Raw genomic sequence first — 72089 nt, forward strand, 5'->3', positions numbered from 1 at the left:
ACATGCCCTATTTGTGTTTGGGCTAGTTGAAAAGATAATTTTAAAAAATTGGCAGGAACTGTTTTGTGTTATCGTATTTTATCCCCATGACGTGTGGGGCAAAGATGACAATAATTTTTTTAAAAGTATATATATATATTTCTAAGCTGTCACTTGCATAGTGAAGATCTGTAAACTGCAGTAAATGTCGACTTTGCAGTGTTGCTAAATGTGAATTTCAAGTTTCCTTCATGCAGTGCTGATACTGACCCTACAGAAAAAGTTAGCATGGTGAAGCCAACTAGGATTGAGAAGGCCCTCGGTTTAAATCCCACACAGCTATGAAGCTCAGTGGACGACTGTGAGCCCAGCTGCTCTTTCTCTCAGGATTGCTGTGCAGATAAAATGGGGTGAGGAAAAACTTGTATGCTGGATATAAATAGTGTTTGGAAAATAGCTTTAAAATATATATGTATTTCCCTGAAATTTATGAATGGGCTCACTTGGTTAATCAGAAAAGGAACGTTCTGCAGGGACTTTTAGCTCCTTCCACCACATTAGCACTACTTCTCTGCTTCTGGCATCTTGTGGAAGTTAAATCTTTTGCCCTGGGGCATGACATTGGGTCTGACGGCTTTCAAGTCGGTTCCAACCTTACCAGTAAATTCTATTAGTTCTTACTGGGATTTCACAGGTTTTTTTTTATTACTATTACAAAAGTAAAATCAACACCATGATACAAAAACATTCTGTAGCAAAGTAAAATATAAATAAATCTCTTTCTTTTCTCATGAAGATGCGCAGCAGGCCTACATCCCACATTGACAGGCTCCTGAGCATTACCTGGTGATGGTGATAAGAAACAAGGCACAGTTAAACCTTGACTGGGACCCAAAGGACTATTTCAGGGGTGCTGAAGGGCATAAACATGCCAAAGGACGACTTGACTTCCCACTTCTCGGAACAGGAGATTCTCCCCTCTTCCTTATATTACACAACCCCTTCATTTTCAAATGTGGTTTTGTCATATGGTACAGGGGACTGTTCTTTGACAGACTCAAGTACAACGCTGCCTTAGGCATAAATTGAGGTTTGTTTTTTTATCCACAGAATTTGCAGCCAGGGCTAATGAGCTACTTGTGCATTGACAAGGGCATGATAGAATCCACCCATGGCCAGCAGCTGGCTGTGAGTTCCCTGTTCCACTACTTTGCCATTCTGGATGACTGCTATGATGTCAGAATTCTGGATCGTGGACAACCGATGAGCAATGACGATGCAGGTCCGACCCTTTCTAGCTTCATCCAAGGCCTTCTGGACAATCTGCAGGCATGGGCAAAGAAAAGAAAAGAAAAGAAAATATTTAGAATGATAGCCTAGATCAGGCATCCCCAAACTTCGGCCATCCAGATGTTTTGGACTACAGTTCCCATCTTCTTCGACCACTGGTCCTGTTAGCTAGGGATCATGGGAGTTGTAGGCCAAAACATCTGGAGGGCTGCAGTTTGGGGATGCCTGACCTAGATTCATCGCTACCCTGCTGCAGTGCAGGAAGCAAGGCTGTAAGTTTACTAACCTTTTCACTTTCTGTGTCAAGAGCTGATGTGGCTTCATCCAGAAGAAGAACGGCTGGTTTTCGGACAAGGGCACGGGCAATGGCTATCCTTTGTTTCTGTCCTCCTGAAAGCTGTGCTCCTTTGTCACCTACTCGAGTATTATATTTCTGTAGGTTGTTGGTTTTTTTTTTTTAAAAAAAGAAAAGATCACAGACATTGTGAGTTTTGTGAAGAGGAAGTTAGACCTTTCCGCATCCTACTGAAACTAATAGGCTGTGCATCTGTATCCTGTGCAGATGTTTCAACAGAAGCAAGACCCACTTGCTTGCAACAGGACTTACTCAAGGATAAGAGTGCATGAGAATGCAGCCTTAAATATGCATTTAAAAATTAATCCCTGACCATGCTTACTTTATAAGTCAACATGGATAGGGCAACATGTAGCCCTTGGCCTAATTTCATCTATGTGGCAGGGAGAGAGAAAGACCAGAGTGCAGGGAGACATGACAGAGAAAGAAAAGGATACACCACCCAATTTTGGCTGCATCCCTGCCCACCATTAGCACATGGCTCCCTCAGAGGGACCCTAGACAGGAAGGATGCCCCATCCCTCCTGCAAAGGATTCAGCTGTAGGTTTCTATGCAACTGGGATTCGTGCAAAATAGGATAGTTATTCATCTGGAGAAAGAGAATGCTGGAAAATGTAAGGACATCTTCATTTACCTCGGGGAGATTTTCTATGAAGTTGTGGATATTAGCTGCTTTAGCTGCTTCTTCAACTTCTTCCTGACTGACAACTCGGCTGTTGTCCCCATACTGGATGTTCTCTGTGATACTGCAATCAAAGAGAATAGGCTCCTGTTGCACAAGACCAAGTCTGGATCTTAGCCACTGAATATGTAGAGATTTGGTGTCCACGCCATCTGCAAGCTGTAGGTAGGAATGGAAGTACAGAATGTTTGAAATGAGCTTCTGCAGAGTTGAAAGACACCACAACAGGCAGCTGAATCTGCGTAAAATTTAATGGACACACCAAGTCTATGGTCTATATTTATTGTTGGGGAAAATATATAGACATGTGCATATATAAATATGTATTTTTAGGAGAAAGTAAATACAAAAATAAGTACTATTTAAAAGCAATTTTTGTGGGTTTAAAAGAAATGGCAAACGACAGGATCGAATGGACTTATGATTTTGAACACATACAAAACTGACACAGAATGGAAATAGCTGGTTCTGTCCATCCCTACTCACCACTTGTCCTGATCCTGGGTCATAGAATCTCTCCAGAAGCTGGATGGAGGTGCTTTTGCCACAACCACTGCTTCCCACTAATGCCAGAGTTTGTCCCTTGTTAACCTTTAAACAGAGTCCTTGCAAAACTTGAACTTCCACTCTAGTTGGATATTCAAAATGGATGTCTCTGAATTCAATGTTGCCATCAAATTTCACCTACATTGCAGGGTGGGGGTGGAAAATGAACACAGATCTATGTTATGGGTTATGTATAAAGAAAGCCATATCTCAAATAAAAGAGATTCTTTCTGAAGCCACTTTTAAGCAACCAGAAACTGAGCTGATGCCAGGAGATAAAACAGCATTATATTTCTTTTCTTTTATTCCAGTAGACACATAGCCCTATTAATAAAATAACCACAACAATTCTATTTCTAAAATCACTATCTGTATAGTCTTACCAATTTTTCACCTTCTTCACTATAGCTATCAATCACTGGCTTCCGATCCAAAAGCTGAAAAATTCTTTGTGCAGAAACCCTTGATTTGCCAAAATCTGGTGCAAGAGAACTGGACTGAGCAACGTTCATAGCAGCAAAAATCACAGAAGCGAAGACTCTGTAAAACACAAAACAAAGAAGCATAGAAAAGCAAATGTTTTGCATTGAAAAGCAGAAGCCATGGATTCAACTGCAAACTACTGTTTATCTTGCAGAACTTTTATACAGTGAGCTCCTGTTAACAGGCCTGTGATATTACTATGTACAGTGCATCTCTAACACACTTATCCTGTCACTAAAATATTGTATCTGTACATATTGTGTACATACTATATATACATAAGAGCAAGCCTAAAAGAGCACCCATTGTCTGCAATTCAATTCATGATAAAAATTTTTTAGGACTATCCAAGCCTACTTAAGTTAAGAAAATATACTTGAGACTGCAAACGTATACACACTTTGGACTGCTTTTGAGTAGACACACATAGAATTGCAATGTGAATCTATACAAGTATAAAAGACTATTGTACCAATGCTCAAGTTAAATCAGAGGTGTTTTATTCAACGAGTATACAATTTATGTACCTGATTGATTTGCACTTTTAGTTATTCACACATAACATTCAACATTTGGGAAACTTTAAAGTGGGACTCCCACCCTTTGTCCAAACTGCAAGTGAGGGCAGGACGGAACTTTTGTTGCTTGCTCCTCCTCTGTCACAGTCTCTTGCAGATCAGAAGGGGTCAGGAAACTTTTTGATATACATATTTATGTACAGTGGAACCTCGGTTTATGAACACCTCGGTTTACGAATTTTTGGTTTACGAACGCTGTGGACCCATCTGGAACGGATTAATTCACTTCCCATTACTTTCAATGGGAAAGTTCGCTTCAGTTTATGAACGCTTCAGTTTATGAACAGACTTCCGGAACCAATTACACCCATGCTTCGGGTTAAGTACGCTTCAGGTTGAGTACTCCACGGACCCGTCTGGAACGGATTAATCCACTTTCCATTACTTTCAATGGGAAAGTTCGCTTCAGTTTATGAACGCTTCAGTTTATGAACAGACTTCCGGAACCAATTGTGTTCAGAAACCGAGGTACCACTGTATATAGATTTTCACAGTAGTATTTAAATTCAGTTGGAGTTTGGAGTTCATTGCCTAGCTCTTCCAAAATACAGAAAACACACTCACATAAAAAGTTGCTCGAAGTCCATTAAACAACGGGCAATAAGCCATGCTCCGAATCTGAAGACAGCAGCATTTATAAAAAAGTTGAAACACTGGGCTATTCCATATGTAACTCCATGAATGGGAGCCTTCTTCAAAGAGTCCCTGTTAAACGAGAAAGCCAATTGAAGAGTCTCAATCCGCCATGAAATAAAAGGAACAGTAGAGCTTCTACTCCCAAAATATTTTTAAAAAGCAAGTCAGAGTCATTGACTAAGATGCTAGGAAGCTTTTAAAACCAAAAGAAAGAAAGAAAAGAAACCACACTGAAGAAATGAATACTTAACAAATGGGGGTAGTGGAATCATACTACCTATTTTCTCAACACCCAGCCCATCTTGGGACATGATTCATCTATATATATTGGGCATAACAAGCAAATAGCACAAATCCAATAGTTTGTCATTGTTATCTGGCAAGATAGGCCAAGCAAGGGCTGTAAATGAAGTAGAAATTCTTCCCTTTCCATTACAATAAAAAAAGAGGATCATGGGAGACATATCACATCACTATGGGAACCTGATTCCCCCCCCATAGTCAGTAAAATTACCCCTTCTAAGCAGATTCTCAGAGCTGCTGGGAACACAAATAAGACTGTTTGAATGGTAGTTTCTGCATGCACCAAAGTTTTGGCATGCCCCTATTATTAGCTGAAAAGACCATCTAGCTGTTGTATGCTAAAACTCAACATATTCAAAGTTCTCCAGGAGCCATTGGACTTTACTCATCACTCAACTGCACATTTTGGTACCAGCTGTTTAAAGCCATTGCAAGCCCTTAAAGGGGTGATATCTATCTATCTATCTATCTATCTATCTATCTATCTATCTATCTATCTATCTATCTATCTATCATCTATCTATCTATCTATCATCATCTCTCTTTCTCTCTCTCACTCTCTTTCTCATCTATCTATCTAAATTGTGTATGGGGCAATGGTACAAGGTTGATTCACTCATACTTCCAGAAATTTAACATAATTATGCACGAGAATATTTTTAATTTGTGAAATAATGTAATTAAGAAATAAAACTCAAGAACTCAAAGAAGAAGATGACAGAATTGCATACTACAAATTTACCTGTATGGACCATCTACGCTTGAAATATATCTCTCAAAAAATTTGTCTTCTCTTGTCAATGAAACCACAGTTCTTATATTTTCCACAGCTTCTGTTGAAATCTGATTTGGGAAACAAGGCAAGTACAAGGCTTTAGGAAACCCTGATTTCACTAAAGCTTAGGTGTTCTTCATTAGATGTTTAAACTCATAGCCATACACAATATTGAACTAGGTGCAATTAAGGGTCCAGGCATTGAAACAATGTCAGAAGTCATGCACTTGCACCCTGATGCAGCAGCCTCCAACACAAGGAGCCTGCAACATTCCTGGTGGGGCCTTCAACTTCATAGAAACCTCACTTCATGGTACAGCTGTGTTTTCAGCAATTTCATCAGTTAGTATTTTGAAACGGGGAGGATTGCAGCGTGGCACGGTGACTGGATTGTTGGACTATGATCAGAAGATAAACATCCTTGTGAAAGCTCAGGGGGTGATTCTCAGCCTCAGAGTTACTGCCTGGGGGAAAGATTTCTTGGAGTGGGTAAGAGACCGTATGTGCCACCCTCTGCTCCTTAGATAAAGTGTGGGATAAAAATGTAACAACGGCAAAAAAAATTCAGTGCTCGTCCTTTTAGTTTTTTAAAAATGTATTTTTTAAAAATTTATTGGTTTATCAAAGTGTGAGCAGTGTCTCCCCCCCAGTAACATTTTTATAGATCAGTTTCATTTGTCGAGACATTAGTGTTACACTAGGAAGAAAAGGGGGAAAGAGGTGGAGGGGGGAAGGTGAGGGGGGGTGGGCTCAGGTGGCGATGTTTCTATTTTACTTAATATATGTGTGGGGTTTTGTGTCAGTGTCGCTTGTGCAGGTTCTCTGCTATTTGCTTGTGTTCCTTTGGTGGTGAGAGAGGTTGGGTTGGCCTAGGGTATGGTTGTTTGTTTGTAATTGGCTGTGGTGAGCTTTGTTTTCATGTGTGAGTGGGGTAGGTGGGTGTTTTGGATCAGGTTAGCCATATTGATTCGTATGCTGTTGGTGGATTCTTGTCATTGTCTTGTTGGGCTGTGATATGTGATAAAGGGGAGCCATACCAGGGTGAAGGCATCTACTATTTGTCCCCGTGTCAGTTTCAGTTTATTGGTTAATTTTTCTAGTAGGGATGTTTCCCATACTATTTGGTACCATTGGTCCATGCTTACTCCCGACAGTTATGATGTTTCTTGCTGTTGAACGTAGGTGGGTTATGAGTTCTTTGTGATGTAAATGGGTGTTATTTTCTTGGAAGATGTTTAGTTGGGGCCAATTCTGGGGTGATTTCTAATACTTGCTTAGTTATTTTACATATTTCTTGTATGGCTGTTGTCCAGAATAGTTGGATTTTGGGGCATTCCCACCACATGTGGAAGTCTGTGCCTGTGGCGGTGCACCCTCTCTAGCATTTAGGTGAAGTTCCTGGGCCTATTGGCACTAGTTTTCTTGGTGTTAGGTACCACCTGTAGGTGAGTTTCAGGGTGAGTTCTTTCCTTTTCGTTGATATGGATTTTAAAGGGGGGTTTAGACCATATTCTGATCCACTGGGTGGGGTTAATCTCATAGCCTATGTCATCCTCCCATTGTTTTTTAAATTGCGTCTAGGGGGTTCATGGGATTTTGGAGTATTTTGTATATTGCGGATACCACCCCTTTGCCATGGTCCTTTTACAGTGCTGAAAACTTGATGATATAGAAATATTTTGAATAAACCAATCAACAAACCAACAAAGGGCTTCTGAGATAGGCATCAGTGGACATGAATAAAAATTAAGAGCCGTGTTGGAAATTTCCCCTTCTATCACTGCCACAGATCTAATCAGAACCACGTGTTTTAACTACGGTATATAGAACTCACTCTTCCAGCTTCCTCGAGGGCTTTTTGATCCTTCGACGCATGGCCGGTCACTGATTTCAGTCGTATAATATGGGCAACCATAACGAAAGGAATGCAGGCCAGGATGAGCAATGTTAATTGCCAGCCATGCACAAAAGCAATAATAATAGCTGTCAAGAGTGTAAAGATCGTTGAGGTTAATAAGGCCAGCCGACTTCCAGTAGCCTAGAAATAACAAAAACAAAAGACAACACGTTTGAAGTTAATCTCATTAAAGAATTAATTGCAAACACACATGCAAGTTAATCATGTTCATTAGTGGGTCTAACTCTGAATATGGCTAGCCATTATCTTCCTAAAATAGCAAGTGAGGCACAATTATACTTGGTAGTTTAACTAAGAAGGCACAATGGAAATATTTAATCTCTCTTTAGCTTCAACCGATATAGCAGCCCTGCTCTTGCCAAGTCATGTTCCTAAAAGTTTTGAAAAGCCATTCAGTGGTCCTCACAAAATTCCTCTTTGTTAGTTAGAATGATTCATCAGGATTTTCGCAAAGGCAGCTTGGAATGAAAGTAAGAGTCTCCATGCCAACATGATGTCAGCATGAGATGCTACAAATCTAGTAGGCTAGCTGGCATAATTACACCTGCAACCATATGTCATAGTGCTAAAATAAATCATCCAGAGACATCTCTGTCAAACAACATTTAAGCGGCTGCAGGATATGCTCTCTAGACTGACCTCTCTCACTCTTAACCAATCAAATGCCCTGAGGCGTGCATTGCATTATATTCAACAAGCTACATTTATAGAAGTCAAGCTTATAGCAAGCTGAATCATCGATAGCAGCCACAAATTAAAGACAATGAGTTGTGTCCTACTCAATTTCATTCAGAGCAGACTCTCTGAAATGTATGAACCCAAGTTAGTCATATCCATTAATTTCTGGTGGTTTACTCTGAGTATGACCAGTACTTGATACAACCCAACTGTAAGTGTGGTAACATTAAATGCCATGCAGTTTCAAAAGTGGATTTATTATGCTCTTTCCACAAAAGCTTCTTTTTGAAATCACTGCAATTTAAATATCAATTCTATTTTTTTTAAAAAAACACAACACCCCTAAATAAATGGAAAACATACTCCTTTGACTTGAGAAGCATCTGTTGCAAGTCGGGTTAGCAAAACTCCGATGCCGTTGTTATGGTCATCAAACCATCCAATTTCCTGAAAACAAAAGAGATGGCTCAAATAATTTTTGCCTTTGCAAATGGATATTGTCATGGCTCAAAGCAGCCTATGAAGCATTTGAAGTATGTGATAGGTTTTTTATTTTTAAAGAAGCCCTTAAGAAGTTGGGGGGGATTGTAGCTCTGTGACAGAGCACAAGTTTTGCCTCTGTCTGAATCCTTGGCATTTCCTCTCCCCCCCCCAATCAATTTTTATTAAATTTTTCACTTACAACCAATTATATCATACCAATTATTCCAAATTCTACAAATGCATACCCACTAATCCCAATATTATGCCAAATTATAAAATTTCTTGACTTCCATGCTTCAAATTCTGAGGAATTTTGAGGGTTCTGATCATCGATAATTACTGCCTTTCTAGTCAATGAAATCCAAATCCTTTCCAATTGTTGTAGTCCAAAAATAATCCAGATCTTTTCCAAGAATCCTTGGCATTTCCAAGCAAGAGCTGTGGCCAATCAGTGGACAACACTGAGCTAGATGGTCTGACTCAGCATGTCAACTTCCTAGGTTCCCGCATTCTTTTGTATAATGATTTGAGGCTTCCCTACTTGGCCTTCAGCATGGAGACTAGAGACTGCCCCTGAAGACAATGGACCACATACCAGACCCACTCACGAAATTGCCCCCCTTTTACTGTATCTGTTGGCGTTACCTGTTGAAGCAATGCTTTGAATGAAAGTGATCGCAACCGCATAGTCAGAGCTTCCCCAGACCTCCCAAACATGAATCCCTGAAAAATGTAAACGTAAAGTATTTTAGTTTTATTTACCTGTACATTGCCATAACATTTTTAAGACTGACGAGCTATAGACTAAAGTGCTGTAATAGCTGAAGCTATTTACTAATACAGAGCTCAATATAAATCCTACAGTATGTTTTGGTATTTTTTCCCATTTGTTAAGCTAAGTTGAGGAAAGGTTGCCAACATTTTTCTGTTAGTTGAACAAGAACCAGGCTGTCCTCATTACAACACACACTGTATTTCCATTCCAGGGCTTCTAGAATAGAAATAAAGTCAGTTTTCAGAACTAGTCATCCTTTTGCCTTTTGAAGCTTGCTCCTCTAAATTAAGAGACTGATAAAGTGTCTTATAAACATAACACCCATAAATTTTGAGTATTGATTATGAAGGTTACTGGTCTACCTTTCTAGTCCCAAGTTCCAGGGGGCAGAGGGGGACTAGATGTTGGTCTGAGAAATGAAGTAACAAGAAGGGGTCATGAGCAGGAGTGGCAAAACATGCGCAAAAATTAGTAGTCAGATAGGAGAAGAAACTAGCTTCCTGAAACTGCAACAATCAACTTCTTCCTTGGTGCTACTGGCTACCAGCCACATAGGTTGCTAAACCATTGGTCCTACCCTTTTACCCAACACCTCATCCCATTTTATTTATATTTGGTGTACCCGTATATTCCGGCGTATAAGACGACAGGGCGTATAAAACGACCCCCAACTTTTCCAGTTAAAATATAGAGTTTGGGATATACTCGCCGTATAAGAAATACGACCTGGCGTATAAGACGACCCCCGACTTTTGAGAAAATTTTCCTGGGTTAAAAAGTAGTCTTATACGCAGGAATATACAGTACTTATCATACTGAATGCACGGCAGTGGTTGTATTTCTGAGCGACAGCAGCTCCTCCCTCCATTTATAAAGCTACAAACCAGTCCAGCTGTTGCCTTTGCAATGCCAGTTTTATGTCGCTGGGGCACAGAAGCTCATAGAAATAGGTGGTAGGATCCTACTCTCATCATCTTGCACCCCAGCAAGATGATATCTTAAATAAATGAAAGATATGTTAAATAAATGAAAACCATGGTGCCTCAACACCATTTTTATTTTTTTTGCTGGAGGGGACAGCGACTCCTTGTTTTGCTTGAATTTTCTGAGTAAATTGGTACATTATCATGGTCTCACAAATTTCAGCAATCCGCTCGCTGCACCATTCTGATATTATTATTATTATTATTATTATTATTATTATTATTATTATTATTATTAAGTAGGCCTTAGGATAGTCCTTACCTGGACAATATATGCTATTAAGCTGATCACTCCCAACAAAAGAAACATAAGAGAAAACAACACCGTTTTTTGGCTTTTCTTGTCAGGGTCTGTTTCTTGGAAAGCCTGGGTTACAAAGCACAGAGTTAGTCACCCGTTCCAGAAAATCATTTATTTGTTTTCTATACTGCCCGTCACCCAAAGATCACAGGGTGATTTATAATATAATAAAAAACAATAATACATAACATAGTAACAAACAAAAACAATACACCCAGCCCTGCTAGTTTAAAAGGCCATAAATGGTTTAATTAGCCAAAGGCCTGGGAGAAGAGAGCCATCACTGAAGAGGCCCTGTCCTCCACTTCAAAAGGCAGAGACCCTGAGAGAAGAGACTCTCCGAGTGTTAGGAGACTGGAAAGATTAATATGGATGGAGTTGCCCTATTAAAGCTGCCTAGGGCTTTAAAATGTTATACGCATTTGGAATTCTGATTGGAAACAAACTGGAAGCCAGGCAGGATCTTTTATAACTGGCCAAATATGACCGAGTCAGAAAGCCAACTTATGTAATTTATAGTTGGCCCATAAAAAGGCAAGCAGTGGGGAAGACTCAAAGCTACCATCCTGACTTGACACCAGAGTTGCTGTAGCTTATGTGAATCAAACTGGGCTGCACTGGCAGAGCCTATCCAGTATTCTTGCAGCCCCAACCTCTCTACTGCTCCCAGACGAGTAAGCTGTAGCGATGCCAGTGGCAGGAGGGCAGCTCCATAGCCCCACACAGGCTGCCCCCACAGTTGCCCAATATTTAATGCATATTGGCATTAAATCTTTCAGGCTTTTAAATTATCTAGAATGTGTTTTTTAAAAAGTATGCACTGGTTGAGAGCAAAAGGTGCTGGCAAGTATCCTTATTATAAAGGCACTTGGACCAGATGTCATTATGGAAAACCAACCAATGACACACTGAACATCCTAAAGAGAATGGAAAGTGGAAGCAAAAGTTTTTTGCAGAGTCCGAAGTATAAGCTTCTAAACTTACACCAATTATTTTACCAAACAGAACAGCAAATGCAGGAGTGACGCCACCTCCAATGGCAGCAGCAATGATTCCAAACACTATAGAGCAGAATTCAGGCTTATTCAGGGCTAGAATTCTAGAATAAGGCACCTCAGGGAGCTTCTCTTCCTGTAAGAGACAAAATTCCAGTTGTCAACAGCGGGTGAGAACACGGAAGGGGGTAATGTAATTGCCTGGGCAATGAACCATGCTAGCAGAAGATTGCTGGGAAATTAGTATGAACTCAGATTGTACTAAATAAGGAAACTTACTGAGCTATGCACACCCATTGAGTGTCACCAAAGTTTTAATTGCTCAAAAATGTGGAGAAAACAAAGGAAAAAAATGGAACAAAAGGCCGACTCATGCCGAAATCTATCCAAAAGGGCACTGAAAAGTCAAACTGGATCAGTCATGATGAATGGCAACATTAATGCATGAATCTTTCTGATAAATGGTTTTTAAAAGAGCCTTTCTTTTAATTTAATCCTGATTTCTCATCATTTTCATGTTTTGATGTAAGCCGCTCAAGAGTGAATTCTTCAGAAAAATGGGATCAATGTTTAAAATTTTAAAAGTGATAATAGAGAACATGAGTCTAGCACAGCTACAGCCATCCTTGAAGTTTGTGGGTAGGAAGCAATATCACGAGTGTATCAAACCTCTTCCAAACTGCTTTGTCTATCAGTCAAGCCCAATTACCAAAACCACCAGAGAGATGTACAAAACTGCAATTTCAACCAACATATCTTTTTCTAAAGATATGGACATAACTGAATATGTCAGGTTATATGAAGACAGAATCAAGCAGTTTGTAGGAAATATTACATGAAGTCATGAGGCAATTTTTTCAGACAAGCAACTTTTCACAAGATCAATAGATACTGACAGAAGCATGACCATAATTCAGCATATTATTATTACTATTACAATGGATATATCAACTGCCTTTTAAACCATTGTCTCAGGGAGATTTACTCAAAAGATTATTTAAAACAGTTAAAAACACAAACCTTAACAACTGGGCACTCATGGTAAAGACCCATGTATCCACCTGGGAAAATCTATTCTAATGGGAGAGGAGGAGCAGGCAGAGCCGGAGCAGCAGCTGGCTGACACATTATCACTAAAAGCATTCCAGACCCACCATCTCCCAGAACCCAGCGAGCCTTAAAAGTAGGAGAGCAAAGAGCTTGAAGACAGATGGCACTAAGCGGCATGATGCTGATGACGAATGAGGAAGTGGGAGAGAAGGGTGTGTGTGGAGATTTACTTGGGACAACGCCATTATCCGAGAGGCTGCGTTCCAAAGCCTCTCTCTGTAAATACTGAATAAAAAGCAGATGGTAAGAAACCTTTCCTTGTCTTTGTACATTCCTGGCAACTGGCCGTAGGAGTTGCTTGCAGCTGCCTGACAGATAGAGACTTTGTATTTAAACCTCAGCCAACATACATGCACCAATAAAAAGCATATGGATTATGGAGTTCACGAAAGCTGAAACTGAACAGTGGTCACGTCTACCATGATGTATAGGAAACACAATGCATCTACCACTGGTATCCCCAAACTGTGGCCCTCCAGATGTTTTGGCCTACAACTCCCATGATCCCTAGCTAACAGGACCAGTGGTCGGGGAAGATGGGAATTGTAGTCCAAAACATCTGGAGGGCCGAAGTTTGGGGATGCCTGATCTACCATCTTAACAAAAATGGAATGTTCTGTTCTAAATTTTATGCTATTCTCTCAAGGCATGTTAAGAACTAATCTTAGCACCAACCATTTTCTTCTTCTTTGCTTTCTTCTTCCTCCTCCTCTTCCTCTTCTTCCTGTCAGAGTATCTTTTCGTAGAAGCCCTACTGAGGCTGCGTTTACTGATGCTTCCTCCCTGAGCTATTTCTGTGCCATCAACAGGATTTTCCAAGACACTGGCCTCCACCTCATTTAGATAATCATCCTCAGAGTCGTCGTCATCTTCCTCAGTCTCAAAATCTGTTTCTTCTACTGTTTCATCGCTTTGATCATCTCCACCATAGCACTAAGGTAAAAAGGAATTAGTCATTCCGAAGAAAGTTCAATACCCATGGAAAATATCAAGAGAAACGTATTTCATTACTATGTACAATGATTAAATCTCTGTACACAGAAAAGCATGTGGTGCATTCTGAAGTGGCGCAATTCCAGATTTTTGGGGTGGTGGTGTCATTTTTGGGTTCCATTCCAAAACTAGTTGCTTAAGAGATCTTCAGAAAAAGGATTCTAGCATAGTCTTTCTTTTGACACATGAAGGTTCCCCCCCCCTTTTAAACGTGCAATGAGTTTTTGACAAGAGTATTTAAACAGGCTCTCACACTTCTGCTCCGAAACCTGTGGAACTTGTATTATGTGCTTTTCCTGAACATGTAGAGCACCTCTAACTGAAAAGCACTTGCCTATTTCCATCAATGGAAGTGGAATTAAAATAAATAAAACTACCCAGTACAGTAGATCTCAGAAACAGACACAGACAGAAGAAAACAGTAGTTCAGTCTGTAACTTTGCTTGGGTGTTATCTGGGCAGATGGGTAGAACGGGTTGAGCGTTATGTGTAAACTGGGCCACGATGGCTTATTACCTGCTGCATTACAAGTGCATAGTAGACTCCCTTATGTGCCATGAGCTTGTCATGGGTCCCTTGTTCAACCACGACACCTTTCTCAAAGCCAGCAATAATGTCGGCTGTCCTGATGGTGGAGAGTCTGTGAGCAATCACGATCGTGGTTCGCCCAGTTCTGGCCTTGAGAAGAAAAGGAAAAGGGGTGGGAGAAGGCAAACATTTTTGTATACACAAACACAGAAACATATACACAAGAAACTTTGTTCATCTCACAACTGCACACAGGGCTGTTTTAAGCATATCAGGTGCCCTGGCGCTGTGGTGCGAAGACCCCTCCGGCACACACCCCCGCCCCGTTTCCCAGCGGTCGCTGTGTGGCTGTTTAGCAGCTGCCGCAGGCGCAGCCGCGCAGCGCCCCCTGGCGGCCCTGCGCCACCCAGCCTTGCCGTAGGGCCGGCCCTGTCTGCAAACAGATTGCCTAAAAGTAGGAGTCCCAGAGGTTATTTAATTACTACCAATAACATACATCCAACAATTCTATTAGGTAAAGGGTAAAGGGACCCCTGACCATTAGGTCCAGTCGTGACCAACTCTGGGGTTGCGCGCTCATCAGAGGGAGCTGGATAGCCTCCAGGTCATGTGGCCAGCATGACAAAGCCACTTCTGGTGAACCAGAGCAGCACACGGAAACGCCGTTTACCTTCCCGCTGTAGCGGTTCCTATTTATCTACTTGCATTTTGACGTGCTTTCGAACTGCTAGGTTGGCAGGAGCTGGGACCGAGCAACGGGAGCTCACCCCGTCACAGGGATTCGAACCGCCAACCTTCTGATCAGCAAGCCCTAGGCTCAGTGGTTTAACCCACAGCGCCACCTGGGTATTAATCGCCTCTTATATTTAACTGGATTTTATAGTTATAATTGATCTCTCCCATTTGCTGTTTCCTGAACCAATTTAGCATTTCCTTTACAGATTTCACATTATCAACTCAGTGTTGGCTAAATGAACATGGTGAACACTACAGTACACCAAGTCTCACTGCTTTGGGACCTTCCATTTTTGTTTATGCGTGATTTAAAAATATTTAAATAAAAACAAAGGGGGGGGGGTCCAAGATGGTATACAACCTAAAAACACAGTATAATAAAAGCACTAAACATATAAGTAAAAGCCCGTTGGCAAAAGAACCTCAGGTTTGGAAGCTCTGTCGAAATAATATTTTTCAAGGGTTATGGCATATATTCTTAAGGCCAAACTAGAATTGGCGTAGGAGATGCCTCAAGGAACTTCAGTTTTTAAACTATAGCTCAGTTGGTTAAAGTGTGGTGCTGATAGTACCAAGGTTGCAGGTTTGATCTCCGTATGACACAGCTGCATATTCCTGCATTGCAAGGGGTTGGACTAGATGATCCTCAGGGTCCCTTCCAACTCTACGGTTCTATGATAACAGACTATTCACCTTATCAAGTGCTGCTTGCACTATGGATTCGCTTTGATTATCCAGAGCAGAGGTAGCTTCATCCAGCAACAGGATCTTGGGGTTCCTGGCTAGGGCACGAGCAATTGCTATACGCTGTTTCTGCCCTCCACTCAGCTGAGCTCCCCTTTCCCCAACCATGGTGTCAAATTTCTGGGAAATTCAAAGCACAGAAATCAGAAGGAATCACATTAGAGTTTCCACTCTTAGATACAAACAAGAGAAGGCGATACAGCGTAGAAGTAACATTCTACAGCTAAACACAACACATTCAGTAATGTTCAGCAATATCTGCTCACCCCCTCCCAAGAGGTGGGCGGGGTTTTGCGACACCGCACGGGATTACCTGGCCAGGTGCCACCCACCTTGCTACAGGGTGGCTGTTGCCCTGCCCCCATCTCAGAAGGACAATGGGCTGTCGGCTGGGGGTGGGATGAGGGCCAGGAAAAAGGCTGATCCCCTTCGGACCAGTCTCACCTTCCAAGGCCTATGCCAAGGTTCCTACACCTGAATTTCATTAAAGTTGTGGCCTAATTGAAACCCATATATTGTTGTCATGTCTCATTTCTGGGGAGGGGAGGCTCCGGGGACAGGGTTTAGTGCGTGGACTTGCAAAGGAGCTTTCGTTTCTGTTTTCAGGGTAGCATACCTCATGAGCATAAGGATTTATTACTTGTAGCACAGATGGTGCTAATAACAGATTCATCTGTAAATGTATCAGGGACAGATTTAGCTAACAATTTCTGAAAATTTTCCCAATGGAGAGAAGAAGGGGAGAAAGAATGCTATGTTGGCACTCCAGTAATAAAATGGGTTTCTTCATTTGTGTGAACAGTCTAAATGATTTGGTTAGCTATTCACATTGGATTCATCAGTGTGTCCTGCAAGATTGAAAATGCCATTTGCTAAGAATAAGTTTTCTGTTATCAAAAGGAAACAAAGGATTGGTTGACTGGAGCCATCTCAACGATTAACCATGGTTACACAATGACTCATCTAAGCCACACATTTGAAAACATAGGAACAAAGAATTTGATTTAAGAAGCTTTCTGAAGCATATCTGTGATAATAATGAATATGCATGCAATCAGTAATTTAACAGTTTGCCAATAGAATCTGTGAGGGACAAGGGATACAGGGAAGTCCCTCCCATCTTAAGTTCCAGCCCATCCCCAAGCGCTGGAGAGAGTAAGGAGAGCTCTGCCTCCAGCGGAGAGTCAGGAAGTGGTGTCCGAGGCTCAGGCAAGGTTGTGGAGCCCATGCCTCAGGTGGGACAGGAAGTTGGACGCACGGGGGGGAGGCCAATCCCCCCAACTCCCGAATTGCGACGCAAACGTAGGGGGAAGAGGTTGGGTCTGCCAAAGCTTTGGTGCTGGAAGAAAACGCGCCAATCGCCATTCGGAGGTTCTGACACCTCACCTTAAGGATGCATTTTTACTGCTCTGAACACTGTAAATAATCAGCACTTAATAAAAGCCTTAAAAGACCATGCTGGAGTCGTTACTCTAGAGTAGCCATATCAGGCCCTCTGACAGCAACCTCCGAATCTTTTTTTGGCTACTTTGGAGTGCAGCGATGAGCGCTCAAGAGGCTGAGCAGTGGAGGCTGGAGGCCGAAGCAGCGAAGCAGGAGCTACGGAACCTCACAGCGCAGGCACAGCAGCAATTGCATGCCGCTCAGGAGGAAGCGCGAGGGGCGCAGGAGGAGCTGAACAAGCTGGTGGACCAGGTGAGGACAAAAGAGGAGACTGAGAAACAGCTAAGGGTGATGGTATTGGACCTGCAGAAAAAGTTGGAAGAGGAGAAAGCCGCTAGAGGTGGGGGGGCGCCCCAGCCGCAGCTAGTCCAAGTGAGAAGGGGACAGAGCCTAGTCACCAAGTTTAGCGGCGACCCTAGGGAGTACCTAGGATTCGAGACAGAAATAAATTATGCGCTGGAATTGCATGCAGCAGAATTCCCAGATGACGCGCACAGAGTCTCCTTTATCATAGAGCATTTGACGGGGGCCGCCCGGGAATGGGTAAGACCGCTCATCGCGCAAAAAAATCCTTGCATGAAGAACGCAAAATTATTTCTAGAAGCTTTAAAAATAATGTACGCTAGTGACAGTGAAATGGAGGCCACTAAACAGGAGCTTCATAACTTAACACAAGGAAAATCGACAGTGAGGGACTACTGGGCGAGATTCACCATGCTGGTGCACAAACTGGGGTGGGATCTGCAAAGTGAGCCAGTGAAATCAGCCTTCTACCTGGGTTTGCATGCAGATGTTAAGGATGAGCTGGCAAGAGGTCCTAGACCGCGGACTATGGATGAGTTAAGCAAAGCGGCGCTAGCGGTGGGGGTGAGACAGGAATCCAGATGGTATGACAAACAAGCGACGCGCGCAGCAAAACCTTGGTTCCCACGCTCCCAGGACAGACCACATCACCAAACCCCACCCCAGGGACCACCCCCAGACCCGCCCAGACCAAGCCCAGAGCCAGAACCGATGGAGAACGGTGGAGCGCGCGCGCGGGCTTTTCAAACCCCGGCGGCGCCAAGACGCAAGGAGGGAAGGGGCGGGAATTGCTTTCTCTGCAACTCCCCCCGGCATCGCGTCAGAGACTGCCCTCATCGCAGAGAGTGGCAAGGAAAGGCGGGAACGGTTGTACCTTCCCCCACTGAAGCAGCACCACAGCAGGGAAACGAGACAGCCTGGCTGCAGGAGACAAGGGGCAGCAGCCAGGCACAGTCAGCAGACAACAGCGCCAGCCCGCCCACCCGCACAGAGAGGAGCAGAGCCAGCCTACCCCTCCCAGAGCAGGAGTGGTTCTAGAAGTCACGCTAACGCTCCCAAATGGCTATCCCCTGACTGTCCTCGCCTTAATTGACAGTGGTGCCTCAGCCAACTTCTTCTCGAGAAACTTTGCAGAAGAGCACCAGATCCAGCTTCTGCAGCTGGATTTTCCCCTGCACGTAGCCACCATTGACGGCAGAGAGTTGCTGGGAGGGGCCATCACTCATCAAACCCCCCCCCCCATGAGAATGACGGTGGGAAGGCACTCAGAGACACTGGCTTTCAACGTCACAACCATCTCAGACCCCCCCATCGTTTTGGGAATGAGCTGGCTGGCGCGCCACGACCCCTCCATAAGTTGGCACCAGAGATGCATCACGTTTGGGTCGGACTTTTGTCTGGAACATTGCATGCAGCACCAACCAGGGGAGGGGCCTCCAATAGCCACGGTGGCCACCATGCATGTCAAAGGGGGTGAGGCGATACCCAAGCAGTACTGGGACCTGCAGGAGGTATTCAGCGAAGCGGAGTCCGACCACCTACCCCCACACAGGTCTTTCGACTGCCAGATCAACCTGGTACCAGGGGCAACGATACCCCCAGCCAAGCTGTACGCCATGTCAGATCAGGAACTCGAGGATTTGCGTGCGTTCATGGACAAGAACCTCAAACGGGGGTTCATCAGAGAAAGCAAGGCAGCAGGAGGCAGCCCGGTCTTCTGGGTGGACAAGAAAGACACGCAACAGCGCCGTCTTGTGGTGGATTTCAGACGGCTCAACTCAGTGACAGAGCCAGTGGCTTTCCCCATGCCCAGAGTGGACGATCTCCTGACAGCGGCACGCAGGGGCAAGATTTTCACCAAGCTAGACCTGAGGGGGGCGTACAACTTGATCAGGATCCGGGAAGGCGATGAGTGGAAAACCACGATGTTCACGCCTCTGGGCTCTTTTGAATATCTGGTGATGCCCTTCGGGTTGCAAGGGGGCTCAGCATGCTTCCAGGCCTTCATGCACCACGTCCTGGGGTCCCTTCTCTTCAAGAACTGCCTGGTCTTCCTGGATGACATCCTTATCTATTCCGCTGACCCAGTGCAACATGTGAAGGATGTCAGGGAGGTGTTGCAACGCCTGAAGGAGAACCACCTGTATGTGAAGCTGGAGAAGTGCAAGTTCCACACCAGGGAAGTGGACTTCCTGGGCTACAAGCTGTCAGACAAGGGGCTGGCGATGGACAAGGACAAGGTGCAGGCCATCCTGGACTGGCACAGCCCCAGGACGCGCAAAGATGCCCAACGCCTCCTAGGATTCGCCAACTTCTACAGGAAATTCATCAAGAACTTCTCGCGGGTTACGGCTCCCATCACGGACTGCCTGAGAGGCAAGCAGAAGTTCAGGTGGACGCCAGAGGCGCAAGCAGCGTTCGAAAGCCTCAAAAGGGTGTTCGCGTCCAACCAGAACCTGTTCCACGTAGTGCAGGATGCGCCCCTACGCATTGAGACCGATGCTTCGGACCGGGCTTTGGGAGCGATCCTGTTGCAACTGGACGCCAACCGAGAGTGGAGACCTTGTGCCTTCTTCTCCAGGAAGCTGACACAGCCTGAACGCAACTACACGGTGTTTGATAGGGAACTTCTTGCGATCCACGCTGCTTTCCAGCACTGGCGACACTTCCTGGTGGGCGCCAAGCACCCCATCCAGGTGTGCACAGACCACAAGAACCTGGAGTTCTGGAGAACGGCCAGGGTGCTCAACCAGCGACAGATACGGTGGGCAGAGTTCTTCTCGAACTTCAACTTCTCCATCCACTACATCCCGGGGGAGCAGAATGTCAGGGCGGATGCCCTCTCCCGCAAACCAGAGTACATGGAGCAGGAGTTGCCACCAGCGCCCAGGCACATTTTCCCCCCATCAGCATGGTCCTGCGGAGCAGCAGTGGTCAGCGAGGCAGAACTCACCGCACTGACGGCAGCAGATGAGTTTGCCTCCCGCATCTTCAGAGAGCTGCGAGGGGGGAGGGAGCAGGCTAAAGACTTTGAGGAAAGGAGGGGTTTGCTTTTTTACAGGGGAGCCCTGTACCTGCCCACCAAACAGCTGAGAGGTAAGGTCCTCAAGCAGATGCACGACAACCCAACGGCGGGTCATTTCGGAAGGGACAAAACCACTCACCTAGTTATGAGACACTTCTGGTGGCCAGGGGTGCAGGAGGATGTGAGGGATTATGTAAGGGGCTGTGACACCTGCCAGCGAGCAAAGGTGGTCAGAGCGCCACCAGCAGGTTTGCTGGAGCCCTTAGCCACACCGCACAGGCCGTGGGAAGTAGTGTCCATGGACTTCATCACAGACCTGCCGTCGTCCAGGGGCAAGACCGCAGTGTTGGTGGTGGTGGACCTCATGTCCAAAATGTGCCACTTTATACCGTGTGCCAGGGCGGTCTCGGCAGAAGAGACGGCCAAACTGTTTGTTGACCACGTATTCAGACTGCATGGATTGCCTTTAAGAGTTATTTCGGATCGTGGCCGCCAATTTGTTTCCAGGTTCTGGCGGCGGCTAATGAACCTCCTGCAGGTGGAGGTCAGTTTGTCTACGGCTCGGCACCCGCAGACCAATGGACAGGCGGAGCGGGTCAACGCCATTCTGCAGCAGTACCTGAGATGTTACATCAGCCAGAGGCAAACGGACTGTGTGGATCGCCTGCCACTGGCAGAATTTGCCTACAACAATGCGGTGCACGTCTCCACAGGGGTGTCGCCCTTTAAGGCCAACTACGGGCGCGACCTCAGATCTTTCCCGGAGAGGGAGGGGGAGGAGGAGGAAGAGGGCCCACAGGCAGAGGATTGGGCAGAGGACCTGGAGACGGTGCACCAGCAGCTCAGAGAACACTTGGAGAGGGCCAAGGAAGCGTACAAGAAGGGGGCAGATCGCCACAGGCGACCGGGAGAGGTCATCAGGGTGGGGGACAAGGTTTGGTTATCCTCGGAAGGTCTTCCCACCAGGGGGCGATGCAAGAAGTTAGCACCCAGGAGGCTGGGCCCCTTCACGGTCACGCAACAGGTCAACCCGGTAGCCTTCAGGCTAGCACTGCCTGAGGACATGAGAGTGCACCCAGTGTTTCATAGATCGCTGCTGTCACCGTACAGAGAAAGTACTAGGTTCAGGGACAGCGATCAGCCTCCAGAGGGAGGGGGGGAGACGGGAAACGCCCGTCAGCTCAATGAGGCAACTGAGATTTTAGACTCAAGGAGAGGGGTGAGAGGGCTGGAGTACCTGATAGCATGGGAGGACACTCCGCCGTCCCACAATGAGTGGATACCAGCCACGGAAGTACCTGAGGAATTTTTAGTAGAAGAGTTCCACGCCCTGTTCCCCCACAGGCCCAAGCCCTGGCACATGGAAAGGGAGGAAGAGGGGGAGGGGCGGGAGGAAGGGATCGCAGGCAGCAGCTCTCCGTGGAGATGGGAAGCGGAATTTGAGGATACGGAAGAAGAGGTGTGGGTTTCACCGAGGTCGACGACGTCAGAGGCAGGAGAGGACTGGCAGAACATTTTTACTCCCACCAGCTCTGACGCCACTGACTTCTTGGGATTCCCGTCTTCTCAGGGGGAGGGGGAAAGATCGCCGGATTGGGGGGAAATTTTTACACCCACAGGCTCGGATGCCACAGACTTCTTGGGGTTTCACTCGTCCCCAGCAAGCAGAGAGCCCCTAGGGAGGGGGGGGAGGAGCCTGGGAGGGGGGTGGATGTGAGGGACAAGGGATACAGGGAAGTCCCTCCCATCTTAAGTTCCAGCCCATCCCCAAGCGCTGGAGAGAGTAAGGAGAGCTCTGCCTCCAGCGGAGAGTCAGGAAGTGGTGTCCGAGGCTCAGGCAAGGTTGTGGAGCCCATGCCTCAGGTGGGACAGGAAGTTGGACGCACGGGGGGGAGGCCAATCCCCCCAACTCCCGAATTGCGACGCAAACGTAGGGGGAAGAGGTTGGGTCTGCCAAAGCTTTGGTGCTGGAAGAAAACGCGCCAATCGCCATTCGGAGGTTCTGACACCTCACCTTAAGGATGCATTTTTACTGCTCTGAACACTGTAAATAATCAGCACTTCATAAAAGCCTTAAAAGACCATGCTGGAGTCGTTACTCTAGAGTAGCCATATCAGGCCCTCTGACAGAATCTGTGTAAGCCAAAGGTTGTTCCAGCAAAGAAAAAGAGAGAAAATGGTGGTCATTATTAAATAAACACTTTAAGTATGCATTGTTTCATGAGGAATGAATCTAAGAGAAGTGACTCAGAATCTGGAAAGGGAACAGGAAGTGTGGGAGAGGGTGTTCTTCCTTATCTCAGCTTGCTGAGATCAGACTACTGAAACCGGTATAGTACTTTTGATGCTTTGGTTGTTGTTTACATGCAAAAGCTCCACCGGTGAGGTTTTGCAGAGCAGTAGGGCACTGCCCCATCTTCAGCTCCAGGTGGTTGTGGCCGAGGGTGGTGGTGAGAAAACAGCTGCTTACCGAGCTCTAGGTGGGCAGTGCTTGCGGCCCCTCGCCAGCTACCCTCCATTTCCAGAGTAGTGAGGAGTCACAGCCCCCAGCAGCCATCCATTGTAAATTCCCCGGCCAACCACACTGCAGGGCGGGATAGCCCGTCAAGACTAAAAATCAAACTGCCAATGGTTGTGTTCGATCACGCGATGGCAGCAAGAGTGGTTCCTGGACTGACTTGGTTTCTCCCCCAAAATGCCCTGTTTTGGACCGGTGACAGGAGGCCAGCAGCTTCAGAGCTGAGCAGAGGGGCTCACTCCAGTGCCCGGCTCACTCCAGTGCCCCTCCCACAGCCAGATGTACAGCTATGTTGTTTAAAAAAAGAAAAATTCTTTGTGCATCTACTGGAGTGAAAAACAATTAGCAATACAGTCGCACCTTAGTTCTCAAACAGAATGTGTTCCGGGAGTCCGCTGAACTCCCGAAACCATTCGAAAATCAAGGCGCATCCTGCAGCCCATCGGAAGCCATGGCAGATGTTTGGCTTCTGAAAACCATTCGAAAACCAGAACACTCACTTCTGGGTTTTGATCGTTCGGGAGTCAAGGCGTTTGAGATCCAAGGTACGACTGTAGTTTAAAAGCTGGCACGTGTAAATCCTTGCAAATGTAGGAACGAAGTTCTCCAGATCGTAACAGAGAATATGACAGTTCAGGTACTCACATCAGGAAGTTTGGATATGAAATCATAAGCATTAGCTTCTTTCGCTGCTTGCTCAATCTCAGCATCCGTAACATCCTCTCTGCCGTAGCGGATGTTGCCTGCTATTGTAGTAGCAAACAATACTGGTTCCTGGCTTACAATGCCAATATTTTCTCTCATCCACTTGAGATTAAGCGTCCGGATATCATGTCCATCTATGGTTATCTATGGGATAAAGATGTAGCAATTTGTAAGAGGTCACAAAAGCAGATTTTAAAACGGGCATAGTTAATAGCTACATTCAGATAAACTTTCTTAGATAACTTGTAACTTTACAGATGATGCAGGGATAAATATACTTCAGTAAGCTATAGTTTTCCATTACATCTGAACCACAAAACTGTGGTGATTTGCTTTTAAAGAAGTCTGGATATGAAAGTATGATTTAAAGTTGGCTTCAGATCCAGACTTGTTTGGAAACCACTGACCACAGTTTCCTGGTTCGAGCATAACAGATGAATTCTCGGTTAGTTTACTCAATTGCAAAGGGAGGATGAAGAGGGGAAATGATGTTTGTTCATATCTTATTATAATTGCTTGAATGCAGCCTATTTCATTAAGGGAAAAGCAAGCTAAAATGTTGACACATACGAAAATACATACTTGCCCTGGCCAAATTTTATCAACTTTTAAAACATGAACTTTTTGTATTTAGACAATTAGTTGAAATAAGAGTTACATGCTGCTTTATCTTGAGACTAGAGTAGGTCATGAAGGTAAAAAAGTAAAAAGGGCAACAACATCAAAAAGAGTACAAGACATTGCTAAGAAAAGCAAAAACTACAAATTGGGAGTTGGAAGTGGGATTAGATAAAGCCAGAGACAATTTAGAATAACTTCAGCAAGAAATATGCAAGAGAAATTCAAAACTTAGAAGGGTCCTGGTAGGCTTGCAGAGAAGGAGCCTTCCTTGTTAAATGAACATTTAGCTTTGTTAAATGAACATTTAGCACAATATATATAATTAGATCAGCTCTGATCCAATAATATAAAGGTAGCATTCAGGCTGGGTGCTAGCCAAATATGGAGAATATTTCCAAGTGATATAGAGAGTTTAAATTTCTAAGATTCCAATTAAGGAACAAAAAAATTAAATAAAGATGGGGCATTCTGTTTAGACTTTCAATAAGGACAATGGCTGACCGTTAAAACTATTGAAGAGCTACATGAGATGGAAGGGAATCTTAAATTTTTACCTTTTCAAAGGTGGAAAAGAATCCAAATTCATGGCCCAAAACTAAAGATGGAGATCAGACAGCAGAAAGAGTAAATGTCAAGGATTGGGGGAAGGAAATAACTTCAGATAAGGGCACCGCAGATTTGGGCAAAGAAGAACTTCAAGTAAAGGAAGGCCAAATAATCAAATAATACAGAGAATTTATAAGATTAATTTTAACAAAAGTATTATCTGTGTAGAGTATAATATCAAAAATATAGTCATGTATGTATATATGTATAATCTATATATATAGAAAGTAAACTGGGTATGTTCCTTTGTCTCCAATGTTCAACAAAACTGCTTGACCGATAGCGTTGAAATTTGGACACAAAGTCAAATGTGACTACCCGAGTGACCCCATTCCGTTTTCAAAGACAGATGTGTCACCTACACCAGGTAAAACCACCAAAACCCCGTGTTTCAGAACTCACAAATCATACGAAAGTGCATGCTGGGAGCACAGGAGAGATTGCAACACAGCGCCCTCTAGCAATGGCTACACTGGTACTGCACCTAGGAAAGCTTCCCTCTCCACAGTATCTCGGCTCAGCTTTGCAGACTAGGCTGCTTTCCAGACTAGGCTGAGTGGAGGTGGGGGCTTGCCTGGGTGGGGGATGGGGGGATGGGGCGGGATAGGTCATGGGTCGGAACAGGGTGGGCACAATCACAGGGATAAGCCGGGGGTGGGGGGAGGAGGGGGCAGGATAGGTAATGGGTCGGGACAGGGTGGGCCCAATCACAGGGAGGAGGGGCCGGGATAGGTAATAGGTCGGAACAGGGTAGGAGGAGTCACAGGGATGCGCCTGTGTAAACATAACACGCGTAAAACAGGGGGACTCTGAAGGTGAGGGGAGTCTGAAGGGGGGACTCTGAGGCTCCATTTAACAGACTGAGCCACAGCAACGCGCGGCAGAGCCAGCTATATGTATATATACCGTAAATGAAAATGTTAATAGTATTTTTTTTGGGGGGGGGAGGGAATCATTCGTGACCATTTTTATTCTGCTGAAATAATAAGTAAACTAAATGACCAGAAGCAGGAAGCACAGGCTAAGAATTGCTCTTAAATTTAGTGAAAGTATTTAAAATGGGATTACTTAACACAGTGGCAAAAGCACAGAAGAATCTCTTACAGCAAAGATTTCCAACCAAATATTTCAGTGCTTTTTCATATAGCAAATTGCAACTTGTGACACTGAAAATTGAACAGCTATGGTTCCGTCAAAACATACCTCTCCTTCAGCGGGATCGTAGAATCTCTGCAATAGTTGAATTGTAGTACTTTTCCCACAACCACTGGAACCAACAAGAGCAATAGTTTTCCCAGGCTGGATTTTTAAGCTCAGACCTTTGAGAATCTGGAATTATTCACAAATATTTAAACATGTAAAACACAATGAAATAAAACAGCAACAACCCAGAGATCACAGAGACCTTCAGGGTGATTTGATCGATGAACGACACCCTAAAAATGAAATATGTTAAAGAAACATGGTTGCTGTATCTGAAAAACACATGTTGTGTTCTGAATGCAAACACTTGATTTAGTTGCTGATATTTTTATTTTATTAAACAACAGCAATCCTGGAGATATATTTTAACAAAACCTATCAGCACTTATTTGGACACACAGTAAATTTTAATGCACATTTCCTTAAATACCCTAAACTACCAAAAAGGGGGGGGGGAGAAAAAAGAGAAAAGCTTACTTGAGTATCAGGCCTTGAGGGATAGCTGAAACTGATGTTTTTGAATTCAATCTCTCCTCGCAGTTTGTCTGGCTTGAACCCCTCACTGGAACTGCTATCTATGGGGCGGGGCTGGAGAAGGAAATTGGAAGTACTGTAATATACATTTCTGTAACTGTGGCTTAACACAGGCATGTTCTTTTTTTTTAATAATGATTTTTATTAATTTTATATATATCCATCGTGTATTTTTACATAATATAACTTCACATTTCCAAAATAAGGAAAGAGAAAACAGAAAAAAGATACTAGAAAAAAAATTACAAAGAAAAATAAAAACAATAATAATATATAACTCATTCATATTCCTACTTAACTATGTGACTTCCCCAGATTCTCTTCTAGCGGTTCATATTAAATCATTTTTGACAAGTTCTGTATCTTATTTTCCAAATCTTTTTAACTATCCTAGCCTTACTTATAAATCTTATTATACATTCTAATCTAATTCCAATAATATATTTCTTATCTCCTTAACCTGCAACTTCTCAATTGCTTACAATTCTTCTCATATCTCAATTTTACAATATTTCTTATAGTATACTCTAAATTTCTTCCATTCTTCTTCCATCTTCTCCTCCCCCCGGTCTCGCAGTCTTCCAGTCAGGTCAGCCAGTTCCATAAAGTCCAACAATTTCATTTGCCATTCTTCCACTGTTGGTAACTCCTGTGTCTTCCAGTACTTCGCTATTAATATTCTCGCTGCAGTCGTGGCATATAGGCACAAGTTTAGATCTTTCACCGGCAATTCTTTTCCAACTATGCCCAGTAGAAAGGATTCTGGTTTCTTAATAAAGGTATTCTTAAACATTTTTTTTTCAGTTCATTATAAATCTTCTCCCAGAAATCCTTAACTAGTGGGCATGTCCACCACATATGATAGAATGTACCTTCCACCTTTTTACATTTCCAGCATTTATTATCTTGGTTATGGTAGATCTTAGCTAACACAGGCATGTTCTTCATTTGATGTCTAATGATAAACAAACAGGCCATTTCACTCTTTAAAATACTGCACGACTCTCTTCTCTTCCAGAAGGGTTGTATTTCTGGACACCAGAATTGCCATTTCAGATGGCGGGGAGCAGGATTCACAAGGATCACAAGGATAGCAACTTGTATAATATACTTACATAGCTGCCAAGTTATCCCTTTTTTAAAGGGATTTTCCCTTATGCTGAATAGGCTTCCTCGCGAGAAAAGGGAAAACTTGGCAGCTATGTACTTATGAAAAACAAAGAGGCGAAGAAGCCAGTTTGCTGCAGCTACTTCATGTTATTTTAACACCGCATAAATAAATATATGAGTGCTCCTGAGGAATGATTATCTGTGGGCTAAAACACAAGGCTGAGGTGACCCCTTTCTTGTTAGCATGGTGTAGTGGTTAGAGTTCTGGATTAAGACTGGGGAGGCCCATGTTCAAATCATTTGGCCACGAAGCTCACTGGGTGACCTTGGGCCAGTCATTTTCTCTCAGCCTAGCCTACCCCAAAGAGTTGTTGTGAAGATAAAAGCCGTATTTTGTGAGAATTGTGTAATAAGGCGGTTCTTAAAAACTATTTTTTTAAAAAATACCTGCTCCAAAGGTCTTATCTTACTACACTAGGGATTATATAGCTATATCTGAAATTTCATGCGTATCAGTTAATATATTGACCCTGTTCCACTGAATTGAAATTTCAGCCTTCACGACATAGGAAAATGGCCAAGTAAACAGCTATTTTCAGTAATTAGTTAATTGGACGATTAGAGATATTATACATCCCAGCCAATAGATACCTTCCTGATAATTCTGAAGACTTCATAGGCTGCTCCTCGAGCATTGGCCACACTTTCCAAATTTGGGGCAGCTTGTCCAATGGAAAATGCACCAACAATCACAGAAAAGAACACCTATAGTGAGGAAATCGTTGAAATAATTAACATTTGAAAACTAGTGATTTGCCATCAGTTAATGCAGCACCACAGCAATTACAACTGCAATTCTATGCCTGGAAGTAAACCTCACTGAACACATGCAACTTACCACCAAGTTAACATGACTTTTTAAAATTTTGTTTACAGCAAAAACACATTTACAAACATCTCTCTCCTCTTTCAAGTTTTTTCAGCTATTGTGTCCATGTAGTCTAGCTATTGTGTCCAATGGAAAGAGCAGTTAAATTGCTCAGTCTCTAGAGCACGAGACTTGAACTCAGGGCGGTGGGTTCAAAACCCACGCTGGGCAAAAGGATTCCTGCATTGCAAGGGGGTTGGACTAGATGACCCTCACATTGCCTTCCAACTCTACAATTCTATGATTCTAAGAGTGCGTAGTATGGTTATTTCTGCAAACAGGTGGAGCAGTTGATTGACTTAGCTCCATAGCTGCCAAGTTATCCCTTTTTAAAGGGATTTTCCCTTATGCTGAATAGGCTTCCTCGCGAGAAAAGGGAAAACTTGGCAGCTATGCTTAGCTCTGATAGAGACACCTCTATCTTGATTATTTTATCAAGAGGTGCCACTTCAGGGAGGAAATTTGTGCAGAGTAGGATTTTGTGCACAGATTGCCTTGCTGGATGTTATGTGCATCAACAAGAAAACAGGTCAAATTATGCATATTGTGATCAGGTTCATACACAGAGAGATTTAGTTAGGTAATGTTAGGTTCTGGGCTTAATGGTATTCCCTCTTTAGGCTGCAATGGATTTACTGGGTTATTGCGTTTGGTTTGATTTTATGTGTTGTGGTCTTGTTGTGAACCGCTCTGAGACCTCTGGCTACAGGACGGTGTATAAGTTGAAATAAAATAATAATAATAATAATAATAATAAATACAGTGGTACCTCACAAGACGAATGCCTTGCACAACGAAAAACTCACAAGATGAAAGAGTTTTGCGTTGCGCGAGGTATTCACAAGATGACGAGGTTTTCTATGACCACCACTTCGTCTTGTGAAGTGCGGCCATAGAATGTAGCACGGGAAGGCGGCCTGTGCGCGGCGGTGTGGTGGCTGCCCCCGCCTGTCTTCCCTGAGCCAAGGGGAAGACAGGTGGGGGCAGCCACCACACCGCCGCGCACAGGCCGGCATGGGCCGGGGCTTCGGAGACCTTCTCCAAAGCCCTGTCCCGTGCCGGGGAAGGCAGGCGGGAGGCGACGGCAGGGAGAAGCGCTTCTCCCCCCCCCCCGCCGCCTCGCACACAGCCGGCATCGGACAGGGCTTCGGAGAAGCGTTGCGCCTTCTCCGAAGCCCTGTTCCATGCCACTGCCAGTCCCCCGGAGCCCATAGGAACGCATTGATTAAGTTTCAATGCATTCCTATGGGAAAACGCAACTCGCAAGACGATTTTTTCGTAGGACGAATTGAGTTCTGGAATGAATTAAATTTGTCTTGTGAGGCACCACTGTAATAACGATAATAATTTACTTGGCTTAGTTCAAGGTAAATGCTTGAACTAAGCAACGAGAGTGGTACTGGACTCCCCCAATGGCACATACATATACGCTTTCACAAACTTTGGTCACTGTGCATGTTCAACTGTCGGAAATTACTGCTTCCAGTATCCACACAACACCAGTTTGATAAGAAGAAGTCCATTACTGCGCACACTGATTTGCAGATCAAGATAATATGTGCAGAACCGGTAGCAATGCTTCTGCGGGTTGGGCTCAAATCGCCAATGCAACCTCTTCTTTTAAGTTCAGAGATCATTTTTTTAAAAGTCTGCACTCAGCAGGACAACTAGACTTACAATTAATACTTTCCCGATGTCGTAGTTTTCTTTCTCATCCACTGTGAGCTTCGTTCCATACCAAAAGGCAAGTGCGTAGCATCCATATATTAAAAACTGGGAGACACCCATTGACATATTGGTGGTGATGGTCTTTTTCATTCCAACAACCTGAGCGTCCTCTAGGTTTGCATCATACCTGAAAACAAACCAACAAATGTGATTATTTAAGGTATTTCCTACTCAGTTCTACTTCCATACAGGCAAGTACTCATTGCCATTTATCTCTACAAAAAAAATCCACACCGCTTAAATCTTCTGAAGCTGCTAGAACCACAGTGGATTTTTCCTATTTGAAGGTGTAACCCACTGTTTTAACAAGAGATGTGCGTGAGAAAAGCAGGCATGTTTCATCTTGTGATGCCCCTTGGTTGGAGGCAGATGTTTGAAGAGCACAGTTCACAATGGCTTACAAACTTGTTTCCATCAGCCATGTTGGATGGGCAGAATTACAGCTTGATCTCCACCTGAACATGGGCAACAATACACACATTGGGTTCTACAGTCGTGCCTCGCAAGACGAATTTAATTCGTTCCAGGAGTCAATTCGTCCTACGAAAAATTCGTCTTGTGAGTCGTGTTTTCCCATAGGAATGCATTGAAACTTAATCAATGCGTTCCTATGGGCTCTGGGGGACTGGCAGCGGCGCTTGCTCGCTTGCCTCGGGGAAGGCAGGCAGGTGCTGGGCTCGGGGAAGGGCACTTGGCTCGGGGAAGGCAGGCAGCCTAACTGCCTTCCCCGAGCCAAGAGAGCAAGTGGTGCCGCCGTCGCCAGTCCCCCGAGCCCAGTGCTAAGGGAAGGCAAGTGCCGCTGCAGACGCTGGGCAGGCAGGCAAGAGAGCAAGCACCGACAGCAAGCCCCGAGCCCCAAGAGATTGAGCGCTGACAGCTGTAGCGTGGCAAGAAGGCAAAGGAGATCAGCTGTCAGCCTTCTTGTCGCGCTACAGCTGGTTCCCCTTTTGTTGCAGCTCGCCCGCTTCCTATTTCTATGGCCGCGCTTCACAAGATGAGGTCATAGAAAACCTCGTCGTCTTGCGAATGCCTTGCGCAATGCAAAACTCTTTCGTCTTGCGAGTTTTTCATTGTGCGAGGCATTCATCTTGCGAGGTACCACTGTATACTAATTACGCTGATTGTTAGAAGCGGCCTTACCTGGCTCTAGCTTTCGCCTGCCCATTAAAAGCAACAACAGTCCTGATGGCCGACAAGATTTCTTCTGCCACAGCACCTGCCTTAGCATAGGCTGACAGTTCTTTAGTAGTCAACATTGACAGGAGCTGGAATATGTAAAAGAAGGAAATGAAAAATGAAGTTGTTTTACAGAACAACCCAATAAACTCATAGAACTCTTTATGTGACAGGAAACGGGGACGGGTCTTTTATTCATAGGCAGTATTTTGATTCTAGCTCTGAATGACCCCTGTTTTACACCAGAGTAAGGAATGTGTTTTAGCCCATGGACTGCATTGTCTTATGGGCAACCATCAGCAGGGCTGCATGCCAGCAATGGGCAAAAGTGAGCAACAGATCCTGCAAAACTCTCTTCACCCAGGAAAGCAAGATGAATAAGTATAGTTCAAGGGCACTTTCCAGGCATGCAGAAACACTCGAGGGGGTCAAGGAGCAGAGTGGTGAGGCAAGGAGCCTGAGCAGTGTCCCAAGGTCCAGAGAAAGCCCTGGAGGGCTGTATTTGGCCCTAGGCGTTAGGTTCCTCACCTGTTTTGCACCAACAAAATGGGTCACTTGTGCAGACAATTCTCTTGCATGGGAGACTTCTCTTGATTATATAATAAAGCTGATTATACGGATTTTAGAAAATGACTAAAATACTACTTTAAAAATGTACGTGCTGAAAGACTGGAAACTCCTTATAGACTTTTTGAGTGAAAAAGAATACGAACTTACGATATCTGGGTTTGAGGATTGAAGAAAATGTTGCTCTTATAGAAAGCTGAATTGTTGGGTATTATCTTGGAGTGGATGTTTTGAAAAAAAAATTCTATGTGAGGCTGACAGACGAAGAATAAGAAGTTCTCTTTTCCCTATCCTTTTCTTTCTTTCCCTTCCCACCTCCTGGTTTATGTTTTTAGATTATTTTATCTTTGATTAAACAGTATTGGATATTAACCTTTGTACATTTCCTTTCAAACATTAATAAAATTTATTTTAAAAAATGTTTGTGCTAAAAAGGTTGCTGCTTTTCGTTAAAACAATGAATTCAGCTAGTCTTTGTGTGGGGATACAGAGAAATGAGGCTGTATCTGTCCAGTTCCTTTCCATAGCTATTTACTTATAGTCATTGGAATCTCCAATTATAAGGCATATGTGCCTTATCAATTAGCACTAATTACAGGAGGCTCAGATGTGGGTTGGGTAGATTTATTATTCACTACGGTATTATGTACTTATCCCACCCCTTCCTCTCAGGACCCCAGAATGGTATACATAGACCCTGCTATAGGTCAGGGTGAGAGAAAATGATTTGCCCAAACTTCCCCAGTAAGATTTATGGTCATGCAGCAACTTAAGCCCAATCTCTCCAGTCTATGTCCAACTTTCTAACCACACTATCTCTCTCCTACAAATGGTCAATAAGAATTCTTAACTGGAACAGTTTCTTGGCACCAAGTTATGGCAGATTAATGGGGCACAGTCTTCAAAGAGTGTTTTAGTTCATGAACACCACGCCATTCCCACCTCCGCCCCAATGCAGGTTTTCATTTTATCCTTCTTTCCTTCAATTCTTCACCCTCCTTTGTTGTGCACATATGGAGAATTTTCATTTGTAGCAGCTCAAGCAACTTACGTATGACCACAAACCCCCAGATACAACGAGAAGCGGGCTAACAGACAAGATAACCAGGGTCAGCTTCCATCCATGCACAAATCCTATGATAATGCCCGTCACAAACGTGCTTAAATTCTGCATTAATATGCTGAGCTTGTCTCCAATTCCTTCGTGAATGGTGTTAATATCGCTGCAATTAAGGATGAAAAATGTGAATGTCAGTTGCTGCTTCTATTCAATAGTTAAGTCTTCAACGCCTTTGTGAATGGGGTTGAAATCACTGCCATTAAATACAAACTTTTCTCAATATGGCATCCTACAGTATGTGCCTTCCCATCCATTTGGTTATGGAGGAGGAATGCACATGCAAACACATTTAGGAACTAGCCATGTAGGGATTTACACCTGACCCAAAGCACGGCACTCCTTTCCCCCAGATTATAACATAAAACAGAAACATCTTACTCTGTTAATCTCGTGTTCAGTGTGCCAATCTGGTTGGTATCAAACCAGGCCATTTCTTGGTGAAGTACAGCAAAAAAGAACTTCTCGCGTATCCTTGCTGTTTGTCTTGCAGAACTGGTCACAAAGGTCCACACCTGAATCAGGCTGCAGAGCAATACCCCAAAGCCAATACCAACAAAGTAGTAAGCATGCCTGTTGAAGAAACGACAGGTCAATGGGGTATTGTGTTGCAATCCAACGTTTCCCATATCCAGGGCCCGTCTTTAGCATGTCCTACTCTTCGTGACCCCATGGACCAGAGCACACCAGAGCAGATGCGGTGCCAGGGTGCAAATATCCACCCAGCGCCCCCCTGTGTTCATAGTACCTGTGTTCAAGCATTTGAAGAGTACTCCTTGGAAGAAAGACCCATATGTCCTTCACGTCACTCTCATTATCAGAAGAAAATTCTTAACTAATGTTTTAATATAATTTTTCAAGGTAATTGGGGGGGGGGAAAGCAATGGGTTGTCTCCAATGCTGGTCATATTCCTTGGAATAGACCCACTGAAATTAAGTTTATGTTGTGACCACCCTGATACCTGTGGGTATAGGGTGATACTGTATACAAATTCAATTCATCATCATCTGAATAGCTGTCACTGGGGAACAGCTGTGGGAAGAGGGATGTGACTTCCCAACAGGCATCTGGTGAGCCACTCAATGAAACAGGGTATTGCTAAACAGGTCTTTAGTTTTCTTATGTTTTTAAAGTCAGTCACAGCTCAGTTAAAAAAGAAATTGGATAGGTCCTTACGTGGCCATTTGGTTTTCTATATTTGAAGGTGGACATCCTGAGATATTAGCTAGTGCAGCTTCTGCAAAATAGAAGGCAGTAGTTATAATTATCAGAAGAGGTGCTGCGAGATTGTCTGGCAATGTGGTCTTGGCATTTTTACATGGCATTGCATGGCACTGTTAATTATTACTTGACTTAACAACGAAAAGTCTCAAGTAAGGAAAGATTAAGAGTCAGAGGCGTTAAGCAGCTATCCAGTTTCTAACCTTCAGGCCTGATCTCTTCATGATGTAGGCAACTTTCCTGGGCATTTTTGAAAATATCCTGGATAGCTCACTTGGAAGAGCAGGAGACTCTTAATTCCAAGGTCACAAGTTCAATCCCCAAGTCGGGCAAAAGATTCCTGCATTGCAGGGGGTTGGACTAGATGACCCTTCCAATTCTACAATTCTATGATCTATGTCAGTGTCAATAAAACATGCATTCAGTCCATGAGGGACCAAGCACTGCACATTAGTTCCATGTAATGTTTCCCAACATAATGTAACTGGATTTAACAGAAGCATATGACTGCATAGCTGCCAAGTTATCCCTTTTTTACAGGGATTTTCCCTTATGCTGAATAGGCTTCCTCGCGAGAAAAGGGAAAACTTGGCAGCTATGTATGACTGTCACACAGCCACTAAGTAATACTAAACCCACAACCCCTCCATGTTGAAGTCGCTCATGAAAAAAGGAAAAATAAAATTGAAGTTGTTTTTTTAAAGCACATAGCATTTGGAACCTGTTTTGACACGTGTGGATTTTACATCCCCCACCCCCCATCATATGTATCCTTACATCTCTGCTAATGCATTCTTTTAGTATGTAGGCATCTAAGTATGAAACATGCAATTACCCAAATATATGAGATTCATTTTCAAGCCACATTGTCCACACTGTTGAAATTGATGCCCAAGTGGACCCTGATCTGTAGGCCAGATCCAGTTGCCATGGCTGCCAAACAGCAGCCATTTGCTTCTCCCAAGCTAAACTTCCTATAAAGCAGCAATGGGGAATCTCTGGCCCTTCAGAAGTTCTTGGACCCCAATTCCCATCAGCCCCAGTCAGTGTCAATGATCAGAGGTGATGGGGTTTGTAGTTCAAGAATACCCGGAGGGCTACAAGTTTCCCATTCATGCTGTCAAGTTTTAACAACTTCAGCAAAGGTTCATTTATTTTATTTTATACTGAGTGCTTGGAGTAGCCTTTGCTTGATTACAGTTCATCAAGATTATGAATGTAAATTGGGGGGGGGGAGGAGGTGAATACTGATCTCGAGCATTTTAAAGCTCTGTGTTCTCCTCTCCGTGTCTAGAAACTCAAGAAGCCCATAATATTCATATAGTCTCTCTCTCACACACTGCTCCCCACCCTAAAACAATGTCTAGGAGTAGTCTCATTTTCCTACTCATACTGAAATATTGCCCCTCAATGACGCCAAACTTAGATTCACAAAACGTTTAGGGGTATGTGTACCCCAGAGCAGAAAAAAGCACTCTCTTTCTCTCTCTTATATTAGTTATTTTTCTTTCTTCTTATCCTGTGCATGACTGTAACACAGAATGCATTGATGATGATATGATAAAACAGAAAAGCAAATTAAAAATATATTACAGTCATACCTCAGTTTAAGTACACCTCGGTTTGAGTATTTTCGGTTTAAGTACTCCGCGGACCCTCCTGGAACGGATTAATCCACTTTCCATTACTTTCAATGGGAAAGTAGAAAAATTCCTTCAGTAGCACCTTAAAGACCAACTAAGTTTTTATTTTGGTATGAGCTTTCGTGTGCATGCACACTTCTTCAGATATTCTTCAGGTATCTGAAGAAGTGTGCATGCACACGAAAGCTCATACCAAAATAAAAACTTAGTTGGTCTTTAAGGTGCTACTGAAGGAATTTTTCTATTTTGCTTCGACTCAGACCAACACGGCTACCTACCTGTAACTTTCAATGGGAAAGTTCGCTTCAGGTTAAGTACGCTTCAGGTTAAATACGGACTTCCGGAACCAATTACACTCATACTTCGGGTTAAGTACGCTTCAGGTTGAGTACTCTGCGGACCCGTCTGGAACAGATTAATCCACTTCCCATTACTTTCAATGGGAAAGTTCGCTTCAGGTTAAGTACGCTTCAGGTTAAGCACAGACTTCCGGAACCAATTGTGTTTGTAAACCGAGGTACCACTGTAATAATTATAAAAAAGAAACTCAATAATCCTTTTTAAAAAAAGCACAGATGGGGCAAACTTGGCTATTTTTACCTGAAACATTATTGTGGCTGGTCATCACAAAGCTGTTTGTCATCTGGCCGAAGACGATGATTAAAATTGGCTGTCCGGTTCCAGCTGCAGCAGCTGCGATTAACCCCACTATCATTAAAATAATATCTAGCCCATCTGCAAAATGAAACTAAATTGAGAAAGAAAAAACAGCAGGAATCAGGTGAAATTATGGCAGAATGTGTGTATACATGTGTGTCTCTGTGTATATGCCTGTATGTATGCACACATACACCATACTTAGTCAGCTGCTGGGCTTTCTTTCTGTTCTTCCTACCCTACTGGTGTTCTTCGTCCATTTATGCAGAACATACCTTCACACCATCCAACATTTCTCTGATGAAAATGGGGACATTCTATATTATTATTATTATTATTAGTAGTAGTAGTAGTAGTAGTAGTAGTATCATTTTCCCCCCCATCTGGGCAGCTTCCAACATATACAAAAACGTAATAAAACATGAAACATTTAAAAACTTCCCTAAACAGCGCTGCCTTCAGATGTCTTCTAAAGGTTATATAGTTATTTAGCTCCTTGGCTCAGGGTGGTGGTGGTCACATAACTCCATACCCTCCAACATTTCTCTGATGAAAATAGGGATGTCCTAAGGAAAAGCAGGACATTCTAGGATCAAATCAGAAACCAAGATGGCTTCTGTAAATCCTGGACTGTCCCTGGAAAACAGGGACACTTGGGAGGGTTTGGACCTTACGTCAGAAAGGCCTCTCTCCAGCTGAGAGTTTTCAGTCATCATTTTAACCTCCTCTCTCATGGCTTCTTTATTCCCATTGATCTCTCCATCTCTGAGCAACTGGGAGTTGATCGACAGCCTACCTTTCACTTTTAGTTGACTAAGTTCCTCACACTAGGTATTCCAAATCTCATTTTGAAGAAAAAGAGACATGGCTGATCGTCTTCCCCATGTTTTGTATTGTAGGATCATAGAGCAGGGCTTGGGCTCATATATTTCCTCATCACTCTTCCCCTAAACAGAGCTTTTCATCATTTTGGGAGTCCCATCAGTCCCAGCCAGAATGGTCAATGGTCAAGGATGAAGGGAGTCCAACAACATCTGGAGGCCACCAGGTTCCTGTGTGTTATGTTGTATGTGCTATGGAGGAAATAGGGAAGGCGTGCATGACTCTGAGTGACGCTCCTGGTGTCACCACATTTGTAGATGCGAGGAAGGTACACATCTGAGCCAACCAAAGAAAATGACAAAGGCAAAGAAGCATACTGACCAGCTCGAAAAAGCCAACTGCCTCCCCTTTCTTCTCTGGCTTCTCATTTTTCTTTCTGAAAAGTTTTCAACAGAAAAGCAAGTCAGCTGAGGTCATTTGTGGGAAATGAAAGGCATCAAAGCGCGTAAGGAAAAACCTACTCTTTCTTCTTCTTCTTCTTCTTTAAATGGCCATTTGTTGCAGGTTCTTCATCCAAATGGAAAGTAGGGTTGTCATAGGCATTACCTGGAGGTTCTGTTGATGGGAAAGTCAGTTGGATTTCATAGAAATAGTTGGGTTTGGAATCCAAAGAATTTGCTTGAAACTTTATTCACCAAATTCTCCAGGAACACGCTTACATTTGGCAGGTGCCAGCCCTATGCCCTAAACACATCTACAAACTATATAAACCTACTTAACTACTGACTCAGGCTGAAATTCTAAATAAATAAGCAGGACCCGTAGAAATCAGTGATACCTGCCTCTCAGTGAATGTGGAGACTGGACTTGCAATAGGATTGCAAATTTTAGAAGCAAGTCCCTGAAATGCTCAATGAGCAAAAGAAATACTATACATATTAAATAAAAAATGCAAAGCAATTGTTTCTATTACTGATGCAATAATTGATCTGCATTGTGTCTGAAAATGCAGACAATTCTTTCTGTTGTACATTAATGAAGGTTAATGGTTGCACTGTGAAAATGTTCCCATTTACCAACAAGTCTGAATAACACAATAGATTTGAATAGAGATACCTTATGTGTAAAACAACTGAAATAAGGAAGGCTTCCCTTGCAGTATACATCATGTGCCAATGAGTTGGTTTAAAACATATGGGTTTTTTTCCCACTAAACATTTTAAAAATAATGTTTTAATCTGCTAATGAGTTCACAGGTCTTCATCAATAATATCGCAAGAATATTTCAGTAGACTTACACCCCAACCCCCAAATGTATTATTTCCTCATAAAAAATATTTTATTATTTGGAAGAAAGATTGCAGGAACAGGTCTTTGGAAACTCTCACACCCAACAAGTCACATACAGCTGCATTATGACATAGGTGCCAAGTTCCGGATTGAAAAAACCAGGATCAGTAGCACTGTGGCACCGGAGGTCGCTTCTACGCACTTCCAGACATGTGTAGAAGCGACTTCCGACGCCGCTGTGCCCATTCCAAAATGTCTGCAGTGCCAGAAGTCGTTTCTACACACTTCTGGTGCTGCGGATATTTTGGAAATGGGCACAGCGGCATTGGAAGTCGCTTCTATGCATGTCCGGAAGTGCGTAGAAGGGACTTCCAGTGCCGGCGCGGCACCAGAAGAACATGGCCGCCGGCAGGAGCTCCGTAATCTGGGGGAATACGGGGTATTTTGCCATTCAGGGCACCTGCAGGAAACGGTAAGAAAATACGGGGGTTTCCCGGGGAAAACGGGGTACTTGGCAGCTATGCATTATGAAGAGAAGGTCAGATGGGTGGATAGGTGAGGAAGAAGCACAGTAGCTTGAAAAATGTCCATTTTAAGTTATTAGATGCAGATTGGAAATCTACACAAGTATTATGGCAAAGTTAAAACACATGTACTTCCACAATATTGTGAAAAACTGGCACAAGGGGTAAATAAAAACAATTTTTTTTGTAATTACTATGAGCCACTTAATTTTTTTAAAAAAATAAGACTCAGAAATAAATATTTGGAGGGGAAAACAACAAAGTAGTTATAGCTGTTGAATGCAATTTCATGGCTATCAATCCGAATTCACAACACCTTGCCCTGTTTTTATAACCATTCCCAAACAAAGGGATCCAAATATTAAGGAGTAACTAAATATATTACAATTTACCAGTTTTGGACACTTGATTCACTGTGTAACTTCTCATGGTTTTGTTCTATGGTCCCGTTCTATGGTAGAGAGGGAAATGGTCTTCACCCAAAATCTGTGTAAAAAGAGCACACTGATATAATATACTCATTTTTAAAACTGACGTTAAACATTTTCTTTAGATCACCTTCATTTTTTCCTTATTTCATTCTTTTTACATATTTGTATCATTAATACCCTCTGGACAGGATCAATATTGTATAATATAATTTATTCTGATCCTCATTAAACACCGAGATGTAATTTTCATGGTTTATTTGTGGAAATATCTGCTTATTCAAATTCTGACACGCTTTTTCCATACAAAAAGTGGCAATAACATACCATCAGCACTTGAAGTGTTTAAAGCTAAACCCCTAGTACAGTTATTATATGGGGCTCAGATCTGGACAGGTGCTCACCCTGGATCTATAGAAGCTGTTCGGTCTAAATCCCTAAGGCCATTTTTTCCTGTTCCATCCTGTGTTCCAAATGCTTCATTGTGTTTAGAGGCTAACCTCCCCTCTGTTGAATTACAAACCCCACTGTTCTACTACCCTTAATATTGCAAGATTGTAATGAGAGTGCTTGGACTAAAATTGTCAACGAAAAACTTTATTTTTCTGGTTTAACACCACAACAGTTATTAACCCTGGGCTTCAACAAAAACGCCCCTCCCCCCAAAAAAACCCTGGGCTTCAGTAAAGCAAATAATTTAATTAGTCAGGGCCTATATGATACTGAGAAACAGAATAATTTGGTCACGATAAGGAAATTTTGTCCAAGGTATGATTATTTTCCGCCTAGTCACTTTGATACATTGGCACCCTATTTGCAAAGTTTAACAATTCCAAAATACAGACACGTTTTCACTTATGCAAGATTAAATATACTGTATTCAGCTATACTCAAGGGTTGATTTCAATATTTTTTGCTGGAAAAACGCTTACGTCCCTGTGGAGATGGCAGTATTGAATCAGTGGCTCGTGTGCTTCCAGCTTGCACTCTTTATAAAGATTCGAGGAGTGAGGTTATTACCCCTCTGCTACTGTCCATGCCGGGTTGCTCACCCCAGTGGCGGAGCTAGCCGCTCCTGCACCTCGAGCGGCATGGTGAGGCGATCCTCGGGGGAGGGGGTGTCCAATCGCGGCGAGGCGGCGCAATCCTCGCAGCAGGGAGCTGATTATGGCACGGCAGCGCAATCCACCCAGGAGGGATTTTGTCACCCCCCTCTAGAATGGCACCGTCCCCACCGCATTCCCCTTCATATGCCCCTGGCTCAACCATTGCTACGGTGTCCTTTCTTCCAACAGATTAAGCAGGGCCGTCTTAAACGCCCCTGCCTCTGTGGTGCGCCGGATCTCTCCGGCGCCCTCCCGCCCCGTTTCCCAGCGCGGTGGGCGGGTGGGCGCAGCGGCGGGCGGTCAGGCACAACGCGATCTCTCTAGTGCCCTCCCGCCCCGTTTCCCAGCACGGTGGGCGGGTGGGCGGGTGCTGCGCGCAGCGCGGCTCCCACAGGCGCAGCTGCGCGGCGGACCGGTGGACCGGCCGGCCAGCGGGCGGGCGCAGCTCGCGGCGCCTTTCTGTCGGGCCGGCGCCATGGTGCCCTGCGCCACCGGGGGTCTACCTAGAGCCGGGCCTGAGATTAAGTTAATCATGTGACAGCAGAAAATGCAAACTTTTTAGCAATTAGAAAAAGATCTATTGTTTGGTTATGGATGTTAAACCTCCAGAATGTATGTTGTATAGTTAAGTTTTTACCTCTATCAGTACATTATATTTTATTTTATTGCTATGGCTAGTAGCATCTTAAAAAAGCAGAGACATCACCTTGCCAACAAAGGTCCGTATAGTTAAAGCTATGGTTTTCCCAGTAGTGATGTATGGAAGTGAAGGCTGGACCATAAAGAAGGCTGATCGCCGAAGAATGGATGCTTTTGAATTATGGTGCTGGAGGAGACTCTTGAGAGCCCCATGAACTGCAAGAAGATCAAACCTATCCATTCTGAAGGAAATCAGCCCTGAGTGCTCACTAGAAGGACAGATCGTGAAGCTGAGGCTCCAATACTTTGGCCACCTCATGAGAAGAGAAGACTCCCTGAAAAAACCCTGATGTTGGGAAAGATTGAGGGCACAAGGAGAAGGGGACGACAGAGGACGAGATGGTTGGACAGTGTTTTCGAAGCTACGCACATGAGTTTGACCAAACTGCGGGAGGCAGTGGAAGACAGGAGTGCCTGGCGTGCTCTGGTCCATGGGGTCACGAAGAGTCAGACATGACCAAACGACTAAACAACAGCAACAAGTGGCTGATGCAAATAAAGATTCTTCTGATTCTGATTCTTTGTTTAGACCATATTGTTGCCCACCACCCCAATCTCTGAGTGGTTCGGGATTGGAGGCCTTTCAGGCGCTTACCCAAGGTTCGTGTTTCCTTTTAGAAATGAGGCACAGTGGAGACTGTGGTGTCTTTATGATATTTGGTTTATTTACTCTTATCTACCACCTCAGACTATGATGGAGGGGTTCGCAGAATTAGCATCCCCAAAAGGTCTTGTTTCTCTCATAGGCACAGCGTTGGATTCCAACAAAAATCAAACACTGTTTTCCGACTCCCTCTCCAGCTTGTTGCTTTTTCTCTAGTTCACATCGCAGTCCCAAAACTCTACTTCAAACTCTGCCTTTGTTTGTCTAGGTAGGGCCTCCCCTAATCATTTGCCATCTCACACCACCTGTGTTCTCTTAATGGACCATCACACAGGCAATCACCTTATCAGGAAGCTAGGCTGGTTGGTATTTCAACACTTGCTGGTTCCATAGGCTAAAAAGGTCTCAACTTCCCCAAAGGATAAATGGACACAAATCTGACATCAGGAATCACAAGACAGAGAAACCAGTAGGAGAACACTTCAATCTCCCAGGACATTCTATACAAGATCTCAAAGTAGCTGTCTTATTACAAAATAATTTCAGAAATAGACTGGAAAGAGAAGTTGCTGAACTGCAACTTATTACCAAGCTTAAAACCGTGGAGAGACCTGGTCTGAATAAAGACATTGGATTCTTATCTCATTATACACGATAAAGCTATCTTTAGCCATCTCACCCCTTGCTTTTCCCTGTAAGACCAATTGCAGTCATTAACAGCATAGCTGCCAAGTTTTCCCTTTTCTCGCGAGGAAGCCTATTCAGCATAAGGGAAAATCCCTTAAAAAAGGGATAACTTGGCAGCTATGATTAACAGTCGTCAACAGCTATCAGTCAATCACCCATTCCCACCACCCTTCTGAGTAATACCCCTCCCCACCCTCTCACTATATATAAGGGTCTGGTGACTTCTGTTTCAGTGTATCTGAAGAAGTGTGCATGCACACGAAAGCTCATACCAATGACAAACTTAGCTGGTCTCTAAAGTGCTGCTGGAAGGATTTTTTAAATTTTTGTTTCAACTTCCCCCGCAACTCATAATACTATAACTACATCACAATTTTGACAACAGCTGTTAGACAAGGTAAAGGCCTATAAAAACACAACAATACGCTCTCCACATATTTGTGCTGAACAGACAAGTTTGCACTGTTATCTTTATTAGCACCAATTCATTTTGTTGTTTATTTGTTTTTTAAAGACTTTAAGATTGCCTTTGTGGTTCTGAACTAGCACATAGAATCCGACCTGAAAACAAACTGGAGGCTATTGACGGGAAAGTGAGTGCTTGCTTTCCCTCTGGAGAGCTCAACAGCTGCTCCTGGGCAGGAAGTGCCTTGAAATCTATTTAAAGACAGAGAAAGGGGAGGAGAACAAAGTGAGGATGGAGAGAAGGAGAAGGACAAGCCAGGGCCTTGGAGGGAGTGAGGAGGCAACGATGGTGCAGCCATGAGATCTCACATCTGTACACACTCCAATTGACGGCAAAGAGGGATAATATTTGCAGACCTTCCCCAAGAAGGAAGGGGCTGGAGGAGGCCATCTAACTAAGAGGCATTTCCTCGCGATTCCAAAAACAAAACAAGAATCAGCCCATGAAAAAGGGAGCGGAACTCAGCAAGCGATTTACACAGCATCATGTCCTGAACAGCTTCAATTGGATCTCTTTCTGTGGCACTTACTTCCAAGTAAGAGTGTCAGAACATATCCCAATCCTAAGCACAGTATTTGGGACTTAGTTCTTTGAGAAAGAGCAAGTTTCTGTGATTAAACATCTAGGTGCAAAAGGCAAATCAGGACACTTCTGTTACTTCGACCTAAGTGATTTGTGGATCACTAATCATCATGTAAACAATACAGTACTATAGAAATGGATTAACGGTCTAATAGACCACCTGCAATAACAACAACAACCACAACCCCTTTTGGAGGGAAGCCTTAATCTGATGCTGACAAATGAGATGTGCAGTCTCATCTTGGCTAGTATTACGACCCGAGACCCAGAACTTTCCCTTCCCGCCTCCAGGAGGGCTGTAAATTTCGATTTAATTTTCTTACAGATAAAATCTTGGCCAATGTGCTCTCTTGCAGAGGGTTCCTAACTGAGGGTTTGTCCTGAGTGTGGCCTAAACAGTGGTTTCAATAGGGCAAGGAAAGACGGGGGACAGGGGGCTTGTTCACACAGAATCAAGGGCAGAGCCGTGTGTGCCCTGGTTGACACGCAACAGAAAGCCTGCTTTACAAACACCTAATTGTTGCCACATGCACACCTTTCCATGCCAAAGGCTGGGATCCCAAACACACTTATGTGGGATATGAAACATGTGCCTGGAGGGTAAGGCGTTCAGTACTGGACTGGTGAGAGGGACTCAATGTTAACAGTCCACAGGTTAGGGGGAGCAATACTTGCCTTGCCCTGGGTGCTGGCAACCCATGCTATGCCCACTGCCCTGCGATGCCCTATTGCATAAATGACATGGATTAAAGCAAAGGTTCTCAATGCTCTGGTTATCTCCCGCTTGGACTACTGCAATGCGCTCTACATGGGGCTACCTTTGAAGGTGACCCAGAAACTGCAATTAATCCAGAATGCGGCAGCTAGACTGGTGACTGGGAGTGGCCGCCGGCACCACATAACACTGGTCCTGAGAGATCTACACTGGCTCCCAGTACGTTTCCGAGCACAATTCAAAGTGTTGGTACTGACCTTAAAAGCCCTAAACGGCCTCGGTCCTGTATACCTGAAGGAGTCTCCACCCCCATCGTTCAACCCGGACACTGCAATCCAGTGCCGAGGGCCTACTGGCAGTTCCCTCATTGTGAGAAGTGAGGTTACAGGGAACCAGATAGAGGGCCTTCTCGGTAGTGGCACCCGCCCTGTGGAACGCCCTCCCAGCAGATGTCAAGGCAATAAGCAACTATTTTACTTTAAATGACAACTGAAGACGGCCCTGTTTAGGGAGGTTTTTAATGTTTGATGCTGTATTGTTTATAATATTCGGTTGGAAGCCGCCCAGAGTGGCTGGGGAAACCCAGCCAGATGGGCGGGGTATAAATAATAAATTATTATTATTATATAATCCAGCACCACCTTCTGGAATCGATCTGACAGATAGGAGGAGCAGAATCACAAATTCTGTCCTCAAATCTGGTACACAGTATCATGGGTTCATGGTATCAAACGTTCCTGGAGAATGAAGAGGATTACATTTCCCTTGTCCTTCTCAAAGTAAATGCAGTCCACCAGGGCCATCGAAGCAGTTTCACTACCAAACCCAGGCAAGAAACTCATCAGTGTCATCCAAGAATGTCTAGTGTTGGAAAGGCCACCACTTTGGATGAGCAATTTGCTCAAGAATAGGGCCAGAAATTTGACCACGGGCAATAGGGACTAGTGGGAGATGGGTTGGGGGGTCAATGTGTTTTGCAGGAAACAATTGTTCTTAGCATACTCCCTTTAATAAGCAATTGCAAACAAATGCAAAAGCTTTCAACACATTATTGGGTACATCAGTGGGAAAAGTTAAGAAGTTGGGGGGGGCACCTGTGTAAGTGCAGGCATCCAAGATAAACAGATTCATATACATGGAAATATGTTTTAAGATAGCTTTTTCTTGGCTGAATCTTTTTAGTATTTGCACAGTTTTGTTTCAAAAGTGTATTTTGTATTTTATTATTGTAAATAATATACAGTACTAACTAACTGTAAAGGAATTCTGTCTTTTTCCTGTTTGCAGTTCTCTATTGTGTAAAATCATTCTTCCATTCACCGATTCGGTTTGACATTTAGAATCCTGTTATTGCTGCGTAATATATCAGAACAAGTAGAAATTTTCAAGATTACTCATTCTTTGGCTTTATTCATAGTATAATTTAAACAGAAAGGAGAACCCCTTGATGAACACATATCAGAGGCAGAAAAGGTGGTATGCGGCACCTTAAAGACTAAAATTTATCGCAGCACACACTTTAATTAGGCTTGAATTTATTTCTACCAGATGAAATTGTTTCATCTTTTAAGGTGACACAACACACACACACACACACTTTTCTGTTTAATTACTAATAAAGCTACTGTTCTAGATTCTAGAATACAACACAGAATCTCCAAAACTCAAATGGATTAAATGACTTTGGATTGTTAGATGCTACAAGAATAAGCTTCATGTTAAGGTTTAGACTTATTATATAAGTTATTGTAAGTTTACGTTAAGTCTGCTGCAACTGGTTTCTTATGGACCGTGCCAATCCTGAATGTATATTGGATTTGTGACCATTATGTTCATTTGCCTTCAGTAGCAGTAAAGCCCTGCTGGATGAAATACAATTGCCTCCAGTCTATTTTTTGGGAATCCTGCAACGTGTTTAAGTTTTTACTCTGCTAACTATACGTCGGAGTTCTGCTGTGGATCAATATTGAGTAGAATTTCATGACATGGATAACCAAATTCTGTTTGATAATGGGCTATTGTATATTAAGGGAAGGCGGTTTGGGGGAGGTAATCCCAGTTGGGAGGTAACTGGGATTACCCTTTGATTACCCTTTGATTACCCTGACCCAAAGTAAGGACCTCGGAAGAGGGGAGGGGAAGTTGGAGAGATAGTTTGGAGGCAAATGCCATTGCCTCGCTCTTCCACCGCAGCGGAAAGAATCCAAAGGCAGCAGGTTGTGCAAACACGCGCCAATCCATCCCGCGTGAGGTGGGGCTTCTGCCCCAAAGGCAGAGAGGGGGAGTCGCACACATTCTTAACTTAAATCGCGCGCGGCGCACAGACACACAACCTCATGAACGTCTCTCTCTTACTAGTAAAGCCTTATTACTTTATTCTTTACAACGCGTCGCTAAAATCTGGCTTAAGACCCGAAGCATCCTTAAGACGGCAGCCCTGTAAATCCACTTACCCGCGAGTAAGCCCTATTGATCTCACGGCAACTTACTTCACAGTAGACACGCGCAGGTTTGCACTTGCCAAGCAGCCAGAAATCTCGAGGCTCCACTAGTCCTAGTATAGGCACTTGCCTGGGAGTTAAATGTCACTGAGCCCAGTGGGACTTACTTCAGAGTAGACTCCTAGATCAGTGGGTGCGTTTGAAAGGCAGAAACTGCGTTCCAAAAACTTTCTGGTCGGCGGAAGGAGTCTGCCGTCGGATGCAATGAGAGAAGCCTTCCAAGTGTGACCGCTATCCCACCCCCGACACCCCCCCCACAACATTTCAATCCTGCAGCAACTCACCTGGGACCCGATGGGGACCACCTGAGACGACGCCGCTCGCGCGCGGCAAGCCCAGGCGCTCCGGACCTGAATGCCTTCGCCGGAGAGATGCAGCGCGGCTCTCGTCGAACAAGCCTCGCCTGCGAGCTGCGCCGCGTGAACGCCCCTTTGCAGCTATAAAGGAGGCACGCCCAGGCGGCTCTTTCGCCTCAAGGAAGGTGGCGTGACCTGCAGAATTCCCCTTAGCAACCCTGAAGCTAGAAAAACGGATGAAAAAAAGAAAAAAACTAATCCGGAAGCAGATGTATTTATGCCTCTGTCTGGGTCTGTTGGGCTCTGTTCAGTGGCAAGCTCCGAGACGACTTTTAAAATGAAAATGCCTTGTAAAATACTTGATATAGCCGCAGGCTTCCCCAAACTGCGGCCCTCCAGATGTTTTGGCCTACAACTCCCATGATCCCTAGCTAAGAGGACCAGTGGTCAGGGATGATGGGAATTGTAGTCCAAAACATCTGGAGGGCCGCAGTTTGGGGATGCCTGATATAGCCTATATAGGAGCAACTGACCCTCCTCCTGGTATTTTGAGAATGCCTACAAAGTCAACAATAATTAACTTGGGTGCTGCAGAGACTTTCTATTTTTGTCCAGCGCAACTCAAACGTTGGTCTGGATTTCTCCCATGATCATCACAGGCTTCGCCAATCTGGTGCCCTCCAGATGAGTGGGACTGCTACAACAACACAGTTTTCTATGTTGTTAAGTCCTGAATCTGTACTGGAAGATCCTTTAAACATGGCTCATGTTGACTAGAAGTTGCTCTTCTGCAAGCAGCTGAATCCTAGCTTGCGTAATATTTCAATGGCCAAACCACATGAATGGGGATAGTTCTGATCAATTGTCAGAGTGCCAATTAGGTATTTGGGGCCTGGGATATCAGGCCCCACTGATCATTGTACAGTATTTGGATAATTTACATCATGGGTCGCCCACTAAAGCTTTCACTGGCAACCTTGGCAACCTATTTTCTGATGGGTTTCCCCAGCGCTCTCCCAAAATTTGAGTCATGCACACCGGTCCAGAAAGGTGGATAACCCCTGATTTACATGTTATGATGACAGCATGGGAGCTGCTGCTTCTCCCAGACAAGTGGTTTCCTTGTAGCTCAGGCAACTTTAAAATGCCCCTATCAGTGGTCATATATGGTTGTAAATAGCTCAAGAACCAGCTTAAATGTAGAAAACAGCTCAGGAATGTCGTTCTTAAGTACAGCTGATACTGCACGAACCAAAATCGAATAAACAATACTCTTCTATATTTTCTTATCACAATATCAAATCGTTATCTTGCACATAAACAACATATAAAGTGCAATAATATAGACGGAAGTCTCAATAGATAAGTTCATTCATGAAGACCAAATATTTGCTAGTTTCTGTTCCACATATGTTCATAAAGTCCATGTTGGAGCCTACTACAGTTCCACAGAGTTGACAAGGATTTTCGGAATAATGCCTTGTTTTGCTCTCGTGGGCTTCATCAGCGGTACATGTTTATACGTACCTAGTATATCAAAGTCATGCAACTCGCCCTGCTGGGCTTTATCAGTTGTACATATTCATATATGAAGTATCAAGGTAATAGAATTTATAATATAGTGGTTTCTGCAGTACCACAAATATAGACATAATGCCATACATCCTTGCAAGGTCCATTCCAGGAATTCTTATTTTCAATTGGAAAGGCAGTTTAGAGCCCTGCACTCTTTGGGCTGCTACTCTGATGAGGAAATGATCAACACATAACACCTTTCCAAGCAACCTTGGTTGTTGCTACATAAGTGAAGCTTGACATTTAGCTCTTCCAACTCTGACCATCACCGTTTTTTCTTTGAGAATGACAGCATTCACTTCCTCTTTCTGCATAGCTCGGGGTATGATTTGCATCATTTTAGAATTTTTGAATAATATTTTTTGTCCCAAAAGATAACAATACATAATTGTAGTGTACTTTGATGGCTTTGGTACAGCCAGCAGCTTCTATAAAAAGCAGAGCAAAATTACCTTGGGTCTAGCTTGAGAAGACACTTGGCATGCTGTGAAAGGGAATGCCTCTCATATCAAAATCTGTTACTTTGCTGCTTAAAAATGTAAAGGGACCCCTGACTATTAGGTCCAGTCGCGGACGACTCTGGGGTTGAGGCGCTCATCTCGCTTTATTGGCCGAGGGAGCCGGTGTACAGCTTCCGGGTCATGTGGCCAGCATGACTAAGCTGCTTCTGGAGAACCAGAGCAGCGCACGGAAATGCCGTTTACCTTCCCGCCGGAGCAGTACCTATTTATCTACTTGCACTTTGAGGTGCTTTCGAACTGCTAGGTTGGCAGGAGCAGGGACCGAGCAACGGGAGCTCACCCTGTTGTGGGGATTCGAACCGCCGACCTTCTGATCGGCAAGCCCTAGGCTCTGTGGTTTAACCCACAGCGCCACCCATGTCCTACTTTGCTGCTTATTATGCAGATATTACTTTGCGGGGGCGGGGCGGGGGCAGGACAAAAAACCAGAAGTGAGAAGCACAATCCAACTTCTGCTATCAGGGCCCTGGGAGGGTTGCGGAAATGGTGTGGTTTGGTTGCAATATCTTGCAGTTTTTAAACTTGATATTACCACTGCCACTGAGGGAGGGAGGAGAAGAGGGTAAGATACGACATTGCTGTTTTTATTTCCCTACTCCTCTATCAGCAAATTATTCAGCTGTAGTTACAGGTAGGTAGCCGTGTTGGTCCGCCGTAGTCGAAACAAAATAAAAAAATTCCTTCCAGTAGCACCTTAGAGACCAACTAAGTTTGTTATTGGTATGAGCTTTCGTGTGCATGCACACTTCTTCAGATACAGATATTCTGCTGTATTTGTTGTACTTTTATCGCACTACACTAGTTAAATCGAGGTGGGCTTTATTAAATACTACACTTTGAAATCTCACCTGTTTGCTGGGGACAATATGTGCCTGCGCAGTGGGAGATGGCGGGGAGGAGGTATTCTCTCCCCGCCCCCCCGGTCATATACAGTGTATAGCTTTATACTGTCCAGGAGTTTGTGTAAGGGGGTAAACCATTTCCAGGTGTGACTTTACTGATACTATTTGGCACTGAATTGCTGCTGCTATATGCCCAGGAACCTCACCAAAATGCTGGAGAGGGTGCACCTCCACAGGTACATACCTCCACATGTGGTGGGAATGCCCCCAAACCCAACTCTTCTGGACATCCATCATAAAAGAAATATGCAAAATAACTAAGCAAGTATTAAGAAGTCACCCCAGAACTGGCCCTACTAAACATCTTCCAAGATAATAATGCCCACTCACATCATAAAGAGCTCATAACCCACCTACTCTCAGAAGCCAGAAGCATCGTAACCAGACACTGGCGAGACCTGTCAGGAGTAAGCATGGACCAATGGTATCCAATAGTATGGGAAACAGGCTTATTAGAAAAAACTCACCAATAAACTGAAACTGGGACAAATAGAAGACGCCTTCACCCTAATATGGCTCTCCTTTATTGTCCAACAAGGTGACAACAAAAATCCGCCGACAGCATACAAATCAGTCTAGCTAACCTGATCCAAAAACACCCACCTACCCCACTCACACAAGGAAACAAAGTTCACCACAGCCAATCAGAAACAACCAACCACACCCTAGGCCACCCCCAACCTCTCTCACCATCAAGGAATGGTGGGCGTTAGTGAATAGTAAGAGAACCAACACAAGTGACGCTGAAACAAAACCCCACACATGCACTAAGGAGAAGAATAGGGGCATGGCCACCCGACCCCACCCCACTCACCACCCCCTCCCCCTCTTCCCCCCTCTTTTCTTCCTAACCTAACACTGTATGTAACACTAATGTCTCACAATAATGGCCGTTCCCCACATCAAAGGGGAGGCGCATTTTGCACGGTCGTGTGCAGCGCCATGGGATCCCTGGGGCAGCCCTGGAAGTTCGGAGGCCAGCACTGCCTTCCCGGGCTGGATACTGGTGATCTCCGCCGATGCAGTTACCTGTCCAATCCAGCTCGGGGAGGCGTTGCTGAGGGGGGTTGGCCAGGTAGGAGGAGGTAACTTTACCTTGAACATGGCTGAACCAGAGTCATTCCTGGGAAGCAGTTGATGGCTCCAGAAGCTTTCCCACCCTCCACTCCCAAAATAATAAATTAATTAATGATTGCATTACAGGTTATCTTCTTCCACAGGGCTACACGCACACAGGCGCTGCTACGACAAGGCTGCTGTTGAAGGGCCGGAAAGGAATTTCCCTGCATTGGCAGGTTTCGCCTTTCCTGTAGCAATTCGTCACAACTTTGGCGGATGCAGGCCTTGGGCAGAATCCTTTAGTCATCTACATAAATAGGGGGGCATGGGGTGGTGACCCCTTGCCCCCATTGCGGTGGCAATAACAGGGTTCCTGTAAATGGGGCTAAGGGGGAGGCATTGACCATACACAATAGGCTGTCATCGCCCTCCCTCTCCAGCGGCTGCGATCAAAGGGGGGGGGGCTATCTGCTTGAACATATGTTCTCCAGAGCTAGCCCAACCCCCACACATGCTGGATAACCCTGAAAAATACCCAGATCCATGGCTGGGGGCTGGGAAGGATAGACGCCCAATGCCTGAGCCAAGGTCTCCCTACATCCGAAATCTTAATAAAGTTGTGGCCAATTTTCATCCAATAGAACGTGGTCTTGTGTCATCATTCCGCTCGGGGGCTGCCTGGGGGCTTGACCCGCCTTGACCCGCCTGACCGCGCAAATGAAACTGATCTGTAGAAAACGCTACTTGAAAAAGAGAGAGACAATGGACCTCTTTTTGTAAACTAAGAAATCTTTAATCAAAATATATTAAAACAAAAATTGTTGCTGCTGTGACTGCAATGTCAATTAAATGATGACTTATTTTGTGCAGTTTTATTAGTTCTTAGCTGCCTTGAGCTCCAGATCGCAGGAAAGGTGGGATGTAAAATTTTTTGAATGGATGACTGACCATAGCTGCCAAGTTGTCCCTTTTCTCGCGAGGAAGCCTATTCAGCATAAGGGAAAATCCCTGTAAAAAAGGGATAACTTGGCAGCTATGTGACTGACTAAATAAATAAATAAATAAATAAGCAAAACAGGACAGCAAGGCTGAGGCCAGCATGACCTTAGTCATTAGCCAGAGCCTCAGCAGCTGAGGGGAGCTTGCTTCCCCTTTCCTTACCAGAAACAACTCTGTCCCAATGGCCAGCTGACAGAAGTGACGAGAGAGAGCTGCACTCTTGTTACAGTCACCAGCAAGAAGACCCAAGGGCACTGTCTCATTGCACAACGTTTAACAAAATCACAGGTAAGGAAAGGTCAGCCTTTCCTCAGCTGGATCTGAATGCTGGTTTGCAGGTCACAAATTTATTGTCTCTGTGATCTCTGTTATCTGAATATGGAAATAGGCAGGGCCAGATTTAGGTTTGATGAGGCCCTAAGGTACTGAAGGTAATGGGGCCCTTTATATGTCCAGCTGTCCTTTGTCAACAACAAATTGTCACTGTTTTTGTGTGTTGAATATGTATATGGTAATCCCTAGGAGCCTACACAACACAAAAGACTGTTGCTGTATGTTGGTTTTATTTTATTTGTTTTTTATCTTATATTTTGGAAATGTACACCCAGGTTTTCTTTTCCTTTAATTTTTTGCCCCCCCCCCCGAGAGTGGGGCCCTAAGCTATAGCCTGTTTTGCTTATATGTAAATCCGGCACTGGGCAAGAGTCATGTATGTACCAAAGAGCAGATGCGAGAGCCACAGCTATTTCTACTTTTTAAAGAGTAGCTTGTTACTTGGCCTATAAAGAATGCCTCTGTTTGAAGATCTGCTTAGGGGGTCTTTCAAACTACCCGTCAACAGCGCCTACAGTAGAAGCAGGGATGCAGGTCATTATGGTAGATGCATGGTATTTCAATTTCATTTGTAGCAATATTTCTAAAATTGAATCTATGCACATAAATAAGGATACACAATTTTTATGGAAACCATTATTTTAGCGGTGTTGGAAGCAGAGTGATGTGTAAGCAGTCAAACAAAAAAATGAACCCACGCTCTTTCTGCAGTCGGATGATTTGTATTACATAGATTCCGTTCAGATCTGTCTCACCCATTCTTGTTGAAGGGGGTGGAGCTGTGCCATTGGACATGGCTGCATGAAGGTGCCCCGTGTCCTCTAGTGTTCTGCTGCCAGAAGGCATCTCATGCACCTTTGGGCAGAGACAACCAACCAGGGGCGGAGGAAGGGAGGTACGGTGGGTGCGGTCCGCCCTGGTTGTCACCACTGAGGGGGGTGACAAAATGCCAGGAAGGACTCACCGCGGGGTTTGCAGTGTTCCCAAGCCACGCATCTCTCCTGAGAGAGACACGGTGACTTGGGCGCATGCAGGTTCAGTGTTGCCCAAACGGTCTGCCCGCTGCCTCCCCCCCCCAGCTATAGGGCGGCTGAGTGGGAGGAGGCAGGCAGACTCCCTATGGGCAGCTCACCCTGCCCTCACCCCACCCCTATGGGCGGCTCGCCCTGCCCCTGGGTGCACCGCCCCAGGCGCCTGAGCGGCTTCCTCTGCTGCTGCAACCAACATTCCCACCTGCTTTTCTAGAGCATGGAAGGCTAATCTTGTCCTGCATGGTCAAGGCATCTTCGAGACTATATAGGCCATGTGGCTGCCAATCAATCCCCTGCTTTGGAGATAAGGGTTAATATGGATTGTTGGTCCATGACCTGCACTCTCCTCTGCAGCTTCAGGAGTCAGGAGGAAGGCTGGCTGCTTGTCATGCTTGACAGGGGGTGATGCCATGCTCGCCATGGCAAACAGATTTGTTGAAACCTGCACATACTTGTATTAATTGTTCACAGATCTTTCTAACTCATGATTGACTAGAAATTTAGGAGTATAACTCAGCCGCTTTCCTTTTTCCTAGAGCAAACAGTGTATTAAACCCAAGCAATGTACTTCTACGTGGTAACAGTGTTTGTTTGTTTACTAAAAATAGGAAGTCTTCTACACCAAATGCCTTCTGTCCTGACATTAGTCACATTTGGTTCAGCATGAGTTTCTCAACCTTCTCTACTACAATAGGTGAGAGGTACAACCTTAGCCATACATTCTTCGAATCTGCGTCAAACATCAGCAGATCTTAACTGATGAAAGAAAAAAACAGTAAGGCTATCATAAATTTAAAAGATTAGGGCAGCCTTCAGGACAATGTAGGCTTCTAAAATCAGTCTTGCCAAGTTCCTATAAATGTTCAGTTAACCCTAAATGCCTTCTCTTTGGATGATGTTATAAAAGCACCCAGCACACAAAAGCCCCACATAATTCTCATGTTTGTTATGGGGGAGGAAGGGAAAGGAGAATGTTAGCAGCTTTGAGACTCCTTTGGGTAGTGATAAAGCGGGATATCAAATCCAAACTCTTCTTCTTCTTCTTCTCCTTCTTCTCCTTCTTCTCCTTCTTCTCCTTCTCCTTCTCCTTCTCCTTCTCCTTTTACCCAAGACAAAACATCCAGGGCTTTCACAAATGGTTAGAATAATCTTCCTTTCTTGCTTTTCACCAGCAACCCTGATGTACAGAAATTAAATGGCAACACTTTCCCCATGCCAAGGAAAAGAACATCATGAAAAGCACAGGATGAAGCTTGATTATTATTATTATTTTAAAAAGCCAAATAAATGGTTTCAGCTTTCCTATTCCTTCATCCATATTCACGAGACGATCCTTTTGAGCTCGGCATTAATTAATCCAGATTGTATGTACAAGCACTTAGAATTCCTACATCTATATGTGTTCACTGAAAGGGCTATGTATATATGACACATATACTCTTCCTTCCAACAATAAACCAGAGTATTAATTGCAGGAAGAGAAAACCAGTCCATATTTATTGAGCCCTGTTCATGAGATTTGATGGGTCCATATATGTCTATCTGTGAGGGTCAGAGCAGAGCCTAGTTATATAGAATCATAAAATTGTGGAGTTAGAATGCACACCCAGGGCCATCTAGTCCAACCTTCTGCAGTACAGGAATCTAAATTAAATCATCTGTGACAGACGGCCGTCCAAACTCTGCTTAAAAACCTCCAAAGAAGGTGTTTTGCCATGGAATTGCAAGTGACTCCTAATTGCAGGGAAAGAACCTCTGCACACACAACTTGTACAAACATAGGAGCTTCATACCACCATTTCATGAACACAGACAGGTTGGGGAGCAGGAGAAGGGGTGATCCTAATTCCTACTCCATAGCAGCCTTAAGTATATGCCCGCTGTACTTTTGGAAATGATACTACAAACTCCCTCTCAACCTAACCTACCTCACAGGGTTGCTGTGAGGACAAAATGGGAAGGAGCAGAATTAGGGTTGCCATGTGCCCCCTTTTTCCAGGACACGTCCTCTTTTTGCAGGGGTAAAATTTGAGACAAGTTGCATTTATTTGCTTTGAACGGCCTTCATAGCGCCCAGTTCTTTTGTTCTTCAAAATATGGCAGCACTAGCTGCCACATTTTGTATATTGTTGTATATTGTCTCCCTGCTTATTTGTTGTATATTGTCTCCCTGCTTAAGGTTGTATATTGCTTAAGGTTGTTGTATATTGTCTCCCTGCTTAAGGTTGTATATTGTCTCCCTGCTTATTTAACTTATATGCAGAATTCATCATGCGAAAGGCTGGACTAGATGAATCCCAAGCCGGAATTAAGATTGCCGGAAGAAATATCAACCTCAGATATGCAGATGACACAACCTTGATGGCAGAAAGTGAGGAGGAATTAAAGAACCTTTTAATGAGGGTGAAAGAGGAGAGTGCAAAATATGGTCTGAAGCTCAACATCAAAAAAACCAAGATCATGGCCACTGGTCCCATCACCTCCTAGCAAATAGAAGGGGAAGAAATGGAGGCAGTGAGAGATTTTACTTTCTTTTACTCCTTGATCACTGCAGATGGTGACAGCAGTCACGAAATTAAAAGACGCCTGCTTCTTGGGAGAAAAGCAATGACAAACCTAGACAGCATCTTAAAAAGCAGAGACATCACCTTGCCGACAAAGGTCCGTATAGTTAAAGCTATGGTTTTCTCAGTAGTGATGTATGGAAGTGAGAGCTGGACCATAAAGAAGGCTGATCGCCGAAGAATTGATGCTTTTGAATTTTGGTGCTGGAGGAGACTCTTGAGAGTCCCATGGACTGCAAGAAGATCAAACCTATCCATTCTGAAGGAAATCAGCCCTGAGTGCTCACTGGAAGGACAGATTGTGAAGCTGAGGCTCCAATACTTTTATCCACCTCATGAGAAGAGAAGACTCCCTGGAAAAGACCCTGATGTTGGGAAAGATTGAGGGAACAAGGAGAAGGGGACGACAGAGGACGAGATGGTTGGACAGTGTTCTCGAAGCAACGAACATGAGTTTGACCAAACTGCAGGAGGCAGTGGAAGACAGGAGTGCCTGTCATGCTATGGTCCATGGGGTCATGAAGAGTCGGACACAACTAAATGACTAAACAAGAAAGCCTTGAGCTCCTTGGATGAAAGGGTGGATATAAATGCAGCAAACAAGCAAATAAAAACAATGTCTACTGCCCTCCAACCTTCCCTTCCCGATCCTCCGCTCCAAAGAAAGAGTGCAGAAAGAGAAGGAAAGCATCAGAAATGGTCTTCTTTAAATGGGAAGTCAGAAAGTTTAGAAGGTTTAGAAGTATGCAGGAAGGCAAGTTTGAGAGGGTCAGCTATTGGGGGAGGGGTTTGTTACATCTGAGTTAGCAAATAGTTCATGATCTGATGTAAGCTAAGGGTGCTTTCAGCTTATATTTCTTGAATAGCAACTCCTTCTCCTGCCCCATAGCGCTGAACCAGAGAAGAGTTTCAAAGGAAACTTCTAATATCTCACCAGGAAATCTACTGTTCAACATGGGGAAAGTTAGAAAGCACACTGTCTGAAGTATGTATATATTCTGTGTAGAATAAAAAGTTTAGATTCCGGCCACAACCCCTGTACTAGAAACAAGGAAGCCATGGGAGTCTTTGACCCCCCCCCCAGTTTTACCTTTTTGGGAAGACTCCTTGGCGAGGGTTCAGTTTGCTCCTCAGAGTAAACAGAAGCGAAATCTTACAGAGGTGGGGTAAGCAGCCTGACATTCCACACACAGGAAATCCTGAAGCACATTTTGAACTCTAAATACTGTGTACCACTTTATAGGACCATTGTGTTTTTATAGTATACTTTGGCCCAGAGAACAAATGCATCTCATCTTTTAAATCAACAAACATGGCGTGATGTTTCAGTGTCAATGACCTTCGGGAGCTAGCTAGAACTTTCACACACTGCGGCACCCAGCTACCAGATTCAGAGGCACCAAGATTACTCTAAGATGCCAGGCCAGAATAAACACAATGCTTTATCAAGGAGGTTATAAACATAAGCATAAGCATACAAACCCAGGAAAAAGGCTAACAGTGGAAAGATATATTTAGGAATCTGAGTCCAGAATAGAAAATAACAAAACTAGCTTGCCTCACCTTTATATTAAGCATTAGAGTAATTTGTTGTTGTTGTTTAGTCGTTCAGTCATGTCCGACTCTTCGTGATCCCATGGACCAGAGCACGCCAGGCACTCCTGTCTTCCACTGCCTCCCGCAGTTTGGTCAGACTCATGTTCATAGCTTTGAGAAGACTGTCCAACCATCTCATCCTCTGTCGTCCCCTTCTTCTTGTGCCCTCCATCTTTCCCAGCATCAGGGTCTTTTCCAGGGAGTCTTCTCATGAGGTAGCCAAAGTACTGGAGCCTCAGCTTCAGGATCCGTCCTTCCAGTGAGCACTCAGGGCTGATTTCCTTCAGGATGGATAGGTTTGATATTTTTAGAGATCAAACCTTAGGTCATGGATTCCACTAAACCAGTAATTGGCATCCAGGCACACATAGGTGCTGAAATCCACAATCCTCATCCAATTGGGGGCCACCAGGCCAATGTCAAAGACCACCACCACAACAAAAGTCTGGATACAGGAGGGTAAGTTTTACTTAGCTGATCAGGGCATGGGAGCATACTTCCCAGCCCCAGAAGGTGTACATATTGGTTGACCATGCAGCCAATTTCTGCAGTCTTGGTGATCTTGATGCCATCTTGCATTAGGCACTCACAAGTGGAAACGTGAACTAATTAATGAAACTCCTCCTCAGTGAACATGGTACCCAGACATGGGAGAAACGGGACTTTCCTGGAGTGTAATGCTGGAATCCCATCCATCGTGGGCTCAGGTTGTACAGGCATGTCCAACAGGTAGATCGTGATCTACCGGTAGATCACCGGACGCCTGCGGTAGATCACTGGTAAATCATTAAAAGGTAAAGGGACCCCTGGCCATTAGGTCCAGTTGTGGACGACTCTGGGGTTGCGGTGCTCATCCCGCGCTATTGGCCGAGGGAGACGGCGTACAGCTTCCGGGTCATGTGGCCAGCATGACAAAGCCGCTTTGGCGAACCAGAGCAGCTCACGGAAACGCCGTTTTACCTTCCCGCCAGAGCGGTGCCTATTTATCTACTTGCACTTTGATGTGCTTTCGAACTGCTAGGTTGGCAGGAGTAGGGACCGAGCAACAGGAGCTCACTCCGTCGCGGGGATTCACACCGCTGACCTTCTGATCAGCAAGCCTAGGCTGTGGCTCCCCTAAAAAAAGCTCAACATTTTACCTCCTCCCAGAAAAAAACTCAAGAACTTTGACCCGAACCCCCCCCCCCCAAGGGGGTAGTTCACTGCCAGTTTTTAACTGTGAGTAGATCGCAGTCTCTTGGGAATTGGCCACCCTTGGTATATAGTATGTATGTCAATAAACCACATATCCTAAAGACACCACAGTTTCCGCCGTGCCTCATTTCCAAAGGAAACATGAACCCTGCATTTGTTTTGACCCCTGGAATCTCACACCACTCAGGGATTGGGGTGGCATGCAACCATTTGCCCAACTGAAGGTCTGTGGATATGGTAGACAGCAACTGGGAGATGTTTGATAGTTAAAAGTGCAGTTCTGTTGTAAATTTCCATGAATATTTTGCAAACAATTACAGCCGTGTTCTTATTTTAGAAAAATGAAACAATTAGTCGAGACATTTGCTAATATTTACGTTCACAATATGAGAAGTGCCAAGGTGTGTTAGCAGCCGCTCCAGTTTCTATCCACAGGTATTAATGCCAACATAGCAGGAGCTCAGTTATTGGGGCCAAGGGCAGCTTCCCAGTTATGCACTTGCATTAGTCTGATTCCATCAACGATGTGGTTGTGCACTGACAACTCAGGTTATTGTTTTTTATTTAAAAAAACCCCAAGGTAGCAGCAGCTGACCGAACCTATGGCTTCACAGCCAACCTTCTAAATGCTCTGCATTTTTCTCATGTGGCTGCTTGCTGGTTTATTGTTTTCAGTTCAGTTTTTATTACAGCAAAAGCCAGCAATACAGAATGACATAATTCCAAACGAAAGAAAATCAGCAATAACATCACCAGAAATAAAACAATTACACAAAAGGGATTTGCAATAGAAGGGATTTGCGTTTCTTGATAGCTAAAGTGCAGAATTTGGCCACGTCATATGACACTGGGCTTGAGGAATCTTCCAGAAGGAATTTTCGTAAGAGTTCGGGGGGAAATTCCAAATAATACTGCAAGGGTGTAAATTTTGATAAAAGGGGTAAAATAAGTCGAGCTCGTTCTTCACTATAAAATTCACAAAATAAAAGAATGTGAGTCACAGATTCTACCTTGTTAGACATGCAAGGGCAAAGGCGCTCATGAATTGGTACCCGCATAAATTTACTGTACAGCACCGCTGAGGGCATTGCCTCAAAGCGGGCTCTAGAGAAGGCCCATCTATAAGCTTCGTTAGTGATGTTAGATAAGTAAGGGGCAGCTGTAAAATTAGGCCACGATTTTAGACATCTATAATTCTATAATATAAGTAAGGCATCTTCTTGTTGTAATTCAACATCGTGAAGTCTCTGAGTAATAATTATTTTTGCCTTGTTCAGAGTTCCATTAAAAAGAACTTCAGGATTTAGGCCAATTTGTTTGATCTTGTTAGTTATTTGCATAAGCCAGGGTGGGTAGGGAACTGCGGCCAGGAAATGAGGTAGCATTCCCTTTGGATTGTAATGGATTTTCAACCAGAGGGATATTGCTTGCTCCCAGACTTTTAGTTCCACTCTGGGAAGTCCTGCCTCTTGCCTTAACACTGCATTAGGTGTGCTCTTTGGGGTACCGAATAGTGATCTTAAAAAATTTGATTGTACTGTTTCAAGGGTCTTAAGATTGGCAGAAGGTCCGATTTGAGAGCCATACAGGAGATGGGCTAAAGATTTTGCCTGAAAGGCTTTTAGGGCCATAGGAAGGAAGCCGGCGCCTTTCCTTCTGAATAATCTAAGTATGGCATTTGCACTTCTTCCTGCTGAAGTAGCTGATGCGGTCAAGTGTGTTGACAATTTGGCATTGTAGGAGAAGGTTATGCCTAAATATTGGAAGATCTTAGTTTGTTCTATGTCGTTTCCCTTTATATTCCAATTGTCTTTCTTAAAGGAACGGTCAAAACGTACAATTTTAGCTTTGGCAAAATTAATTGTTAACAATTCTGTGTTGCACTGGTCGCTAAACTTCCCTAAGGCACGTTTCAAACCAACTTTAGTTTGAGAGAGAAGAACAGCGTCATCCGCATACATTAGAATTGGTACTTTTCTACCACTAGAGAACACGGGAGGGTGGGCATCAATTTCATGACAGCATGTGATCAGAGAATTAACATAGATGTTGAATAAAAAAGGAGCTAGTAAATATCCTTGTCTAACCCCTCTTTGAACTGGGATTTCTCTAGAAAGTCTGCCGTCCTGTGCAAATCTTATCTGAAGGGTATTATTTTCATGAAGCTTAATCATCAGAAGTAATAGCCTTCTGTTAATACCCATGTTGGCCAATTTAGCCCAAAGCCTACCCCTAGACACAGAATCAAATGCTGCCTTTAGGTCCACAAAGGCTGCATACAATGACTTTCTCCAATGTTTCACGTATTTACCCTGTTTCTCATATTTTAAGACATACCCATAAAATAAGCCATAGCAGGATTTTTAAGCATTCAAGGAATATAAGCCATACCCTGAAAATAAGACATAGTGATAGGCGCAGCAGCAATGCCGGCCGCGGCAGGAGGAGGAGGAAAAAAATAAGACATCCCTTGAAAATAAGTCATAGTGTGTTTTTTGGAGGAAAAAATAAATATAAGACGTGTCTTATAATATGAGAAACACGGGTATAGATAAAATAATCTAACACTAAGCAGTGATCAATAGTGGAACATCCAGATGTAAAGCCTGCTTGTTCAATTTCTAGTAAATCATTATGGTCCAACCATTCACACAATTTTAGGCACAGATGTTTTGTATATAGTTTGCAGATCACATTCAGAAGACTAATTGGTCTATAGTTAGATGGATCAGAGGGATTGCCCTTTGAAAACAGTGATTGAAGATTTCTGGTTAATAAGTTGTATTGATCAATTGGGGAAGTCTCTTTGACGTTGTTGGAGGTCAAATTATCCCAGAAGAGCTGACCTTCTGCTGATTGTGTCCAGAGGCTAAACCTGTTATTGACATGAGGGGACCATTTGATTCTGGTTCTGCCTCTTTGTTGTAAATCATTAAATACAAGTGCATGTGGGGCAAGCCCACATCTGGTGGGTCCCCAAAATTCAGTCCTTTTGAGATTTAGGGGTAAATGGTCACTTTCGGTCCTTGTATCTACCATAAATTTGATATGTTCATCAAAAAGATCTTGAGAGATAAGAATATAGTCGATAACAGATTGCCTTAAGCCTGACCAATAAGAAAATTGACCTGAGCAATCACCCGAAGAGCGGCCATTTAAAATAACAAGGTTTAACCTAAATGCCATTTGGAAAAGGCATGCACCAGCAAGGTTAGCAACTGGGTCAAGTGATCGGCGCCTGAAGAGGGGCCAAGATTCATCATTTGGATTTAAGACACCTATTCCACTTTCATTGATCAACTGTTCATCTGAATGGCCTAACCTTGCATTAAGGTCCCCACCAATAATTAAAGAGGCTGAAGGGAACTTGTCTGTGACAAAGAGGATACAATCTTCCAGCTCGTTGCAAACATTTTTAAGATCAGATTGTTTCATAAGAGGGTGAATATATACATTGATGCATATGATCTTAAAGCGGGCAGAGAATATCTTGACAGCCAAAATCCATTTTTTATCGATTTTCAATTGACTTGGGTAAGTTCCTAAGTCTGTTGACATGAAGGTGCTCAAGCCTCCAGCAGGTCTTCCCCCTTTTGGGCCGATTGAAGCACAGGAGTGGGAAGCAAAATAATTATGAAGTTCAAACGGATTTTGCATCCAGGTTTCTTGGAGCAGGACAATCTTAAATTGTGACACATAGTTAAAAAAATCTTTGTCCATAGTTTTCGATTGCCATCCAGCAACATTCCAGGACAGTAAAAGAGGTGGGAGTCATTTCATCTCCTCAATAGTATCCAAAGCCTTCCTGGGGTCATGGAAGATGCATCCATTAGATGATGAGTTCTCTGGTAACAGGATGAGGGGGGCCGCAGGGTTTTCAGCATGGACTTCAGTTGGGCAAGATAGGGGTCATAGCTGCCAAGTCTCCTGTTTTCCCCGGGAAAACCCCTTTTTTACTTACCTTTTCCCGGTGGTCCCCCGTATCACTTTGTCTCCCGTTTTTCTCCATTATTTTCTCCTGCCGGCGGCCATTTTTTTTCTTTTCGATTTGCCCTTCTATGGGCACCCAAAATGGCCGCCGCCAGCTTCAAAAGTCGCATTTACGCATGTCCGGAAGTGCTTAGACGTAACTTCCGGTGTTGGCGGCGGCCATTTTGGTGCCCATAGATGGGCGAAGCGACACCGGAAGTTGTGTCGGCACACTTCCTGACATGCGTACAAGTGAGTTTTGAAGCCGGCGGCGGCCATTTTGGGTGCCCATAGAAGGGCAAAGCAACACCGGAAATTACATCGACGCAACTTCCGGTGGAAAATGGCTGCCGGTCCCGGATTCTGCAGTCCGGAACTTGGAAGGTAAGATAGGGGTATATATTCAGGTGCCACCAGAGGAATTTCATGTCCCGTTTTCCAATCCGGGTTAGATGGAGTATTCGTCTTATTTGTGAGCGTAAAATCTTCTCAATTACGAAGACAGAGTAATAGCTCATCCAGTCTGTCCGTTATCTCTGTTTGTTCAATTTTTGGCAAATGAGAGAAGGATACAAGTAATTCCTGCTCCATGGCGTTCTCTAGGTGGGTAGCCTTTGTTAGGAGGGGAATGGGGGTCTCTGTCCAATTAATTAAATCTGAGGTCGGAGATGTAGAGCTCATAATAGATGGGGCCCCCTCATTTTTAGCTGCTTTCCTTTTAAATGAGGAGTAAGGTAGGAGAGGGCAAATCTTAGTGTTGATAAAGACTCTTGTGATAAAAAATTCCATAATTAATCAGAGTACTTCGTAGAGACATCAAAGAGGTTGGAAACTTTTTGGATTCAAAGGAAAGCAGTTCTCTCTGCGTTTGTGGCCTGCTGTAGATATGGGCAATGGATTTCAAATCGATGGAGTGGGGGTTTACTCCCAACAGTACAGCTAGGTGCCTTCTTGCATCGTGCGTGGAAGACCAATTAACCACTTGGCCTCTGAAGGGGTGGACAATTAGACAGAGTTTAGTGGCTTGCAGCGAGAGATTATAGGAAGATATGGAATGTAGTTCTTCCTGAATTTGTTCATTTTCGTATTTGCAGCCAATTTGTGAAATTGAGTGTGGTAAAATTGATGCTCCGGGCGTTTGTTCGGCCCTGTCCTCTGGTAAAGCATCTAAGGGTCTGTCTTTACCTTTTGGAGATACGAGAGAGACAATCTTCTCTAGGGAACCATTGATGTCTCTTATGCATTTAAAGATATAGTCCACAGTTTTAGCAACTAGGTGTAATGTGGTAGAATGTTCAAATAATATTTCAGAGAGGTAGCTTTCTTGCTCTCTGATGCAGTCTTTTGCCTGAGTAACCGTAGTTGGATCCTTTTTAGGACCTTTTGGTCTAGTGGCGTTGTTGCTTGAAGGAATAATGGATTGTTTGTCAGGTAGTTCCTTCAGCGTGGTTTCTTTATCAATCATCTCTGCTAGAGGAGAGAAGCTATTTGAAGTTGGTATTTTAAAAAATATCCTTTGTTTTTCCAGAGAAAAATTCATTAATTTTTGTTTGCTTGGTGAGGGGCAAACACGCCATTTCCTCTATATCCTCAGCTTCTCTGCAGCGTTTCCCCATTCCTCTCCTCTTATCAGCGGAGCTGCCGAGATGCTGAGTCATCTCACTCTTCGCTCTCTCTCTTCCCCTGGCTATTTCAGAAGTACAAAGTCAGAGAGGTGCCTCCCAGTTAAAAGCTACTATAAAATACAGTGAGGTGCTTAATTTTATCTAATCTCAATGCTCATTAAAACAGTCTTAAAACAAGTCTTTAAAAGATTAAATTAGAGAGCTCACGCTGACTAGGTGCTGTTCGCCTTCTTGCCGGAAGTCAAGATTGTTTTATTGCTAGTTACAGGTAGGTAGCTGTGTTGGTCTGAGTCGAAGCAAAATAAAAAAATCCTTCAGTAGCACCTTAAAGACCAACTAAGTTTTTATTTTGGTATGAGCTTTCGTGTGTATGCACACTTCATCAGATACACTTGAAACAGAAGAGTCAGACCCTTATGTATATACAGAGGGTGGGGGAATGGGTGATGGGCTGATGGGAGTGGTAAATTTGTAGATGGCTGTTAACGACGGCTGATGACTGCAATTAGTCCTGCAGGGAAAAAGCAAGGGCTGAGGCGCTAAAGAAAGCTTGATCATACATAATGAGATAAGAATCCAATGTCTTTGTTCATCCCAGGTGGCTCCATGGTTTTAAGCTTGGTAATGAGTTCCAATTCAGCAACTTCTCTTTCCAGTCTGTTCCTGAAATTTTTCTGTAATAAAACAGCTGCTTTGAGATCTTGTATAGAATGTCCTGGGAGATTGAAGTGTTCTCCTACTGGTTTCTCTGCCTTGTGGTTCCTGATGTCAGATTTATGTCCATTTATCCTTTGGCGTAGGGTTTGGCCTGTTTGTCCAATATAGAGAGCTGAAGGGCACTGTTGGCATTTGATGGCATACACAATGTTAGAAGATGAGCAATTAAATAGTCCTGAGATGGTATGTTGGATGTTGTTGGGGCCAGTAATGATGTTGTCCGGGTGTATGTGGCAGCAAAATTGGCATCTGGGTTTATTGCAGGAGCAGTTTTATTGCTGCTCCTGTAAACTTGTCATCAAGTGCTCCTATACTTTATCACCATCATATTTTATATACTCCTTTCTAGAGGTGAATTCCACCAAATATAGCTTCTACCATCGTTCCAAAACTGCGCCTAGAATAGCTCCACCAGTCCCTTACAAAACAGTTAAGGAAACTGGTGCATATATACAAGAATATGGCGGAAGGGAGAAATAGATACTGTATCTTATATTTCTCCCTTCTGCCATATTCACCTATTTATAATATACTGTTGATTTCTATTTGCTGCTATTATGCTTATGGTGTGTGTGTGTGTGTGTGTGTGTGTGTGTGTGTGTGTGTGTGTGTTTAGGGGAGAATTAAACAAAAGCTACAAAAGCTCAATTTGCTCAAAATTGTTCCATTTCAGCCGCTGATTCAGAGAGAAAGGACCACAAACCGGGACAAGCAACGAGTGAACCAGCAACTTTAGAGCTTTTTAAAAATCAAGAAAGAAAAAAGAACAAGGATTGAGCTCAGGCACTGAGTGCAATCTCCTTTTGATCACTGGTTCACTCCCCACCTTTTCTCGTTAAAATTCAGTTCTCTTCTTGGTAAATGTCAAATAGGGCAATAAAAGACATTTCATTGTACTTTTATTTAAAGATTTTTGGGGAATGACATATTCCCAAGCCGGAGAAAAAGGGCTTTTTTCCAGCCAGAACTCACTGGAACTCAGTTCTGACACCTCTCAGGTGGGCACCATTGCCATTCTAAGAGAACAAGGGAAGTGTTCATGGTGAGTTCCGGCACTTCTTTTCTAGAAAAATAGCACTGCTTACAAGGAGTCTCATGAAGGTCACTCAGAGCCGCTAAACCAGTCTCTTACCTTTACCCTGGTACCTGATTTCAGCCTTGCCAAGCCTTCTGTTCTCATGCTCCAGACATGCCAGCTCAGATACAGTCATACCTTGGTTTACGTACGCCTCAGTTTGAGTATTTTCAGTTTAAGTACTCCACGGACCTGTCTGGAATGGATTAATCCACTTAAGTATGCTTCAGGTTAAGTACGGACTTCCAGAACTAATTACACTCATACCTCGGGTTAAGTATGCTTCAGGTTAATAATAATAATAATAATAATAATAATAATAATAATAATAATATATTATTTATACCCCGCCCATCTGGCTGGGTTTCCCCAGCCACTCTGGGCGGCTTACTACAGAAAAATGAAATAAAATAATTAAACATTAAAAGCCTCCCTAAACAGGGCTGCCTTCAGATGTCTTCTAAAAATCTGGTAGCTGTTTTTCTCTTTGACATCTGATGGGAGGGCATTCCACACGGCAGGCGCCACCACCGAGAAGGCCCTCTGCCTGGTTCCCTGCAATTTGGCTTCTCACAACGAGGGAACCGTCAGAAGGCCCTCGGTACTGGACCTCAGTGTCCGGGCAGAACGATGAGGGTGGAGACGATCCTTCAGGTATACTGGACCGAGGCCATTTAGGGCTTTAAAGGTCAGCACCAACACTTTGAACTGTGCTTGGAAATGTACTGGGAGCCAATGTAGATCTTTCAAGACCGGTGTTATGTGGTCTCGGTGGCCGCTCCCAGTCACCAGTCTGGCTGCCGCATTCTGGATTAATTGTAGTTTTCGGGTCACCTTCAAAGGTAGCCCCATGTAGAGCGCATTGCAGTAGTCCATGTGGGAGATAACCAGAGCATGCACCACTCTGGCAAGACAGTCTGCAGGCAGGTAGGGTCTCAGCCTGCGTACCAGATGGTTGAGTACTCCGCAGACCCGTCTGGAACAGATTAATGCACTTTCCATTACTTTCAATGGGAAAGTTCGCTTCAGGTTAAGTACACTTCAGTTTAAGTACTCCATGGACCGTCTGGAACAGATTAATCCACTTTCCATTACTTTCAATGGGAAGGTTCGCTTCAGGTTAAGTACGTTTCAGGTTAAGTACAGACTTCTGGAACCAATTGTGTTTGTAAACCGAGGCACCTCTCTATTCAGGACTGCTTACCAGGCATGGCCAAACTTGGCCCTCCAGTTGTTTTGGGACTACAATTCCCATAATCCCTGACCAATGGTCCTGCTAGCTAGGGATGATGGGAGTTGTAGTCCCAAAACAGCTGGAGGGCCAAGTTTGGCCATGCCTGTCTTAAACAATCAAAGTTTGCTTCCATTCCACTCCACAGTTTAAGCATTGAGACTTTAACAGTGCATGCAGATTTCCCCCAGAAATTGAGCTGAGTAACAGACCCTATCTTCTTTCGTGTTTATACTTATTCTCTGTGTTGCATGTATATTGCACCTTTCTTACTTCACAAAATTCAGGTTCTGTTATGGCTGGGCTCTCATCTGGCCACTGACTATATCCAGCCCTAATTAGTTTCAGCATAATAGCACCATGCTAGATTTTGTTCTTGTACAGAATTGTCCTTGCAGGACATGATCATTCCCCTTTGCTCAGAAAAAGAATTTTTTAAAAAAATTGTCTTCAGGGAAATGTATACAATACATACACTGTAGGGGAGATTTAACTAGCAAAATAAAAGAACCTGGCTGCTCTTAGAAGGTCATTGAAGTTCACACTTCAGGGCAGGGCATGAGTTGCAACTTTTCCTAGGTCAATGTAGTTTACTTCTTACCATAAAAGGAGAGGAGCGGAAAGACCTTGTACCTACAGAGAACAGAGAGTGCTAATTCAGCAAACACATGAAGAACATTGCCCATCTTGTATTTCCACCAGGCTCTATCAATCATGTTTGCCCAGGGCTTCTGAGACATCAAGGTCATCATCATAGTGAAGACTTTACATATAATCTTAGCTGACTGAGATACAATCATGCAATACTAGATGCAAGAGATAATCATGACGACAACAACACAGCTGGGCTACATCTTACACAGGAGTTTGGCTCCAAGGGTAATGCATATAGCAAAAATTGCATATGGCATAAATCATGTTAACCTTGGAGCCACCCTGTGGCTAGCTAGCCTGCCTTCTATAAAGTACCTGGTGAGGGGAAAGAGAGAGAGAACAATGCTATCTGTCCCAGAGCTGGTTTGTTGACCAGACCTTGCCTGGAAACAAGACTAAGAGCTTAAAAGTTATTTTCATGCCAGGTGTGCTTGGGCCTAGTGCACAAAAAGAGCATTTAAGTTCTCGGCCTTGTTTCTTGGGCAAGGCCTACTCAGTGCGCCAAGCCTGGGAGTGTTAGGGATGCCTTTGGGCTGACTTCCCCCAAAATCTTGAGCGAGCACCCCCACGTATACTCAAAATCACGCAAGCTAAGTGCGTGTAAGATCCGAGCATAATGTAATCATAATAATAGAACACCATCAGTGTGCATGGAGCGCATAATCTCCACTAGGGCTGTACAAAATCCAATGAAGGCCAAATAGCTTATATCGTAGTGATTGTAAGTGGCTCATTGCTATGGTGATAGAAGCGCAGGATTCTTTGAGGGGTGGTGTTCTGATAGTGGCGACTGGTGTGGCTAACTGCAGTGTTTTGTTCTTCTGTAATTCCCACAAGAGAATAACCGAGGGCAAATTGAAATGTGCATAAGTGAGATAAGAGCAGTCCTTTTACAGGGACATCGCCTTCAGTTTTATGTGGGGGGTGGCTTGACCACATCTGGTTCCCTCATCTGAAGGAAAAAAGTGGTTGTCTCTATCTCATGAGGTACCTTCTTAGCACAGGAAAAACATTCTTATGCTCTCATACAAATGCCATCGTATGCTGTTCACATCATGGCACACCTCCATCACAAAGACACTAGGAAGGCTAGACAGTTCCATATGCATGGTGGGGAGTGTTATGTTGGCTCCCCTTCCTCTCCCAGCCCACACAGTGGCCATTCCCCCATCTTCAACTTTTGACAGCGTGTGAAAGGACTCTATATGTGTATGGATATAGGCACACAAAGTTCCTCCACTCAAGAGGGGTGGGAGGGAAATGCATGGAGCTTTAGGCACATACATTGCTACGCACAGAGCCTGAACCCAGGGAAACGTGAATGAGGGAATATCCCCATACAGGACCTCTTGTTTCAATGTGTGTGGGCAGAAGCACCTGAACATGGCTTCTGTCACCTCAGTTATACGTAGAGTGTATGAATTTTAGAGGCACGTGTTCAATTCTGAGGAGATACGGTGGTCGTGGAAGGATTGTGTCTCTTCAGAATGATATGTATGGATAAGCCACAGATTACCCTTTGGGAAGGGAGGGACAGCATTAAGTGGCCCCATAAAGATTATGTATTGTGGCATGAACTTATTCAGTCTATTATGTCCCTCTAATTATTTTTATTTTCTATCCATTTCAGAAAGGTAAAAGTGTAGAGAGGGGCAACAGTGTAAGTCTATCGCTGGGGGGAAAAAACAGCAGAGAGTATTGAGATACCTTAAAGACTAGCAGACGTATTACGACATATGCTTTTCATAGCTGCCAAGTTTTCCCTTTTCTCGCGAGGAAGCCTATTCAGCATAAGGGAAAATCCCTTAAAAAAAGGGATAACTTGGCAGCTATGATGCTTTTGTGGACTGTAACGCCAGAATAAATTGATTAGCTTCCAAGATTCTGTTGCTTTTACTGAAACAGACTAACAAAACTATAATACTTGAAGTCATTCCCTTCCTGAAATGTGTGTGTGGTAATAATAATAATTAGGAAGGAAGACTATTACTCCTCTGATATACTTCCAGTACCTGGAAATCTCTCATCAACCATATTCACTGACAGTCAAAATAAACAGCAAAAATATGTTGAGTGACTGGGATCTGGGGGCATCATCACACCAGTTCCATGGCAGGCTAAAGATGTTTTTAGACAGTGCAAAGCCTGACTCAAACTGTCAATTCACAAGGGGAGATTTGGAGCCCTGAAATCAGATCTTTTACCTTTGAAATACTCAGCGGGTGAGAAATGTCTATAAAAATGTCTGTAAAAAATGACTACTGTAATCTTAATGCAAGGAAGTTCATTCTCTTCAGTGACCTCTTGTATTCTAAACTTGTAAAGCAGAAGAGAAACCTGACACACCTGATTCTTGGGGCTGCATCTTGGGGCTATTTCACTCATGAAAATTTCTTAACTCTCTAATCACTAATTGCTTTCTCCATTTGGAAAAAAAAAGAGAGTTGTGCTGGTCATGTTAAAAATCAGCAGAGGTGCTTTCTGTGACTTTATAGCTGTGTGAAGCAGCATCTGAATGCATGCAAGTTTGCCGAGATGAGAAAAAGATAATTTTTCCATTGATAGAAAAAGTGTCATATACAGTGGTACCTCGGTTTACGATGATCCGTTCCGGGGAGCTGGTCACTCCCTGAGTCCGTCGCTCACAGAAGGCATGCTTCTGCATGTGCGCGAAGCACCGATAGAGCGCTTCTGCGCATGCGCGAGCTGTGCGGATCGCTTCTGCACATCCACGCGCACGGAACCCGGATGTAAATACTTTCAGGTCCGCAGCGGTCACGCTCCGAGTTCATCGTAAACGGACGCGGTCGCAAACTGAGGTTCCACTGTATAAAGGCAGCCTTCTGTTTACATTTTAAGGACAAGGACACTGTCTTGTGAGCGCGATTTCTGTGCAAATCTAATGGGAAAATGACAGTACATATAAATTAACTGGGGCGAGCGGAATCCACAAGCGGAGAGATTGTGCATATTTGAGTTTCCAGAATATTTTATAATATTGTTAAGATACCTTGCACACACATATATGTAATGTTTAACTTAGAAATCACCAGCAGCCATCTGGGTTACCGATGGCTGATGGAAATGTTCCCTCAGTATTTTCCCTGGTGGTGCATACTGGGAAGGAAAGACTAATGAGTCAAATTATTGCGTTAATAACCTGACAGGAACAATATGGAAGCTATCTAAGCAATCAGCATGGATCATGTGATCAATAACCAAAAGAGCCCATCAGGAATTATATCAGCTTAGTCATTTGGGAGCAGCACTAATAAGTAATACATTTGTTCTAATGTAGAAAAAAAACACATAATGACATTTTTTGCTCCCTTACCTGTACGGTTCCT

The 72089-nt window shown here is 43.9% G+C and overlaps 1 protein-coding gene across 1 annotated transcript; it reads right to left on the bottom strand.

Annotated features, from left to right (window-relative positions):
- Window positions 1–660: 660 nt before the first annotated feature.
- Window positions 661–47815, bottom strand: ABCB5 (ATP binding cassette subfamily B member 5). Its single transcript, XM_035129682.3, has 29 exons — window positions 47686–47815; window positions 40006–40099; window positions 38321–38414; window positions 38181–38235; window positions 36921–37068; window positions 34633–34693; window positions 33837–34028; window positions 33390–33561; window positions 31736–31860; window positions 30545–30722; window positions 28591–28704; window positions 26773–26883; window positions 26296–26421; window positions 23806–24009; window positions 15821–15991; window positions 14381–14542; window positions 13547–13804; window positions 11751–11897; window positions 10728–10832; window positions 9353–9430; window positions 8588–8671; window positions 7463–7666; window positions 5596–5696; window positions 4479–4619; window positions 3237–3393; window positions 2794–2991; window positions 2260–2466; window positions 1556–1702; window positions 661–1302 (listed from the first exon to the last, which is right to left on the bottom strand). Exons 2-29 carry the CDS (start codon window positions 40040–40042, stop codon window positions 1105–1107), a joined length of 3975 nt encoding a protein of 1324 aa, XP_034985573.1. The 5' UTR covers window positions 40043–40099; window positions 47686–47815; the 3' UTR covers window positions 661–1104.
- Between the last annotated feature and the right edge of the window lie 24274 nt (window positions 47816–72089).

This window comes from Zootoca vivipara, chromosome 11, assembly GCF_965207765.1.
Source record: "Zootoca vivipara chromosome 11, rZooViv2.hap1.1, whole genome shotgun sequence".
Taxonomy (NCBI): Eukaryota; Metazoa; Chordata; class Lepidosauria; order Squamata; family Lacertidae; genus Zootoca; species Zootoca vivipara.

What these genes read in the sequence shown, in the direction of transcription:
- ABCB5 (XM_035129682.3), bottom strand. Translation starts at nt 40,042, where the DNA reads ATGAGAAGTTACACAGTGAATCAAGTGTCCAAAACTG. An exon ending in ACATCGGGAAAGTATTAATT is followed by an intron (nt 28,705 to 30,544) that starts GTAAGTCTAGTT and finishes TCCTCACTATAG; the next exon opens with GTGTTCTTTTCTGTGATTGT. An exon ending in TGTTTGGTAAAATAATTGGT is followed by an intron (nt 10,833 to 11,750) that starts GTAAGTTTAGAA and finishes TTTGTAACCCAG; the next exon opens with GCTTTCCAAGAAACAGACCC.